This window comes from Taurulus bubalis (genome assembly GCF_910589615.1).
Source record: "Taurulus bubalis genome assembly, chromosome: 11".
Taxonomy (NCBI): domain Eukaryota; kingdom Metazoa; phylum Chordata; class Actinopteri; order Perciformes; family Cottidae; genus Taurulus; species Taurulus bubalis.
In genome coordinates, this window is record NC_136599.1 from 20,010,876 (window position 1) to 20,082,964 (window position 72,089).

General features: G+C 42.8%; 1 protein-coding gene across 1 annotated transcript; it reads right to left on the bottom strand.

The window, feature by feature from the left end:
* Positions 1–7,739: 7,739 nt before the first annotated feature.
* LOC306743351 (helicase ARIP4-like) lies at positions 7,740–45,682 on the bottom strand (the record flags this gene model as incomplete). The annotated part of the gene is made up of 22 exons (XM_079225855.1): positions 7,740–8,803; positions 9,176–9,271; positions 9,606–9,695; positions 9,870–10,069; positions 10,159–10,355; positions 10,764–10,939; positions 12,101–12,306; positions 12,397–12,496; positions 13,012–13,136; positions 13,381–13,499; positions 14,192–14,410; positions 14,701–14,878; positions 15,057–15,195; positions 15,320–15,523; positions 15,654–15,850; positions 16,237–16,370; positions 16,734–16,916; positions 17,401–17,621; positions 19,472–19,660; positions 19,848–19,981; positions 21,534–21,765; positions 45,556–45,682. The coding sequence occupies 22 exons, from the start codon at positions 45,680–45,682 to the stop codon at positions 7,740–7,742; spliced, it is 4,530 nt and encodes a 1,509-aa protein (XP_079081981.1).
* Positions 45,683–72,089: the final 26,407 nt, after the last annotated feature.

A 72,089-nucleotide genomic window follows, 5' to 3' on the forward strand; every position in this document is an offset into this window, starting at 1 on the left:
TAGCGCCCCAGGAAAATGAAATACTCGGGTGAAGTACCTTGTTCTACACTTTGGGAGGCGTTGTACTTGTCTGTGGTAGTTGTATTTATCTTTCCTGTGGAAACACTGCGTTAATAATAAGGGACATTAGGTCACACATTTCTTTTACTCTAGTCTGATAGTATTGTTCACAAAAATGGGTAATTTGCACATTTAATCTCCAAACAAGTGTTTCCTTTTTTCTTTCCTAAAGCAAATTATACTCTGATAATAATGTAATAAAGACACAAAACAATGCAGACACATTCATTTGAACAATTGGAACTCAATTCACATTTAAGCACTCATACAACACTTGTATTCATAACTTGAAGACCCATGCACTCTAGAGATACTACCACCAGCCAACGACTGATTTGTCTCCGTCCGTGGTTGATGATTACACAAAGTATAAACTGGCTTATAGGAAGCACAATCTTGTTAGAAAATCCTAGTTCTAGGTGATCGTGGTGTGAGTTTTGCATTGTAGTCATTGTTGATGGTAAATTAGAACATTATGGCTCAAATGAGATATAGCGCAGGTGTACAAACAAAACCGAAACAGGCAGTCAGGTTCTGCAATTTAATAACCATGCAAATGAGCTCGAGCTGCATTAACTCAGACATTTGTCTCTGCAAAGACAGATGCAGGACATTAATCAAATGAAACAAGATACTCCTTGTTATCATTCAGACTTTATCACACCTCACTCTGGAAATGGAAGCACATGCATCCATCATAATAATTGGTTGTAAACTCTTTTGGTGGGGTGTTTATGACGCCGTCATCATTTTAAGTAACCTGCAAAATTAAGTGAATCTTTGGAATTTACACAATGGTTGTTGGTTTCATGTCTAATTTGATCTAAATTCTATATAAATAAACATGTACATGGAGGTCTCACACACATGGAAACTCCACCGTGTGAGTGGCCGTTTATTAACAGTCATATACACATGAGTTCATGTCTCCCTCTTCCCTCCTTGCAGTTGTCCTCCTCTGCTCATACACCAAGGCCATCTTCTTTTTGTAGTCCATCTTCTGAACACTGTAGTTTCACCCCTGCAGACGTCACTAACATCCGCCTGCCGTCGCATCATAATTATGTAGTAAAAGTAGAGTCTCGGATTCTCTAAACACCGCGGTTGTCTTTTCCTAACTCGTGAACTCTCCTTCACATCTTTTCTTGACCCTGTGACGCTTTCCACAGAGGGCAAGGACAATTGTTTAAGACGTTAAGAGGTCATTTTTGACGATTCGACCGCACCCAGATAGACCAGGACAGTTCAGTTTACTCAAGTTCAGGCAGGGTCAACACCAGGAGATCAGTCATAAAGGGAAACAATGCAAAAGGCGCGAGGGTCAGAACAGCCATACAAGAGCTTGTAATCAGAAATAACGCTGGAGCGCCCGGCAGTAACACACAAGACAATCTGGCAGGGAACAAGTGCAAGTGGAGGACTTAAATAGCGAGGGACTGATGACAATACATTACATTACATTTAATTTAGCTGATGCTTTTATCCAAAGCGACTTACAATAAGTGCAATTCAACCACGAGTACAAACTCGGAACAACAAGAATCAAGAAAGTACAATTTCTTCAAGAAAGTTAAACTACAAAGTGCTATTAGTAAGTGAAGAGGGGATGTGCTGCAGGTGAGATGGGCGTGGAGAACCAGGTGAGGGGAATGAGAGCTGCTCTGGTCAGAGTGGGAGGATCTGAAATGACAGGAGAGTTAGCAAACAGGAAGGATGAAAACAAGCTAAGATGTGATAGCACCAAATAACAGCAGCAGACTACAGTTCAAACAAACGTGTTAATGAAGGTGCCAATACATATATGAATACGCACTTTATGAAAAATATAGAAAAAAACATTGCTATTTTTAAATTAAGTAGTGAAGTGAAGGTACACACGTTACAAAATCTGCTGCTTTATCTAAGAGCACGGGTCTCAAACTCAATTTGGCTTGGGGCCACCGCTGGTATTGTGATCTATAGGGCCACACACAAACAGCTGCCTCACGTAACCTGCTTGCTTCTTATCCAAAACTGCCTGGTCATTTGACCTTTGCCATTATTTTGAGCCAAACTAAATAGAACATTTTAATATAATTTTGTTTTTTATTTCAATTGTATATTAAGGGATAGTTTGAATTTATATGAAGAATATTTTTAATATTTTTTTTAAAGCGAAAAAAATAAATTTGCAGCCCGGAAATATGATAATTTTGGCATTATGTAGCGGGCCTTTGGGAGGGGGGCCGCAAATGTATGACCAGTTTGAGGCCCCTGATCTAATATAATAAAAATCAGAAAGACAATACATCAGAGGGTTGCACAATACACATACACTCTGAAACGATCCCAAAATGTTCCTGAAACGTGAACAATAATGACATGAAAACTGTGCTAGCTATCAAAATGCCAATTTGTCCAAATAAAGTCCAAGGTTTTGTTAACGTTTGAAACTTTAAATAATTTTTCTAAGTTAAAGTATGGCGAGTCACTGTGCAACCCTGTCTCCTAAAAATTACGTTCCCCAGAACTAATACGCATTCCCAATTACGTTTGGTCAGAAACGTATCTCCTCCCTGATTATGTTTGTGTTTGACGTATATTACACGTTGATTAAACACGTATGTTGATTATACAGGTATTTTTGTTTTGTTTGTGTTTGACGTATTACAAATACGTTTATAATCGTGTGTTTGTGTTATTGTTTTGTTGCTTTATTTAAGCATATTTTAATTTTTAAACTCTGCGGAGAAAAAAGAAAAGAGGGGCGGGGTGAGGCCAGTGACAGCCGGCCGGGCCGGGCGCCCAAAAGTCGGCCGCACCGGGAGGCGAAGACCGCTTGCCCGCCGTTGTTAGGCCAGTCTTCAGACTGCTTGCACCGGGGCTCGGTGTTCAGACGCTTGGCGTCGCCGTCAGGCCGTCGGTAACAGCCTCCTTCGCGCCGGCTCCTTCTCTGAGTCGGGTTGTTTGTGAATGCAGCCCAAAGTGTGTGATCGACTCCATCTAGTGCAGTAAACCACTGCGATCATCAGCAGACACTCGGATCTCTGTGGTCACATCAAGTGCAGAATCTGACGTGAAAAATATTCAAACGGGCGGAAGGAGTCACGGGACCCAACATCCGGTTTTCAAAATACTAACTGATATGAATATGTGTTCAGAACATTTCTGACCACATCCACACATCTTAACTGTACTGGTCTTACATAAATATTGTAATGATATATATGTATATAATATTGAATGCATGTCTCTCTGAATAACTGCAGGGAGTTGAAGCTTTAATGATGTGAAAAGTCACAGACGTATGAGATTATTAAACACAGAAATAATAAATACATCCTGTCTCAATCGGCTAAAGTCTGATTTTGAGTTTACTATACTATTTATTATATGTATTCAAAATGAACAATTAACATGTATTCATAAGTGAAGTTATGAGATTTGCATTTACTTCCGTTCTTGACAGAAAATAAAGGACAAAAAACATAAAAAGACACTTACAAAATAAAGGCTTGCAGAAAATTGTCTGCCTATTAACCGAAACGTTTGAGAGTAATTTACACATATCTTGCATAATAAACCTGAATGTCAACACTATTAAGAAGCATTCAGAAAGTCACCTCTATGGCTCACTAATTAAAAAGCTGCTAACATAAAGCCATGGTGAGATGAATTAGTGCTATGTTAGAGGTCAAACTCTGCTTTGAACCTGCAAGTTCAGATTCTGTGGGAAACAAAGCTTGTGTTAGTTTTATTAATTTAACCTCAATTCAAGAGTTATTCAATATTATTCTTTTGGGTGTATGTTTCAAGAGAAGGAAAACAAGTTGTGTTCTAACACAAATTTAATTCACTCCTTGTTGGTTCAGAGACAACTTTAACTATTGCAATGGCAAGCACACAGAATAAGACAAGGACAAAAGAAAGAAAACATCAAGGTCCAGTTGGAAAACAAGGAGGACTTTCTTGGATCATCCCCAAGAAAAGAACAGAGATATGCAGAAGAATATTTGTAGCCTTAAAGCCCAGCTGCATGAAGCTAGACGGGGACAATCTCCATCCCAGCTTGAAAAGAAAAGCGGAGTTTAGGAACTTCTGTCAAGCTAACGTGGATGAACAGATATATATATATATATATATATATATATATACACACACACACACACACACACACACACACACACACACACAACGGTTGCCTGCAAGTCTGTGTGTCAGAGACAAAGGGGCATTAGGCACTACATCATACTACTATTGTAAAGAAATTCAGAAACGTATTATTTAGAACATGTTTCTTTTTATTTACAAACTTCAAAAAGCAAGAAAAAAAAAAGGATCTAAAAGTAATCCAAGGTCATACACATGATCCACAACAGGCTTCAACAACAGCCGAACCTCGAAGACAGCAGCTTTAACTCCTCGGCTAAAATGGAATTCAGACAGTTGGCATGGCTCAAAGCAATTGTATAAATAAATATGTAAATTCAAGTAGAAAGCTGTGAAATAAAAGAGCAGTCGGTCAGCACGTCACACGCAGAGCTGACAGCCGGACAATTAAACTCTGAGGAAACTCGCTCGTTGGACATCGACACGCATGGACATTTTCTGGTGATACGATAACGAACCACGGAACATTAAGACAGAAGAACACTTGATATCATTATTTTCTTTCTCTTTAGACGATGAGCGGTTGGACTGCTTCACTTTCTGACTCTTTACTGATGAATGAGCTTCGTTTACATGCACTCAAATGTCTCTTGTCTTTACATGCTTAAGATTTGCATCCCAATTGCAAACAAACTTGTGAACAGGCAGGATATTCCAACGAAGGAATCTGAGCTCATACGGATGAAAAGGGTTTTTAAACTCACAGCTCAGTATTGCGTTATTGTCAATTTATACCTGATGTCCTTTTTTAGTATTTTTTAGGTTCCTCTTAATCAAGAGCTGATCAGACTTATCACAAATGGGATATGATAATGAATCAACCCTTCTCACAGATGCTACTCTGGCTCTTAATATGCACAGTAACGCACTTATTGGTTGGTCCACATGCAAGTTCACATGTGCTGGGCCACAAAAATCACAAGAAACCAGAGTCATTTCCATCTGTAGTAACAACAATGGTAATATGACAATAACACTATTACAAACAAAAAAAAGGAAAAGCAACAAAAGGGAAAGGAAAAAAAAAATTGTACAAAAAATAAAAATGAATAAATATCATAAATAAATACATTTGGTAAATTCAAATATTGGAAAAAAAGAAGAGAACAACAAATTTGACATAAGCAAACAAAAAAATTACATGGAAGCTAAAGAACAGGAAATGATCAGTCTTTACTTTAATTTATTTTTCACCCAAAGAGCTGGTGTTTCTTTTTTTTTAAAGCTCTTTCCGGGGCCATTCTGGAGGAGAAGACTTCCCACACGAGACCAGCGCAGACCAGAGTGGATTTGCTGGTTTTATGGTTAATCAAAAGGGAACTGGGTCCCGTGAAGCTTTCCCAGCTTTCAGCCGGTCCACAGGTATACAGGTCTGTGTCTCTTGTACAGTGCAGTGCAGCGTACGGCGTCGCCTGCAAGGTCACGGAGAGACGGACATGTACTCCTCGACTGAGGACGCTGTAGACGGAGCGTGTTGCTGCGGTGGAGTTTGAATCTGTTCTACATTATTTGGTCTCTTAAGACGTGACCCTCTTCGAACGCTACACCGTCTCTCTCTCCAAAAAACACACAAAACACTGTTTGGTTTCACAATGACCTCTGTTCCCAAAAGGAGAGGAGACAGAGAAAGGGAGATACAAACCGCAGAGCAGAGGTGGAATATGTGACCAAACTGAGCTATATATATTTTTGTTGTTGTTCCTTTTGTAACCTTTAAGAACACGACACACGAACACAGTAACGACACAAGCGTAACCAAAACTGGGGTTTGCAAGATTCGTTCCTCCGGGGTTGCACAAATACAAACAGGATATAGGCTTGAGTGAGTGTTTTGCATCGCTTTTCGCTAGGCTACAGTAAGACTGTGGGTGAGATTCAGAGAGCCGCAGTGAGCGCCTGTCTCTCTTTACCTCTCCTCTCTCACAGTTAACATTCAGAAAGATGGAGGCAAAAAGGCATTTTCTGTTGGTTGGTTCTCCGCTACGAGGAGGACACCTCACAAGAACACAGTTTGTTTGTTTTGTTCTTCTTATTTTCATCTGGCTGTTTTTTAGGCAATGGTTTTTCTTTGAAAAGTAAATATAAAACGCAAAGAAGAAAAGAATAAGAGGAATCAGTTCTTCCCATGTCTGATGCCTAAATAGAAGAAGTCTTCTGAAAAAAGGCCTGGTTTAAAAGGCATTTGTTTAAGCATACATTCTTTCATTTGAATTTTAAGGTTTCAGTAATCATCTTTAACGCCATCCTCAACAAGCCGCCACCGCCTCTTCAATCCCGCTTCCTTTTCTCTCTCTTTTCTTTAAGAACAAAAACGTACAATACCCCTGTGTCCTGGCAGTGAATCATTCAGTTCAATCAAAATGTTTTTTTAAAGTTCCGTTTGATCTTTTTACCTTTTCTTTTTACCATTTGAAGAAATATTCAGTAGTAATATTCAACAACTGACAAACAATACCATTTCCGTTACTGATATTTAACAAATGTTACTACCAGCTAAATCAATTATCAACCCAGCAACTCCACCCTACGTCATCTTTTGAATTAGCTGAAAAAAAGCAACAAGTCCACATTTAGCAAAGCTGCAGAACTAGAGTCTCTAACGTCAACACTACAACTAGTGGCCATTTGTGGTCACTGCAGGCCCAAACTCAGCAGTTCTAAAGCCTAGTTTATGGTTCTCCGTCAGGTAGACGCGTAGCTACGCCGTAGCTACGGCGTAGCTACGCCGTCGAGGCAGACCCCTACACCGTAGCCTGATGCGCACCTCCAAAAAATCCTAACTACGCGTGAGCAAGCTCTGTGATTGGTCCGCTCAGAACGTAATTTCCGGCAGTTGCTTTTTCCCAGCCTCGACCGGTTTAGTGGTCGTACAGACCACCTCCGCAAACGTCTTCTCTGTCGCCTGCGCTTCAACATTTGCAATATAAGCATTTGCTCTTCAATATTGATGAGCTCCAACTTTAATGCAGCCGCTCCAACTTGGTCGCCATTGTTTACTGTGACCGGAATTCGGATATAACCCCTGAAACCACACAGCCACACAGGCACACACCCCTGGCGGCATGGCGGTAATTGCAGGCAACGCGTTCCCTCGACGCAGAACTTCGAATGCTCAACGACGGCGTCACGTCGATGGCGTGACGTGACGAAAAACCATAAACTAGGCTTAAGTCCAGTGATTAGTATTTCAATGCCAGTTTTGGAAGCCCAAAGTCTTCTACATTTTTATTTTCTTCTTCCCTCTGGAGCTTTTTTTCCTTCCTCAGGTTTCATCTTCTAAAATCCAGCATTAAGATTTGTCGCTTTGTGTCCAGTCTGTCTTCATCCCCACTCAGACTAGTTCTCCAAAGGCAGTAGAGATGACCAGAGGAAACACTTCAGCAGTGACAATTGTCTTTCATTTCTTGTCCATTTCCCTCATGGCCTCGGCGCAGACCGTTCTTAACCTGCCTCCCGGCCAACAGGATGTCATCCCACTGATGATTTTTAAATTGAATCAAGCTCGCTCCAACAACCGCATCATCCGTCCGTCACTGTCCCCTCACCTCGATTACATCATCGTCATCGTCCGAGCTGCTGGCGCTGCTGCCATTCATCAGCACCGGGCCCCGGTGGCCCTCAGACCGTGCTGAAGAGGAGAAGGAGGAAGGAGACGATGAGGAGGAACTGGAGGCAGCAGTGGAAGAGTACTGGGAGAGGAAGCTGGCTCCAGCTGGCCCAGGGGTGGCGGCTGAACCCGGAAGGCCACCGGGGAGAATCGACCCCGTGTACAGGCTAGCCAGAGATGGACTGTAAGAGAGAGGGAAGCCCGGCAGCAGCATCCCGGTCATGCCCACCATGCTGGGGCTCAGCATGAATGGCGGCAGGCCTCCTGGGACTGAACTGGCAGCTGTGACCGATGCAGAAGATGATGAGGAAGAGGAGATCGCGGCCGCAGTGGTTGTCGTGGAGCAGGAGGAGGAAGAGGAGGTGGGGACGCTGCTGGCTCCGCCAAAGCCAAAGAGATCTGGGTACATGTAACTGGGGTCCCTCAACTGAGTGTGGGGGGGCTGGAAGTAAGGCGAGCCTGCACCCGCGAAGAGCGGGTGCCCCAGTGACCCACCCAACAGGGCAGGGTTGAGGCCCAGAGGAGGGAGGCCATAGCCTCCAGTGAAGGGGAAGCCTGGTGTGGCCAGAGGGGCTGAGGAGTGTATGCCTGCAGAGGGTTGTTTACTGGGCCGCTCATCTGGGGACAGGGTGGAGGCTTTGCGCTTGGAGCCTGTTCTCGGGTCTTGGGCTACAGTGGGCTGGATCACATTAGTCACAGAGGCATCATTGTGGCTCAGATTTCCGAGAGCAAAACTGCTCCCATTACTGCCGTTGGTCTGAGCCAGTTTGGTGGAAGGCAGGCTGGTCACGGTGCCCTCTGCTGCCCTATCTGGTGGAGCTCCGGAGCCTAGGGCGGTGCCAGCTCGTGTGCCACCCGCGTAGCGCTGCAACTCGCTGATGATCTCCGGGCTGTCAGGGGAAAGAGGGCGTGGCTGCTGCTTCCTGTCAGGTGACCGGCAACCGTTACTGCCATTGGTTGACACTTCCTCTGGTAGGGCCTGAGAGTCTGAGAAGAAGAAACCAGGGGTGAGATATTACCTTTTGGAAAAGCACTAAACCCTTTATTTGTAGCAATGCATAGTGCACTTTATACACTCAGTGAAACTGATTGTGCAATACTGTTGTCATAATGTTGTGCCTTATTTTATATATTTTCTTATACTATTAGCATTTATAGCAATGTTTTTTTTAATTAATCTTAATTCTAATTCTAATTTTTGTTAAAATACGGAGTAACTGTCTGTTATCTGTGCATGTGACAATAAAATATAAATGGGCTGCGTTGGTTTAAATAATATCATAATGTCAATTATGTTCTGTGCCTCATCTTTTTACTCATCTCTGCTTGTCTCACAGTCAGTTCTGGTAATTGTCCTACCTTTGGGTGGCGCTGTAGTGCTCTCCTCTGCAGCCTTGGCCTTATTAGCTGCTCTGATGGCAAAGATTCGACCATCCGATGATCGGATGTACGTCCCTAAAACAGACAAAAGGTGGGAGAAATGATCATTACACAGTGAAAGTTCACCCGGACCTGCTTCAATAAATGAAGTTTAAACGGCTCTCAGAGAAGATGCTTTTGCAGCATTGTAATTCCATATAGGGCTACAACTGATGCTTATTTTCATCATTATTCTGTAGAAAGTTTTTCCAATAATTGATTCATTGTTTTGTCTGAACAACAGTCCTAAACCCAAAGATGTTCTATGAAGTATCACGTAAGAAAAGTGTGAACAAGCAAATATATGGATTGATTATATTCGCCAACAAGCAAATGTTTTGCAAATGAGTATAGTCAAGAGTTGTTGTACCTTTGGTGCCCCTGATGATGTGGATGCTCTCTCCAGCAGTGATCCTGGCCTGCACATCTGTTGAGCTGTTGGTGCCTGGAATCACTATGTCTGAAAGAGACCAAAGAAGACCCATTTACTGAGGGTCGATAGACGCACTGAGTATTCCTCAGCTAACATTATGACGAGTAAATGAATCCTTGGAAAAAATAGTTAAGAGAATGAAGAGATAAAGGACAAACAAACAAGTAAAATAAAATCCCGGTACATGTGCAGTTGGCCTACCAGTAGTGGTGACGATCCTCTGTACAAACACCCCGGCTTTCTGCAGGCAGTTGACGGGAAAGCCTATGATGTTGGAGTCCGATGAGTCGTCGCTTGGAGCAGAGCCTGCAGACGCCTGGCGGGGCATCATGGGAACTGGAGTTGACTGGACTGGCTGGACACTGTCGACTGGCTTCTCTTCAGAACGAGGAGGTGGACGCCTGAGGAGAGAGTATCTTTCTTAGTTCATGACTTGTGTTCGTGTTTATTCAAAAGTATCTTTTTTTCGTTGCAGCTGTAAGTGACTAACCAGTTCCTCTGACTGAAAGCGGGGATGTTAGAGAGGCTCTGGTCACTGGCAGGGTAGTAGTGAGCGTAGGAAGGGCGGGTGTATGGCACAGATGCCCTCTTCTCCTCTTCGTAACCTTTCTTCGCTGCTTTCTTCTCCACTTTGGTCAGCTTCAGCTCCCTGCGGTCTATCAGCAGGGACTCGTGAGGGAATGGTTGCTGGAAGGGAGAATGAAGACAAAACAGATTCAAGATTCTTCTTTCACATGAAGTTGTCAAGTTAGAGATTAGTTGGTTAACAACGGAAGCCTAAAATCTTTTGAGATCGTTTTTTTGCATTGAGAGTTCACTGAAAATTGAGCAGGTTTAATTATGAATAATAACTCCATGTGCTTGGCAGAGTTCTCACCTCAGATTTACTCAACAAATAGGTTCAGATGGACAGTTAAAAACTTTGACAATTCTTGACTTTTGGTAGAGGACTGTCCGTAGTATGACACCTGTCCATAGTAAATTTGAAGACTTACAAGAAAACAATGAATAATGCAATAATTTTAGGCAGGCAACCCACACATGTCCTACTTTCAACAGACGGTATGAGATATGTGTCTCCTCTGTTCCATCTACCTTAGTAATCTGGTTTGGATAGAGGTGCAGAGCCTTCCGGAGGATGTCCTCCATGCCGTCGTGGGGCTGCAGCTGGACCTGGGAGCGCTCCGGCTCCTCGTCCACGAAGTGAAGAAGAGACTCCACTTCCCTCCGGGTGAAGGTCAGCACAGGGTTCAGGTCATCCACCACCCGGTCTTATGGAGGGAATGGAGGGAGAGAGAGAGGAAGACAGAGAAAGAGGGAGAGGAACAGGACGTTAAATAGGAAAGAAAAGAAACGACGGACGCAAAACAGACAGACTGTGAAAAACTGCCGGCAAACAAGGCTGATTTCCTGCAGCTCTCCAAAGCATGAGCGACCTCAACGTGTCTGTCTAGCCAGTCGAGGCTTACGGCGAACACTTGAGACCGTTTACTCTGTCAGACAAGAGTTTGTTTGTTTGTGTGTTTTATTCAGTCAATCATTACAATACAATACAATACAATATTCTATATAATATACAAAACAGAAAGACTGAAAAGGTATAGGTAGAAGCAAAAATGCTTATATATATATATTCCTATCCTAAATTATTATTATCAATTAAATCAGATCATTAATTTGAAATAAAGAAAACATAAAATAAAATAAATATATACTTATATATACACACATATACATACATCTGCCATATAGATACACACTTGTAACCCTCAAACATTGTTTTATAAATGATGCTTTTGAAAACCAAAAATGTCTTACATCTATTTTAGCGTTGTTCCATAATTAGCGTTGTTAATCCTTTTTTAGCTTTTTGTACAATAAACTTACAAACATCTCTCAAATCATATTTACACTCATGTATTGAAAACAAACGTTGTACACAATCTGGCAGTGACTTTGCTTTAGCTCTGTACATTGTCTGCATTATTTTATAATAAACCAAATCATTAAATTTCATAACGTGATCTGAAAAACAATGGATTTGTGTGCTCATAGTAGCCAGCATTATTCATGATGCGTATCGCTCTTTTTTTTATACAGTATTCCTATTGCTATTCATGAGAGGAAAGATGGAGTACATAGTATTTGTATATAAGTTAGAATTTTTAATGGATTGAGCTTCTTGTGCGTTACCGTGTTTCTTTTTTTAAATGTTGTGATTGTGCTGCTATTTCGGCCAAAATATCTTCAAGCGATAAAATACCTGTATTTGTTAACCATGAGTGAGGAATTTTACAAACATCCACCGACTCCACCACTCTCTCTTTGGTATGAACAACAGGCAACGAAAAGCACAAGCACATTAGCACATCACATTATTTCCCAAAAGGTGGAATTCAAACATAAACTCATCAATATATTTCCCGACTCACCTGACATGCCCTGTTTAGAGATCTGGCGGTCGTAGATCTTCTTCTCCAGCGTGAAGTCGCACACCAGCCGGTAGATATGACACGGCTTCCTCTGCCCGTAGCGGTAGACGCGGCACACGGCCTGCGCGTCGTGGCACGGGTTCCAGGAGGCGTCGAACACCACCACGCGGTTCGCCCCAATCAGGTTTACGCCCAGACAACCAGCCCTGGGGCCCAGAGAGGTCAGAAGTCGGGTTACGCCCTGACAAGTCACATCCATTATCATCCATTAATATGACTGGTATTGTGTGTTTTACCTAGTTGACAGCAGGAAGACCCACGCTGAGGTGTTGGACGGAGCGTTGAACTGGTTTATAAGCCTTTCTCTCTCTGAGGCCGTTGTGCTTCCATCCAGTCCTGCAAGACATCACACAACCAATAGAGTCAGAACTGTCCTGACAAATGTGCACAGAGGACACACCTTCCAAATAAAGCAGCTCATATTTTTGCTCATATTTTACAAGACCAGTCTTTAAATAGCTCCGAAAAACACAAACACCAACTCTACAGAAGCTGTGCATTCCTTTCCGTGCCCGTGGAGAACCATAAACCAAAGTCTGGCTGTTTTCAAGGAACGCCAGCAGATGGCAGCACTCATTGTAAGTCAATGAGTGGAGCAGAACCACAGCTCAAGAAACCACTGAAGTCAAGACCAACACCTTTATGAGTATGTACCAATATTTAAGCACTGTGGACAGAAAACATGATGGGTAGCTAGACTACCTTCACTGTGCTAAAACATCCCTTCAACCCGTCTCCTCCTATTCCAAATCCCCTCGTCATGTGGCCTTTCTAGCAGGTTTTAGGTTTTGGATATTACTGAACCATGAACAATATCTTGACGTTGACAATATGATTTCTTGATCCCTTACTGTAGTAGTTGAGGTTGCGGACCCAGTTCTGGTTGGATCTGTCCCTGCTGGACGTGTTGGGCGATGGAGGCATTGGTCTCTTAGCCAAAAAATTCTCAATCACTGTGAGTGTTGACAGACTCTGGCTGCAGGAGGTAGATAAAAGGGCAAAATTAGGCATTGGACCTCATGCAAGAGAGGATCAGTAATGTAAATGTAATGCAAAGTAGAATTGAAACAAATCAGAAAAATACAAGCTGAGAAAAGGACAAGTTTGAGGTGAGAGTCGCTTCTCATTTCATAATTTGTTGAGCTATTATTAGCTTTTGATTATTGTATCACATATCTGGGAAAATAACAAAAGCACTGTGGTGTTGTCTGATCCGATACCTGAAGACGAGGATTTTGTCTCCCTTTCTGACGCTCTCCTCTATCAGATGGAACAGCAGCACCATTTTTGCTGAGTGCTCCAGGATGCCGGGCTTGTAGTCATACAGGATGTCCCTCGCCTGGCCATGTGAAGAGAGTACAGTAGATTATATTATTATGTTTGAATGTACTATTACACAACACCACCTTTACATTCATAGATCAGCTGCAGAGATGTTGGCCTTATTTAAGAAACTGAGACTGACTTTTAAAAAAAGAGACGTGTAACAACCAAAGCTGTGAACTCTTTTGAAATGCTCAACTTCACACAATTCAATTCAACATACTTTGTAGCATGATGTATGCACACAAGTATCTCATTTGATTTATCTATATCACTGAAAATAATTAAGTCCTCATAGTTTCCAAAGCTTCCGAGCAGAATGTTTAATCACACATTAAATACAACTCTGTCCAGCAAAAAGTCTTCATAATAAATCATGCCCCAATGCGCCCTAAATGTCAGAAGATAAGCGTTATAATTTTGCAGACTTCAATAGGTAGAAATGATGTACTGTGATTGGCGAGTCCATCTTTCTTGGAACTGGATCTTTGTGGATTAATGGTTAGTTCATTATTCTATTTGTATTTCTCTTCTTTATACTGTGGGTGGCAGCATTGAACCGACAGAAGCGTCTCAATAAGAGAGAACAAAATGTTCAGCTTGCAACCAAACTGAGATTTAGGTGGAAAGCCTCGATGTTCTTAAAAAATGCAAAGTGCAGCTTTATGTAGTTTCAAAACTCTTTTGCATTCCAGTGTTTCAACGTACCCATTCGTAAGTGATGACCTGATTGGCTTTCTCCTGGAGCTGGTTAAGACTCAGTCCACCAATGGGGTTGGGGTTCTCAAGGGGCTTGGACTTCTGGTTGGGTGCGGTTGGACATCGGGTGAGACCTGTGGAAGTGATGTCATCAAGGTCCAAGTCCTGGTCACTGGCCAGGTTTTCCTTCTGTAAGGCCTCGTACAGCACGTCTGGATGATTCCAAATCTGAAGAATAACAGCAGATCAGTAGCGTTAAAACACACTCAAAGCCACAATAACTGGCTTTGTCAAGTATGACAAGTCTTGGTGCAGAAGCATGTTGACTTGTGTAATAATATGTCAAGCACTGCAGGAACCTCAAGAGAGATAATGAATTGATTATATTTAAATAAAAGGCTTTAAATAAAAAAGTTGGAACTATTGCACATCCAAATTTGGAAGAAGTCTGGCATAGGCGTTTGATATATGTCTTTTGGTATCCAGGTAGCTTTCCACACGCACGCCCTCCCCCTCACCTTGCAGCAGACGCAGAAAGCCTTCAGTGGGTTGAGGCTGAGCCAGCCGGAGTTTCCTGCCTCTCTGAAGCGGTTCATGAACTCAGTGTAGAGCGCCCTCTGCAGGGGAGACAGGCGCACCAGGATCACATGCTCCTCTTTAGAGGGCAGCTGGTCCTTCAGGACGTCGTGACCTCGCCTGGAACAAAGCAAAGTAACGGTCAATATTTGTAAAATATTATTAAAAATGAAGAATTATTCGGTCTGAGTGAGCCAAAATGTCACTAGAACTTTTGTGTTGTCTGTTAAATATTTAAGGGAGGTGAAGTTTTGTTTTCTGGGCAGTAGCTGTGGGTTTACGAAGGCAGCTGTCTCACCTCTGTACGAAGCCCTCCAGCAGGCTGTGCAGCACGTGGCTCCTGTACCTCATCAGCTGGACGTCCTGAGGCGTGCTGTCCACACACTGCCCGTTCAGAATGGGACGCTCAAACATGTTACTGAACTCCTGCCTTGTACCTGGAATACATATCGGATATAAAAACTGAAGTCAGAAGGAAAATAAAAGGACCAATACAGTCTCACGAGGACAAACATGTTCATGGCAATTTCAGCAAGCGATTGGTAAAAACAAATAGCATACCCAGGAAGTCGGGTCGGACAAAGTCGACCATGCACCAGTACTCGATCAGGTTGTTTTGGAGCGGATAGCCGGTCAGCACCACGCGGCGCCGGGTTTGGATGTTCTTCAGAGCCTGTGACGTGCTGGCGTGGCAGTTCTTGATGCGATGGCCTTCGTCACATATCACCACGTCTGGACCGGGCCGGGCCAAGGCTCTCCCGATCCCTGGAGGAAGAGAACAGCCAAAAATATCTTCAGTGACATTCTATCTACACTGGTGCTTTAAAAAAGTAGCATACATGACATGTTCTGCCCATATTTCCACTTCTCTTTGCCCCTCCCTCTCCTTTCCCACCTTTGAGCAGTTCCTGCTGCCTGTCCTCTTCATCCAGGTCGATGACGACAGGTCCTGTTGTTTTCTTGCTCTTCTTCTTCCTCCCAGCCACAAAGCTCTTCTTCATCGACAGAAGGCGGTACATCTCGTAGCCCATCAGCAGCACTCCTCCGTCCTGAGCCCAATCCTCCACCACCTTGGCCCTGGTCGCTGTGTTCCTGGGGTACGTAAGAAAAAGCGACGTCATTGTTTGCAAAAAGCGAGAGATGAAAGGGACTAAAAACAAAAAAAGATAATCTTGTATAAAGAATTAAGTATTGTAATCAATGTAATTGTAATTAATTACCAAACCATTAAAAATGAAGGAAGAGAGGACGAGCCAGATGGGGATAAAGTGCAGAGGCAGGTCAGATCAGAAGGTCAGTGTTGTCTTTTTTTAGAGATAAAGAAAGTCGCTCACTGTTTGGCATGAATGTTATTGCATCCAGCCTTTTAAATTAACCAGTGGCCCTGCTCCTTGTGTCTGAGGGAGATACCGGATTTAAAAATCCTATAAAAAGTATTCTATTCTTTTTTTTTTTACCAACTCACTCCTGTTACTCACTTGTGTTCGTCGTTGAGGATGTGGACCTTAAAGGCACGAGGAGTCACCAGTCCCGGGTCGGTATCCGGAGGCAACGCCTCCAGGGGTGGGATCCACATGTTGAACTCTGACAACCAGTTCTGCAGCGTGTTCACCTGGGAGGACAGTAATGGATACATAATCAATCTTCAAACCCTCACGTCTTCCAGCCTATTGTTTAGCCGAAATGATCCGCTGACCAGGTTGATTGAAAAATCAAAGTCATTCATAAATAATCGATAAATGAATCAACGATGAATATAATTTTAACACTTCTTGTATTATTTCAGTCACATGCCCGAAATATTAGTTCACACATTTATTACCATAAATGTGATGGCAAGCATTTTGTGCCCAAGTTCTTTTATTAATTCATATTGCCTCATCGATAGTCTCATTCGCTGATCATACTGTGTGTCTAAATCCATCCGACCGGTTACATTTCCTTGCATTCCAACATTACGCCCACAGGTGCTTACAGGTACGATGGCGAGAACGGTGTGAGCCTGGGTGTGTCTCAGCAGGACGTCGATGAAGGAGATGACCTGCAGCGTTTTGCCCAGGCCCATGCTGTGAGCGAGGATGCAGCCGAACCCGCTGCTGCCGCCGAACCGCTCCACCGACTCCACCAGGTTGTCATACAGGAAACGAATTCCACCGATCTGAGGATGAGACGGGACGGAAAGGAGATGGAGGATTAATGAGGAAAGGGAGGGAAAAGAAGAGAAGGAAGAGGGTGACAAGGATATAGTTGGAGCCGTGGCAATAGGAAAAGCAAGCGAGGGTGATGAGGAAATAAGGAAGAAAACAATAAAATGAAATTAGATTTAGGAGGAAACGAGACAGAAGGTCGTGGTGAAAAAGCGCAAGCGCTATCTCATTAAAAACGAATGAAAAGATCATAGTCAGCAGGCTGTCTGTGACTTAAAAAGGTCATGAAATCTGAATAAAAAATAATACTGAATAAAACAGTATTACTAGAAAAAGTCCCATCCGAGGCAGATTCGGACACATCAATGATCATTGTTACTTATTGATTTTACAATATCCAGATACCTATTTCCTCATACACACATTCCAAAGCATGTGCAGGGCGGCCAGGCAAGGAGAACCAAGTGTTTGCTTTGGGTGCAGCAGTAAAAATACCTGGTGAGGTTTGACTGCTCGCGCCAGCTGAGGCAACAGGAAAAGGTCCTTCTCCGCAGCCGGATGGTTCAAGTTGACCAGCACCCTGCCCTGGGGGTCCGGTAGGTTCAGGGCGTCATTGGCGTGCGCGCCGCTCGGCTCGCTCTCTTCTTCCTCCGTGGTGAATTTACTGCCGACGTGGACGACGGTGTCGTTCTCGCCCAAGCTCAGATCTATCACATCTGCACGGAGGGGGGAGGAGGTTTCCAAGAGTTACACTCAGTCTTGCAAACTGTTTTTCTACTTCAATGTTCAGAAAATCCATTTTGATCTCAGACTGACAACTTGATTAAACATAAATAAATAATAATAGTTGACCTGATGCTCACAGGTGCATTAAAGTAAATTGTCTCACAATAACTAAAAGGAAAGAATAGAGACATTTTAGAAGAAATTACATTCGAGGTCTTAGACTTTTTGGGAGGGACTTTTTTTCTCCAATGATCCAAAGAGAAAACTTAGGAACTAAGACAGTTTTACAGCAGAAAGGCTGCAGCTTTCTCCATAAAAACAACTTATTTTTATTGGCCTCGATACATTCATCTCAAGTGATGTGGTGAACGGTCGCTCCACCAGGATGATAAAAGTCAACGGTATCAAGTGGTGAAAGTTACACAAGCTGGCGGCGAGGGAACGACGGGGAGAGGTGTATGAGTGTGAGTGTGTGTGCGAGTGTGTGTGTGTGAGTGTGTGAGAGAGAGCGAGAGATAGCTTATATAACTACAGTGAATGGCTGGTTATACAAGTAGGATTAGAGTGGAGGGGGAGACATTATGCAACCCCAACTGGAAATGTCACTGTGCCACTGTGAGAGTGTGTGTGTGAGTGTGTGTGTGTGTTCTGTCTCATAACCAGGATTAGCCAGCTTTATTGCTCCAAAGACCTGCTCTGCTCTGCCCTGCAGACACTCTCTCCCTTCATCTCTCTCCTTCCTCCATTCCTTTTTCCATCCTTTGCTTTGGTCTTTTTCAGCTCCCAAATCGAGATATCTGTCTTTGTTCATTCAAACGACAGGTTTGCTAACTCTGACCCTCCGGAGAACGGCGATCAGTCTTTCTCTCTCATCTGTGTGTGTGTTCGTGTTGTAGGTTTGTGTGCCTACAGTTTGGTCTCAGTCTTCTTTAAACGTAGAACGTATGTGTGTTCATTCCCGACTGAGTGTTAAAAGTGTGTGTTTATCCTTGACTGTTTGAGTGGCTCTGAATGTGTGTCTGTCTATGTTTGTGTGTGTGTGTGTGTGGCACACAATCTAAGTTTCAGCGATTAAAGCGTTATGTAATGTGTGTGTGTGTTTGTGTGTGTGTGTGTGTGTGTGTGCACGCGGACTTGGGCAATAAGGGAACGGTACATGATGTACCCTGAGGAGGTTTGAAACATTCTGATGCACATGGCTGCTAATCTACGAAAACTCCACACATCCCTAACAGGAACTATTTTTCAACTTCATTGTTTAAATGTGTACAGGAGAGACTAAGTAATCGGGTTGAAACGTTTCCAGAAAGGCTGTGATGTTCGTTCACTCTGAAATCTGAATAAATGACACGTTTTTGTTTGAAATGAAGTGAAACTTCCTCCATATTGTTTTTACATCAGGCTGAAACACAACATTATCTTTGTGGACATGATGTTGAACATCCCCAACAATCATTCATACAAATCATCCCTAATATTTCAGATGAATGCTGGCCCAGATATCATTCAAATTTGGCTTGTTTTTCAATCCTTATTATTTCTCCTGGAAATTCAAGCTGACGCAGTCTTTTAATGTGTCTTCTTTCCGGACCTCTGGGCTCAGAAAGCAGTTTGAAACAGAGTGTGTAATTTCGTAAACGCGTGGCTGTCATGAGGCTATTAAGGCTGTTTTGCCTTTGAGAGACGGATGCTTTAGAGATGTGAGGTTTCCACCCGACCCCGACAAACTACCAGGAACGTGAATTCAAGTGATATCTCCTTTTGATAGATCACTTCCTCGGTGACGGCCAGACCATTGTAATTGGCACAATTATTCTAAAAACGTGTTTGTATGTCTCACCTGCTTTGTGCGAGCGCTCTGTGGCGGTGGAGGTGGGCACGGGAGTCTTGCTGATGCAGATCACTCCCTGTCGCCCCGACTTCCCTTCCTGCTGCGACGCTGTTGACGCCGCTGATGACGCGGCTGATGACGCCGCTGATGACGCCGCTGATGACGCCGCTGATGACGCCTCATGCTTTGACAAATCACCTGGAGAGAAGGACGGGTACGATGCAGCAGATCAAGAGGGTTAAATAAGGAAAAGAAGACAGGGAAGCAATGATGGACTGTGTGCAGGCTGGCTTTCTGGAATCCATGTTGATGTACACGTCAGAGGATTTGATGGACCAGTGGATCCTGTTAATATTCATGGAGCATTTTTGGGGAATGCTCTTACCAGTTGTGTATTCAGGCAACAGTGGTACGGGGAAATCCTGTTTGCTCTGCTGCTCCAGACGTTGCCTCCGCTTCAACTCGTCCTGCTGGGCGGCTTTGGTCACCAACTCCAACTGATGCTCCCTCAGTAACTTCCTACACAGACACAAAGGTTTAAAACAAAACATTTGTTTGTTATTGTGTTTTTACAAACTAACAACCGTCATTGTATTTGTTAACTGCATAAAGACTCCGTGGTTTTCATTGTATACTTATTTATATAATTGTGTTTTCAGATTTACCCATTCTGATAACAAAAAGTATGTTATCAGTGTTTGTTATATAATAGACATGCATCTTGTAACTAACAGCAATGACCCCACTATTTAACATTAGGGTTGTGTACCTATACGTCCGGTGCCTACCGGACCGAAACGCAACGCAGATTTCGGTGCTTCCTTTCGGTGCCTGAGCCGATTGAAATACTTTTTTTACACTACTCTGATGACTCCGTCCTGGCAGCAGGTAAAAGATTCGAACAACGTGACGTGCAGCAAATACAACTAAACAATTGCGTGTAAAGAAGAAAAACCGAACTCCGAGAGAGAAACGCTCCGTTATCGCCATCAAACCTCGTTGAGGAAACGTATGTTTTACACGCTGGAATCTGGACGAGAATTTTCTATAGAGGGAAAAGACTCTCGAACTATAAACTCTAAACTTCCTGCTAGAAAAGTCTGTTTCCCTGATGGAGGTCAAGGTCAGAGCGGAGGAACCGCAGCTGGAAGCTCTGCAGGAGAAACGCTCCACGCCGGGACACAAAGGGAGATTATTAGGAGACGTGTTTGTTCCTCGGATCATTTGGGTTTGCCGAATTCAAGAGCAGCTCCGTCTGGGTCAGAAAAGCTTTCCCAGTTGATATTAATGATGACGTGTAGTCCAGTAAAGCAGCAGTTTGTAGAATCCAACAGTTTCTGAGTTCTGTTGCACACGGTCCCATCAGGCCACCTGATGCTTGTGTCTGTTCTTTTTGTTTATTGTTTATAGTTTGAAGTTAAAAAGTTTAGTAAGAATACGCACTCGTATAGTTAGTGACTGATTCCAGCAGTAGTTTTGGGGAATGAGGAGGGAGAGACAGAGGCATTAAGAGACGCAGGAGAGAGATGATGAATCATATCATTTAGCCAACAAGGAGCGTTATGAAAACGTTGAATAAGAGTATGAGAATAGGAGTCTTTGTGTACTCTGCACCTCAGCATAAACATAGACGGGTGATTGTGCAGCAATAGTCCCTTTCATCTCAAAGTTGACTGGTTACTGCTCGCCAAGCACCGAGTCATTTTCTAAAATCTAGTTTAAAAACGGCTTAAATGGCTTAAAACTAAAAATGGCTTATTTGTAATAATAGGTTATTGTGTTTGTATATTGTGTATTTTCACATACAATGATAAACAAAATTATTTTTACTTCATGATTCATTAACTTCAATAGTAACCTGTGCTTTAGTGTCATGGCAACGATCCCTTAGAAACTGATAGGGATCAGTTTCTATATAAAGCAGGCTGACTCTTCATCTAAAGCTGTAACAATGAATGACAGGGGGTTAATTGTTGCAGCTTCTGTTACAGTTTCTTCAGGATCCCAACAGAGTAAACAAGTGGGCGTCCATTTGAAGTCTTCGACTGAGACGACCGCTGGAGTTCAGTACCTGATGTTGCGTCTCATGTGCGCCGGCTTTGAGCTCCTCTTCTTGGTTCCCGTCAGGGCGGGGCTTTGGGCGGCCGGCCCGGAGCGGGATCTGGATGCGGGCTGGGAGGGAGGGGGATGGGCCGCCGTTTCCTCCGAAGGTGAGGTAGATGGGGGAGGGGTACACTGCCACACGGCCGAGTCGCCGCCCTGAGCCTCATTCTCGGAGCCGAAGGGGGCGCTGTGGGACTGGTCTGTGGGAGGAGGACAGGGAGAGAAGAAGCGATGAGTATTGACGTGTAATTAAAAAAGATTACATTCTTATCGCCCTCGTTCAAAATCGATTTACGAACTCTAAATATTCAGACTTTTACAATTACACTGTATGGCTTCTCTGGGCTGAATATGCTTCGCAAAGAAGATGGAACTCCGTTATGTAAGTGCACATTTGAGGAAACATTTGAAATATATCCCTTGCAGTCTTCTGCAAAGAATAATGCTGCCCTGAGACAAATGGAAGAATTTCAAAATACAAAAATAAAACCTTGATTCAAGAATCGATTCTCCTATAGGCAGCTTCCCATAGTCAGAGGGGGTTAGAATGGGTCAGATGGGTGTGGAAGGGCACTTCAAAAGATGGACTAACTTCTCATTATCATTCTTCTATTTTTGATGAATGTCTGCTGCGTGGTTTGTAGTCTCAAACAAACCACAATCCTTGTTTCTAAGGAAACAAAACTAAATGACCTCTGACCGCTATTACATTTCTGATAGCTCGGGGCTATCAGAAAAAACAGATGCCAAAAAGCAAGACAGTTCCACACAGATTGCAAGTATATTCACCAAATCCCTCTGCTCCAAAGCATCACCGAGATATGAACCAAAGAACACAGCAACATGAATCGCTTTATCGCTTTAGTCAGCAAATGCTGCCTACCTTTGTTGATTAGAAAAAGAAAAACGCATTTATCCCGGTAAATCCACACTGATATAAGTGTATTGAACACATAAGTAATATACAAGTGAAATATAAGGTTTGGTACATGAGAAAAATCAAATGGCACAGATGGCACAGATTTTGGAAACCTCGCCTGAATTCTCTCTGTACTAAACCCTCTCTAACTTTGTTCTGCTTCACTTTTTCAAACTTTGCAGAGAGACTGTTCACATATTGTGCTATGATTTGGGAGAGGTTTAGACCTTAGCGCTGCATCATTTCAAAGAGATAATCATCCTGAAAGTGCTTTTTTCTGACCTGAAACTTTATTTTTGCTGTGTTTCAATCTTTATTTAGACTTAAACAGCAACATATATACTCATATTTAGACATCTGAACAAAAGCTCACAAGGGTTGCCTTTATTATAACACCAAAACTATTCAAATAGCCCTTGTGGTTGCAGAGGTACACCCTTTTTAGTTTAGGTATGTTATTTCGAGCATAATCCTAAAAAATACCTTGGTTTTTGCCATGGGGCTTAAAGGGTTAAAAATAAATTATATTTCTGTTCCATTATTAGGTAACAAACTCAGCCTTTCCCACTTTCAAAAGTCTCCTATTGTAGTCAGTCATCTAAGATCAAAGAATGAATGGCTACATGTCGTTCTAAACACACATTTTTACAGCTCGTCTATCAGAACTTGTTTTTCTCGAGTTGCTGCCATTTATCCAATCAGGGATGTTTACTTTGTTTGAGATGAAAACTTCCACCAAACTGGTTTGACTCATTCGAGATGCTGTTGCCGGCTGGAGCCCGAGAGGTTTCAGTTTTCAAATGTGTTCAAATTGACATTTTAACTAGACTACATTTGCAAAACACCATGAACAATGACGATTTCGCTCATCCTGAACCAAAGCCCACTTCAATAAAAACATGTAGAAATCACACATTTAGCACATTTAACTCTTTTCTGTTGTCTTATTTCTTTTTCTAAAACTTATTTTCATATCTAGTTCTCCCTCTTTCTTCTTCTGCTTTTATTTCCATTTCACCTTTCTTCTCTCTCTCTCTCTCTCTCTCTCTCTCTCTCTCTCTCTCTCTCTTTCTCTCTCTCTCTTTCTCTGGCAGAGACACACTGAACCAGATCTGAGACTTATGTAAGAGCTGGATCATAAATATGGACGGCTTATGAAACACAAGACAGGGCACAAACACTGACACACACACACACCAGAGGACAAGGTTTCACGTAATAATATAAATCAACACACACGCGCATATGTAACCAGTGCAGCCAAGAACTGCCGACACATACACGATTTACAGTTTAAACCATACACACAAGACCTGTTCACTGCATGACACCTGGCAAACACACACACTCACTCCCGCTTAACATAATGAAGCGTGGACGCTGGAAAAACAACTTACATAAAACGTCCCTTCAGTCCAATTACATGATAACAAACTTCTCGATCTGGCTGCTAATGACACCAGTCTGTCTCAGTAGTCTGTGTGTGTGTGTGTGTGTGTGTGTGTGTGTGTGTCTTAGATTGGCAAAACTTGCGATCATTGTGATATCAAGTTAGTTATCGCCTGTGAAGAAAAAGTAAAAAGAATTATTCAATCACAAACATACTGGAGCCCTCGTGTCTCAGAAGAAGGCTAATTTTAGTATGTTAACGGTAAAAAATAAATAAATGGTGAGACATCAAAATACACCTAGTGACGGACATGCTACATTAGAGGTCTTCATGTGTTTCACTCAGCAAGTAAGCAAGTCCTTATCCTGGATCGGAGTTGGCCAGATTATAAATACACACATCAGTCGAATGTCTTTGTTTTGGTGTATTATGCACATCAGAGTTTCCATAGTTGTTTTTTCTCCAGACCTATAAAGACCTCTGTGCAAGAGTGTTAGCCATGCTTCTCAGTGTCACTTCATTTGTTTGTAGATGCCCTGCTGGCGAACGACAAACAGGACTGGTCGCGTTAAACAGAAGGACATTTCCTTTGAGCTGATAATGAATAGTTTTTTTTTTTTACTTTAGATGTGAAATTATCCATTTATCCAAATGTAATAACAATAACAATTAAAAACAGACCTTGAGTTCTAGTCAATCGTAGTGTGAGGTCTTTCTACCGTTTACAGCTTTTTGCTCGTGATCACCTCCACTTATTTCATTATCCCGTGCACTACATGATTTGAGTTTTTCAGATATAAGCTTCCAGACATTGTGTGCGTAGGACAGCAAATGTACACGCTTTTGTGAAACTGGACGCAAGTTGAATGGTTGTAATATTAGTTGGAGATTAGAGTTGCAAAAACAAGAAGTTATTTCGCATAAAGATGTCCCAGATTTGATATACACATCCCCGTTGGGCCCCTCCCTCCCTGAAACTCAACCTTACAGAACAGTTATATAACGATTCCTGAAATGCACAGAGCCTCAACACACACACACACACACACACACACACACACACACACACACACACACACACACACACACACACACACACACACACACAGTGAGCACTCAGAGGGCAGACAGGAATGGAAGGAGGAGAAAGGAGGGAGATGAAAGCTAGGTCATCATTCAAAGAGATACACTTCAGAGTGAGAGGGGGTGGACACACACGCACACACACATGTGCACACACACACAGGTACACACACATTAAAAAAACATGGTGGTGACGCACACAAACAAGCACACACAGACGTAGATTCTGGGAAGCAGGGCTGTTTCCTCTACTCGGGTCAAGAGGAGGGAGAGAGAGAGAGAGAGAGAAAAAGAGAGAGAGAGATAATAGATGATATTAGAGTGTAAGAGAAGTCCTTTTAGTGACTAATAATAATTCTGTACAGGATTTGGGATTTGTGGGAGTGGGTCGGATGTAGCGGGGCGGGCCATTAGAAGAGTGGCCGCAGTTACTTACAGAGTCCAAACATTTAACAACCACTTTAATGGGTTTACCAGAGACGTTTATCTGTTTCCGAAAAGATAAGGACCTCCGGTTGGCTCCGAGTGCAGCTGGATGAGGAGACACACATATTGTGTTGTTTGGCTTGTGTTCATGTATCTAGCTGGTGGAGTTATTGACATTAATAGTTTACTGAAAATGTTCCCCTTTGTTGGACTTTGTTTTTCCTAGAGCAGTTGAATGACGCACAATCACTTGGACGCAGACGGACGTCCTGATTCACACGCACAGACGCACATCTTGGGGGAGAGTCTTAGCGTTCTATGAGCGGAGCGTGGAGACCGCTTATACAACGGACACACACACACACACACACACACACACACACACACACACACACACACACACAACTACATAACTAATGAATCATTCTATACTCGCCACTGAGGACCCAAGAAATCGAAAACTTAGATTGTGTGCCACGCACACACACACACACACACACACACACACACACACACACACACACACACACACACACACACACACACACACACACACACACAGCTTTAATCGCTGATTGTCTGAATTGACAGTGAAGTGTAGTAAACTCCAGGAGAAACTTTCTTCCCACCATGAAATGTATGATAGAAGAAGAGCGTTTTCTACGTTTTCTATTCTAATGATATTGGCACTTTATTTGTCACATTATCAACGTTTTTTTCCGTGGTTTAGCCTGTTGGCTAAAGAGGCCAGAAATAGAAATTTAAGTCACAAACTTCAAACTCAACAAGCAGACTGTCAGCTCTATATTTAAACTCAAGTCTGTGGCTTCATCAGACTTACAACTGTAATTTATCAGGTCAGAGTAACTTAATAACTTTGACAGCTGCCACTAAATGTGCATGAGTCAAGTTGAAGTGATATCTTAAAAAAGTGGAAAAATGGGAGTGGGAGAGCCACTTGTTGCTATGCGACCGAGTCAAACTCAAATAGTCGGCTGCGAGTGATGAGGAGGAGATGCGAGGAGGAATTTGAAGCAAAAACAATCGTGACAATGCGTCCATAAAACGAGATAATAAAATATGAATGCGGTTGACCTGCAGCTCCACTGAGCAGAGAAAGTGTCTCGATGAAGCGCTGAATCATCGTCAGTCACAGAGTAAACAAGCGCCTGCAGAATATTTTCTGAGCCATTAATTTCTTGTGTTGGACACTCACCGTGGGTTTGAGACTTGCTGCTCCTCACAAAACGACACAACATGTAGAAAGATATGCGGCTCCAAAGAATGTGAAGCCACCGGCAACTAATTCATCATTGTTCGTCTGTATTCGTAGTTGTGTGTGTGTGTGTGTGTGTGTGTGTACGTGTGTCTCAGAGGGGAGTTGCAGTGGAGAAGTGTCTTTGGCGACCACAAGGTTATATAACTGCACCTACATATACGTTAAGTTTTTATATAACTCCTTGCGCGGCATTGTTAAACACAACACCGCAACCTTGCAACGACCCTGTGTGTGTGTGTGTGTGTGTGTGTGTGTGTGTGTGTGTGTGTGTGTGTGTGTGGCATTCCCCCAAGTGTGTCTGTGTTTCCGAGAGAAGAGAGAACGAGAGAGGAAGAAAAAGAGAAACCAGACATCGCACTCCCCTATAGAGAACCAATGTATACAGTATCTAAAAGCAGCAAGAATGTAGCGCCTATGAAAACCTCCCAATGTGTTGTCCCATCAACTCCTCTGTGATCGGACAAATTTCTGTTACTAGGTGCGAAAACCCGAGCACGGTTTTCTCTGGACTTCTCGGGAACAGATGGCTGAGCGACTGCCCTCCAGCTCCGGAAAACACCAGGAAAGATTTGAAATCTTTAAAGTCGTCACACAACAATTTTCCCGATCTGCTCCATTAATAGTTTTCTGAGACAAAGCCTGTCTGTGGGTTCCCCCCCCTCTGCGATCTCGTTTCTTAGAAAACCCCCAAAGTAACTGAATTAAAGAGCCACTGTTTTTAGGTGTGTGTGTCTGTGCGTGTGTTCTGTGGTTGCTCCCTGAGCAAACAGGTCCATCTCTTAAGGTCTAAAGTGTCCTGCCTCTGCTCTCTACTGACCAACATACTGAAACCAATCACAGGGCAGAAGTGGACGGCCCGTCTGGGTCACGCCCTGCCGTGTCCTCCAAGCGTCTACGGAAACAGATCCCGGATGACAGCAGACGAACACGGCGGAGAATCCTTCACGTCATACATTTCTCACATGCACGCACACAAATAGAGGACAAACTGTTTGGTTATCCAACAAAGACGGGGCGGGAGGAGAGATTCCAGGAAGTGTGGCAGGAAACAGAGGGATACATAATTATTCGTAAGAGGGCAATTTGTTCGGTTTCCGGTAAGAAACATGAATCAACGTTGTGTCCGCTCTGCTCGGAACCATTAATACATCTATTGTCTCGTAGTTACTCAACGGGTTTTGGAAAACATAAATGGGAATTGTGTAACAACTGACTTCTGAAAAGAGGACAAAACAAGAGTCTGAGGCCACGGGCCAGGTTTGAGAGGAGAGTTCATGGTGAGGGAATCAAACGACCCGCTCACACTTGCCCATCCAAGTACGCCAGTTCACACCCGGGATTCGAATGTGTCTCGAGTGGCACTTGATTTAAAAATAAATGAAAAACAATGTAATTATTGATCTGTGCTTATTTAGAAGGTTTGGACCCTTCAAATTAGAATAAAAGAAAACAATCTAGGTACACCAAGTTACAAAATCATGGTGTGCAATTTAAGCAAAACACATTATTATTATTATCAATATGACAAAAAACCCGGTAAACTGGGGGTCAGCCCAAGCTACTTCTCACGGCAGCTGAATTCGCACGAGATCCCACGAGAATCACGGCATCACATATCCCACAGAAATCCATCTTGTCAGGCTTCAAGTAGCGCAATGGTGTCCAGTAAGACAGAGCGGGCGCCGCGTCCTGTGAGGAGCTAAGGGAAGCCGCAGGTGTGGTTTCAGACAAACAGGACAAACACGCGATTTCCTTAATTTCGTAAAAGGAGATTTCTCTCCATTTTAAAAGACCGATGATTCCCAATAAAAACCCATTCCCAATGAGTTTCACATTATTTATTTAAATTGTAACCTACCAGAACGAAGCGCTCCCTGCAAAAGATAACGAATTCTCCAACTTGCTCGAACATCTAAACATCGTTCCCTTTCATTTTAAGCATCTTCCTGCATCTTTCTGCACACATACCCGTACCATCTAGAATCAAGTCTGCGTCAAACAGAATCACAGACAAACAAGCCAACAAGGCAAAAACCCACGAACAAGCTTTTCTTTACACATGAAGGCCAGACGGTTAAGTTTCCCAGCAAACTGAAACGTGACGTCAGAACACAGGGAAGATTTTATTTTACAGTCACCAGCCGATTCAATTAGGCGTCTGTGTTTAAATGTCAGAAGGGGGTCAACGTGACTAAAACAGATCACAGATGAATGTGAGGTTTGTTAACGAGGTTTGTAGGTCAAGAGTCGAGAGAAACGGTCAAATCAAAATTCGTCTTCCTCTCCTTTTTATTTCCACCTCGACGCGTCTCAAACGGTCGCTGCACACAGTAAGACGAGCGGCTATATTACGAGTTCCACACGCACGCACACACACAAACACACACACACACGCTTATGTAACCGCTGCCTCTGGCTGTTACACAACCAGCATGTTCACAAGAACCTCACATCCTGCACGCACACACACACACACACACACGCGGAACACACTCGAAGGAGGAGGAGCATAGTGACATTTAAAGAACATCTATACTTATAGATACACACATTCAAATATACACACACAGTGGCTCATATCCAGTGATGAGGGCATTCGCCCGAGTGTGTGTGTGTGTGTGTGTGTGTGTGTGTGTGTGTGTGTGTATGTGTGTGTGGGTAACTCTTTTGAGAAGAGTTCATAATGTGCTCTTACTTTTATGACTCTTTTCCAAACTGCAGCAACAAGAAAAGTGAGGGAGATGATTTGATGCGACAGACAGACAGAGAGCGATGGCCACATGAATAAGAAGATAAATGGTATGATGCGTTTATACTTTCTAGTTGAGTTGGAATTATTTTTGTTTGATTTCGTTTCAAGTTGATTAATCTTTTCATGCTTTAAAAATGACACGTAATCAAGTTTAAATTGTGATCATAATATTTAAAAAAGACTGCTAGTCCCTGCCTATCATACGAGACTAAAAGAAGTATAAACGACAAACTTGTGGATTACCACTCACAGAATCTAAAGAATAATAATTACAATTCCACACGTTCTTGTTTCAACTCATCACAGTGTCTGCACGCTGAACTGAGGGAGAAATATCAGAAAGATCAGACATATAGACAGAGACCGCAGGCTCTGTGAGGAACCCGAACCAAACCAAGGAATACTTGTGGAATATAACAGTTGACAAACCGAGATTTATCTGGGTTGCATAACTTGGCTTGAGAAAGGCAAAAAACAACAATTTAAAGACCGCTGGACACACACACACACACACACACACACACACACACACACACACACACACACACACACACACACACACACACACACACACACCTCTTATATAACAGGCTGCCCTGAATGAGTTATTAAGGCTGCTTTATTAGAGCGAGGCAGGTGAGCTATGAAACCGTCCCACTGTGTGTGTGTGTGTGTGTGTGTGTGTGTGTGTCAGAGAAATGACATGACACAGAATGACTGTGATAGAGGGAGAGAGCTGTAGAGGGGTGAGAGGTGGTGGAAAGCTCAGCTTTATAGGCCAGTGTGTCACTGCTGCTGAGAAGGAGGAGGATGAAGAAGAAAGAGGAGGACGCACACGCATGCACACACACACACACACACACACACACACACACACACACACACACACACACACACACACACACACACGTCTGGAGACTGCCACTCATTATCACTGTGCTGGTCACACTACAGCCTGTTACATAAGCTCTTGCTGGTAGCGTTCAGAACACGACGTGTACTTTCAGCCTCTGATCAGTCTGAGAAATCGTTCCTATTTTTAAAAAAAAGAAAGAAATCTTTATAGCTCCGCAAAAATGTCTTTCACAACACATTACACACTTTACACATTATACACTATACAAAGGCATTTTACTGCGTGACAAAAGCGAAGCAAAGCTTTTATAAGTGCTGCGTAAAACATTCAGTAACCGATGGTTATCCAAAACCCCCTTTTCTGTGTCGGCCATAGGTAAGTGGTTGATCGTGGACGTCGTCATTCAGCCGTTTGTACACATCAGTGAGAAGAGACGTCGAACCCTAACAGATGTTCAGACATGTTCAACGCCATTTGAGGACAACAGCGGGTGACGGGTTACATATGTCAGCTTTAACTCCAATGAATGACTAAACATGTCAACTGACGATGGTGTCACATCCAACTCAGAGTCTCCGCCCAGAGTGGCAGCTCTCCCCTCAGGCAGGCTGAACCCTCACCATGAAAATACATTCCTGCCTATGAGCATGACATTTCTCAATAGGTAATGTCGGACGTTGGCCATGGGGGTTGTGCGATATGCCGGCATTGTCAGAAGATGTTGTTGTATGTTTTTATTGACTGTGGCACGATTGGCCCTTAGGGGACATCAAACATACGTCTTATCTAATCGTAACTAAGGGATACAAAAATAGAGTTAGAGATGAAATCTTTCATTTCCATAGATAATCTGTAAGTCTAAAAATCCTGAGCAGTGAGAGACGAACGGAAAGAGCAGAAAAAGAAGCAGAGAAGGGAGGGGGGCACAAAGGGAAAGGCATTGTGCAGCGTTGAGATAAAACAAAAACAAAAGCCATTACCCAACAAAGAGAACTTAAAAAAAAAAAAAAGACAGGATATTTATATTGAAGGAGAAAAAATAATTCCGCTGTATGATCTGATAGAGGGAAGCCGAGAGATCAAAACCCCCCAGACGTCTAGGGAAGTAAGAATTAGAACCATGTGGCCGGACTGGCAAAGCCAACATCCTCTGAGCCGTTATGAAAGCAGCCAGGCTACACGTGTTCCCGGCGCCTGGCCCGACCCGGCGCTGGTCTCAAACTGTACAGGTTGTTCCTGCCCGGCATGCCAAGGCCAATTACAACCAAACAGAGCGTGCGGGGAAAAAAAAGAAGAATCGGTACAAGTTCCTTCCTGTTATATTGTACCACAGAGCTGTTACATTTTTTTCCTCTCCCTTTTTACAATAAGCCATTCTTCACTGATGGACAGATTGTACTCGCAGGAAGAAAACACACACACACACACACACACACACACACACACACACACACACACACAGAGGGAGAACAGGGTGTTCTTTTAGCCTTCATCACCGTTCACCATGTAACGTTTGCAGAGATGGCGAGGCATCAGGTCTCTTTTCACAACCATCCAAACATCCGGAGCAATCCCGAGAATTACGAGCATGTAGAGCAGATATTTTTCATTTCTTCATAAAGGATCCGTGCGAATAATTCTCTAAGCAAACGGCAAGCTGGTGAGAGGCAGACACAGCGGAACACGGTGCACCCTGAGCAAAACCAAAGCAAAACGCAAATTTCTTTTATAAAATAAATGAAAATAATGATCTGATGATCTTTTCAGAAACATGTTTGTTTGTGGACAGCTGTTTTCTTGTCACCTTTAACACTGGGCTAAATGATGTTCAACTGCTTTTGTAAGCATTGTCTCTTCTCCGGCACGTTGGATTTAATATGAACAATACTGAAGTGTTGACTTAGAGCTTTAACTGTTTGTGTTCACATCTATATATTGAGGGACCACTGTATGGGACATTTAAGACAAGGCGACGGGTAAACAATACTAAAAATACAGCCAAGGTCCCCAGAGAGTTTATCTGTCTTTGAGCCACCAGACTTTACGTTTCACCTTCTGAGGCTCTGCGTCTTTGAGTCAGAGATATTGGACGGATTCCCTAAAATTGCCATAAAAAGGCCTGTAAATTCTTGTTCTGTTTGTCTGAAGTGGACGTAAACACCCATCAATTAAAGTCCGCTGTTTGAGCTTTAACTTCAAATCCAATGTGCACTGCAGAGGAATGGCGCTGGCCTACAATGTACAGGCTGCACCTCCCAGGAAGAAGACATCAGCAGAAGGAACCTGCAGAGTCACTGAATGATGCACAGAACACCGATGGTATCCGTTCTGCACACAGGCCTAGTGTCTATTGTCACTTTTTCATCAAACACACCTTTTTAAAACCTCAGACATTTGAAGCAGCGATGTAATGCAGGGTTTTCTGGCCTGACATGAACCTTTACGGTGTACATTCATGGCACAAATAACTGCGTATAGCATTCAAGTATTTAACATTTGAGTCTTTTTAGTGGTACTGCCTTTCTTCAGGGTTTTGCTGGTCTTGAGTATATTGCCTTGGCTGAGTGAATACACGAAGAAATGGAGCACATTACATGAAAAGAAACTTCTTTATAGATTTGTACTTTCATCCACCCAGACAGACTGCAGGCTGCGGCGGCGCTCTGACCCCGCCTGCCTCCTCAAGCTTTACCCCCCTAACCAGCTGGTCTGATGAACCATATGTTTTCCTGCCTCTACATGCTCACACTTCCAGCATGGCCCAGTCCTACACGGCTCCACCAATCACGCGACAGCATTGGTTTAGGTAACCGTAGAGACAGCCAATGACGCGCGAGAGAGGCAACTGGGCACGCGTGGGAGAGACCGGCTGAAAGATGGAGGGACGGCTGACATGGGGCGGGGGGGAAATGGAGAAAATGGGGAGAATATAACGGAGGGAGCAGGGACAGACCAACGTGACTTTAAAGGAGAGAAAATGGGAAGCGATATAAACGCAGAGAGAGGAAACACACGAGGAGATAGATGGGCCGTGCATGCTTAAGTAGTTATGGATCCAGTGTTACACAACAAGGTTAAGTAACTTAACGGGTGTTAATCAGCTACCTTCATTCAAGACACTTCTGAAATGCTTGTAAATATCAAACTCCTCCGTTACATCCTCTTTTACCCACATCCATCTACTCGCTGGATGCCCCTGGAAGTCATGATCTCATAAGATGAACTACCGAGTGTTTCTGCTGCTTTCTCTGCAGCGTTTTCTTCCCGTTCTCGGCGCGTCGCTCCATCTCGAACCGTTCTGCATTCCCTCTCTCTGCTACTTTTCCACCTATCTCTCTTATCTCTTGCAAAAACTTTCTAATCCTTCCCCTCGACAGACAGAAAGGGACACATCCCTCTGTCAACCCTGCCTCATGGGTCGGGGAGGTGATGATGATGTCACCTACCTGCGAATGACTCCGATTCGTCCAGGAGCAGCATGGTTATCGAGTAAAGACAAGAGCTCTTCTTCGCCGCTTTCCTTCTTCCTCTCCTCTTTTATCTCCCGCTGTCAATCTCACAAAATCACCCCCCCTTTCAAGGGTAAAAAACCTTAAAAAGAAGCAAGCGGGAGGTTTATTTCTCCTCTTCTCAGTCTTGTTTTAAACTCGGCTGGTCTTCAATCTCCTACCTCAGTGACTGACTGCCTCACTGCCGACTAGCCGACCGCTCTGCGTGCTCCTCTCTGGTAAATTGCAATGAGAATGTGAGGCAGAGGCTGGCAGTTGAAAAACTTACATAACCCCATCGTGCTGTAGCCGGGGCCCCACTGAGGGGGGACTCGTACAGCTGTTCGCCCGCGACCTCCTCTCCTTTCTAAAAAAACTCCTCCCAAACACAATCAGGAATACGGAGCATGTACGGAAGCAGCCGTTCACACGTTCACGCTGCCTGTTTGTGTGTTTTTGTTGGTCCGTAAAACATACATTTTAGTACACACACAGCTTAACTTGAAAGGATTAATACATGTCTGATGCCAACAGTACTCGTATATTTCATGCTGACACACAAATTCAGAGATGAAGAATTTGATTGTTTCAAGAACTATGTCAAACTAAGAGCCTACTTCCTCTCACACATGGACGCTTGTAAACAACAGGGGGGAGAGGGGCCTCCGTTGACCCAGAGAGACGACAGCTTGTGTGTGTGTGTGTGTGTGTGTGTGTGTGTGTGTGAAGCAGAATGAAGGGCACAGAGGAGGAATGTGGTTGCAGAAATGTGGGTCAAAGTCCCTGAAAAACACGAGCACACTAACTCCAAAAGAAAACAAGGCGGCTGAGCTGAGATGTTATTGAGCTGTATTTTAAAAAGGTAATTTACACTTCACTTTATCTTGGATCAAATGTGTCAAACAATGGCGGTTTTCTCCACCTCTAATAGCCATTGATGTTAAGATGACAAACATCTTTCTTTGTCATCTTAGACGTTAAACGTGATACACCACGGAAAAACAACAACAACAAAGGCTCTTCTACTGGCAATGTAGAAGGAGTCTTGTTCCCACGTCTAAAACATCCTGTTAATTTAATATAATAAAACAAAATAAAAACATGCTAATTTTAGTGGAAAAAGAAAAGGTGAGTTTAAAAAACAAACAAAAAAAAACTCCCAAAATATATATATTCACCTTCGCATCTAGAGAAACTTTAGCACCCGTCTCGAATCACAAAATGTACATTTCTATACATACCGCGTTTGTAAAAGTCCCACACAAACTTTGTGGTGTTTTCTGTTTAGTTGTTAAAATTAATCTGTGGATGTACAACCGCCCACTGACAACCATTCAGCCGTCTAAAGAGAGTACAATATGTCCAGAGGCAAATTTGTCGGATTTCTGATGCTAATTAATCCAATTTGTTACAGTTTTCCACAGACCTGAGGGAACACTGTTATGAAGGGCTACAGGAAACACTTCACCCTGGATTTAAATGGCTTATTTCTCCAACACTAGACGCTGCTGTCAGTAGCGAAAACAGATTTTGAATGAAATAAAAAGAGGTAGAACAAAATCCAGGCCTCTTCTAGAAACATCAGCCTAATGTTGCGTTCACACCAAACGTGACACGATTTTTCACGCCGCGTTTACCGCGCCAGTTTACTCGCACGACAATAAAAGGGTGTTCACACCAAACACGCGTGAATAATCGCGCCACGACAAAGGGGGCGTGGCTTATCTCCGTCACTTCTCTCCGTGAAAAAGAGTTATATTTTCCGCTATCGACTATGGAAGAAATAACCACTAGTTCTGCTTGATACTTCCTCCAGGAACTGTGCTCTCCGGGGCTTATCTCCGTAAAAACACCGTTACCGTTTCCGCCATCCACCATAGAAATAACCACGAGTTCTGCTTTATACTTGTTGTGTAAATTCCACACACATCGGAACATCAAACTCCATCGTTTCTGGGTTCATAATATTATCCGTAGTCCCACAAGAGCGTCTGAATGACGGCCGCTACCAGCGCTACTTCAGCAGCAGTTTGATTCAGCAACAGCAGGACGGCGGTGGTGACGGGCGGAGCTTCTCAACGCTGATTGGCTGATACAACTATGAGTCACGTGATTTGTTTGCCAGAGTTGGGAAATTTCAACTGTTCGCCCCGCGTCAAATGCGCTATTCGCGCCGCCTCAAACGCGTCATTCGTGCCCCGCCCGGCGAAAAATGTGGGTCTTCGCAATCTGTCGCGTCTGTGCATTGACTTTGCATGAAATCTACATGCGCGAATAATTCGCTCCGCGTTTGGTGTGAACACGGCATAAGTCGTGATGCCAATGTCTGCCTGAAAGGGAACAATTTACCCATATAGATGTACTTTCATCCACATAAAGTGGCAGTAAAGTTGTTGTGAATCGAGACAAGAATACTTTTTTTTTGGGAACAAGGATAACTCTCTGCTCTGCCTGAGTAGCCCAAGACTTGGCCCCGCACTACATATAGGTCAGTGTGATAGTTGTGCCAACATACAAAGCACTTTCAGAACTAAGAGAGATGATAAGAAACCAATGTGTGAAAAAAACTAGACAAAAAACTGCCAACTAACGAAAAAAGCAGCTACATACTGAACAAGCGAGTCAAAAAATGATTTAGCTACTCACCCATGTCATGTGGTTGAGAGCCGTTTCTGTCTGCTACTCTGGCGAGAGATCCATGCCTCCCTTTACACTTTCAATCCTAGAAACTTACTCCAGCTGTTACGTGTTCCTCCTTCATGCTGTGAACACAATCAGAGTCCCGTCCAACCCGAGCTTGTCAAAGTGTCTGTGTGAGAAAGTGTGTGTGTGTGTGTGTGTGTGTGTGTGCGAGGCTCTCAACATCGAGCTCTTGTCTCGTCTCGCAGCTTTACCGGCACTCCAGTGAGGACAGAAGGCCATTGGGACAATTACAAAACAATGAGTCACTTGAAAGCTGCCCCTGCCCGTCGTGTGTAGGAAACCCCCCACCTCCTCCCACTTGCTCCGGTTTGTCTATCTACTTCCTCCTCCTCCCTCTCTTTTCTGTCCCTCCCCCGGCCAACTGACACAGGAGGGAGTGTGATGTCAGCGAGCCACGCCCCCTCTAGACAGGCGGCCTTAGGTAACAGGTTTAATGGTGTGAAAGCAGGAAGGGGTGGACAGGCAGAGAGATGGAAAGAGGGTGAGTGAAGGGAGGAGAGGAGAGAGCGTCCGCCACAACATCTGGAAGTGTTGATTTGTGGTCATTTCACTGGAATATTGTGAAGATCACGACTTTCAGCACATTGGAAATAACATCCAATTCCTCGAGACTGGCGGGGATTTTAGTGTATGAAGATAAAACTGTGTGGGAATGGTGAAGAAGATGAAAGAGGAAGGTGTTAACCAGCCAAAATCGTCATCATTCTACCATTCAAACGAAATTAATCAAAATATGATTCCCAACATTAATCACTGTCTTTAGTCTGGACGGACTGAGGCATCTAAAGAATAACTAGACTCTATGTACCTCATATCAAGGCCTGTCCATTTTAAACTATGGTAAGTCAGAAGGTAGGTTGACAGAGCTCTGCAGTAGAATAGATGAAAATCTAATTTGTCCCATTTTTTTGTCTTTAATGTAAACAAAATAATAGCTATTTTTCTCTCAGCAAGCAGCAGTTACTTGGCAATTATAGATCTGAGGTCAGTTTAATCCTGGAGAGTCCATTTCCCACTTTTTAGCAAAACAAACTTTAAAAAGGGGGAGACGACAAGAAGCAGAGATGAATTAAATCAAAATTCTTGTTTGGCTTCACAAGACCAATAAACCCATCATAAACACCACAAATGCCACAATGAATACCATCAACAATGGCAATAGGAATGACAGAGAATTACAGAGAATATATCATTAGGGCTGCAACAACGAATCGATAAAATCGATAAAAATCGATTATCAAAAGTGTTGGCAACGAATTTCATTATCGATTCGTTGTGTCGCGCGATTATTACGCCGGGCAATAAGTCGCGGAGAAGAAAAAAAAGAGCGGAGCAGAGCAACTGGCCGGCCAGCGTTTCTGAGATCGGAGTGAGACACGAGAAAAGCTGAGGTCGTGATCTTCTCAAAAATAGAAGATCTTTGACAAGTCGAGTCTTGGCCAATCAGCGTCTTCATGTTCCTCAAACTTGTTTTTAATGGAAGCTAGTCAGCTTGCTATCACGTTAGCTAACGTGTTTGGGTTGTGTATTGTCGTTAAAGTTACGTTATGTTCCGTTACAGTTCAGTCTTGCTTGTAAAAAAACGTAACGTGATGAAACATGCCGTCACCCCCCGGTCTGGTTCAGTTCACACTGTCACTCGTTAACGTTAAACCGGCACACCGGCGGATCTGGCTGCAGGTTTTTTTTTTTTTTACTCAATGTAGAATGAAGCAAATCATGTAGTTGGGCTTAGCCAACAACGTGACGTCGTGGTCATAAGAGACCCAGAATGAAAGAGTTTAAGGAAGAGGACGCTCTATATGGAGCAGTACAGCTTCCCTCTGTCCAGTATTTCATACATATTGATAAAGCAGGGTATGTAAATGCAGCCTCTGGAGGGATCAATTACAGTAAAAAGGGCTCACATTTGGCAGATGTAAAGCATACATGTGTATGTTTTTAGTGTTAGTCCATTTTGTTGTTTTAATTAACAGCTCAGGGATGTTCAAGGAGCAACCTGTTTGTGCACTTTCTGAAGATGTTTTGCACTGTCACTTCTGTTTTTTAATAAAGGGTTGGAAATTAATGCTTTTTTGATAAAAACATTTTTTTATCCGATTCATCGATTAATCGAAAAAATAATCAACCGATTAATCGATTATCAAAATAATCGTTAGTTGCAGCCCTATATATCATATAAAAATGAAAACTGATGACCATGTTGTGAAAAAGTAAAAGGAAATACATGAAAGATGAGAGGAAGACACAGAAAAGAGAAGTGATAAGGTTGGAGAACAAGAAAGAAAAATGATTGATGAAAGAGTGGAAATTAAAAAGTAAGTATACAGATGAATAAACATTCAAACAGAGGAAATGATGAAGTCAATGAGAGACAAATCCGTGAAAACAAGGGGAGTGGGCTGTTTCAAAACAATCCTGTGAACTTCCGGACCCCTTTAAACCCGAGGTGGTGGTGCGGGATTATCCTCACAGATCACTTTACACACACGAAGGTGAGAGCCCAGCTCCACATGGCTGCACTCACTCACCCACATTGTGGAGCCTGGGGGAGGAGCAGCGCAACAGAGGGGGAGGAGATGAGAGGAGGAGGAGGCGACAGCAGCAATGTTAAGCAGAGGACTGCCCGGCTAAGCATGAACACACACACACACACGGACACACACGGACACACGCACATTCACCTTTGCCCCACTACCACAGTTCTCGTACCCAGCCGCCTCCTCCTGCGAGGAAGGAAAGCTCGCTTTTCACTGTTTACATAACCTACATTCACCAAGAGAGAGAGAGAGAGAGAGAGAGAGAGAGAGAGAGAGAAAGAGAGAGAGAGAGAGTGTATTTGTGGTACTGCTTCAGAAGAAGAATTCAGAACCTTTACTTGACTTATAGTAACAAAATGTCCCTGATAGAAAACCTCAGCTCAATCAATCAATTAACAACCAATCGCATCACAAAAACAACCTCTTTGTTACCAGTCATGTGGCAGTCAAATGGGAAACACACTTCTTCACTTCACCAATCATGTGAACGCACACAGCATCGGGTCGCTTCGTATTTGGCTACAAAGTGGACGAGACCATTGAAGACGCTAAAAACTATGTGTCAATACTATTGTTTCCATTTCTGTTGTTACAGTTATGGAAAAATAATTGTATTAACTATGATCCACTCTGGATCTGTAAACACCAATTTATTTATTTTACGGGGGTTAAAAAGGACTGAGGCTGACGGCAGCAAGAATCCGTGAAATGCTGAGGAGTGAAGTTCAGGGTGACCTTGTGACCTTTCCTCGTCACAACACCGAGGGTTGAGAGCAGCTAGAGGACACACAGGAGCTTCATTTAGGTGGGACGTCTTTGAAAGCAAGATAACATTTACACCACAAGGTTAATTCATTTTTTAGATATGCATACTAAACAACTTTAGTATCTGTTTTGCGGATATAAAATAAAAGTTTTTTTTCTTTTTCTGAGCATGCTGGTTTAAGAAAATCTTACTTCTCTGTGCGAATTTCCTTCCCACATGTGAATAATTTTTTTGGACAGCCATGTCATGAAATGTGATTGTGTTCTGAAAGGTGCTCTTCAATAATAACTAAACTGGTAAAAATACATGACTAGTATATTTAAGATTGTTTTTGTTTTTGCTAAACTGCTAAAATTATTTAAACGCTCCAGGATTTATTGAGAATCATGACATTGTGTTGTAAAGAAAAACATATTAAATCCAAAGCTTAATATGAGTTTACATTGACTGCAAACATTTGGGCTTGTAAAGATCTTATCTGCTGTGTCATTAATTGTCCTTCTAAGTACCAGAAGAATATGAAATAAGATGAGTCTGTCTGAATACTTTCACCCACCAGAGACTCAGATGAGGGATTCCTAAAAAAAAGGCCCGATCGTCATCTGATTATAAAACACACAACGCATGATTCAAAATCAAAGATGGCGTCACGGATGAATTATTCCAACTATTGAAACCTGGTTTGCCATCAAGTCACGACCTCATCTGATCTGAAGTCTGCTCACACCCAAAACCTCATATCTCTCTCTCTCTCTCTCTCTGACAACACACACACACACACACACACACACACACACACACACACACACACACACACACACACACACACACACTCTATTAACTTTAGTGCGGTCCAATTGTATTGACTAAATACAAAATGTATTAAAAAAATTAAAGACGCAAGCATATTTCAATGGATCGTAAAGGAAGACGATCGATTTTTTTTAATAAGCTGTCACTAATTAATAAACATTAATTTTCAGAGTAACTTGGTTACCACATTTTAACCAGTCTGTGGGGTTTCATGTTGCGTTCCAGAAGCTCAAAGGTCGCGGTTGCCGCGGTTGAAATTTTCAATTTCTGAACCCCGGGTGCTGCGAACGTAAACAAAAACCACGCCTGAGGTTTCTTTCATTAGTGTCCATGCAATTGAACTCTCAGCAGTGCAGCCAGTGTCTTTTGGGCATTTGTTTTTTACATTTTCTTGAATCCCTTTTGTGCAGAGAAGATATCTTTCAAAAGGACCTTCAGTATTTGGATCAAGTAACTTGCGAATAACACGGTGTGTCATATTAAGTATAAAGCTGTTTTTTAAGTTTGTCAGTTACTTATTCAACTAACATTTAGGTAAATATAAGTAGCCGGGGGGAAAGAAGTCAAATCTAGGTTCAATATATACTCCAATGCCTGGGGTTCCACCGGTGCAGCGTTGATGGACGGTGATGCATCTTGCCGCTGATTAAACCAACAAGTGTCTGTAACATTCGTGGGAGAAAACATGTTTACTTGTTTTTCTTCAGCGAGAGATTGAGAGTGTATTCTGCTTGCCCACACCTACACACAGGCGGGGGAGCAACAGGCTAATTAACGGACTATTACTCTCCTGCTCTCTGGAGTCAGTGTGTACGTGTGTGTGTGTGTGTGTACATACATATGTGTGTGTGTGTCTTATGAAAGATGTGACTAAATCTCATGATAGCCTCATCTGAGCTCAGAGAGCCAATAACATGCAGCACACACACCTCAGTCTGTTCACACGGACACTTTCTCATACACACACACTACAAACACTGAAATGCACAATGACAAAGTGGGGACACGCACACACACCAGAACAAACATCCCAGCAGACAATATTATTAAATCTAGTGAAATTCACCTAATATCATATCATTATATATAGACTTCATCAGTGGGTTGATATATCTGATACAGCCGTGCAGCAGTTTTCATCACATTTGTCCGACTGTCAGATTTCTCCTCTTTGACCCCCAGAGCTCAATTCTAGGACCAAACGTATTGACCTTGTAAGTGTTTTCCCTCAGACACATCAGAAGTAGTCTCTATGTGACAGATTCTGCATTCATATGTAGAATCTTTTGGTAACGGGACAAGATTTTGGTTTTCTGTCTGTAGTCCACAGTAGTAGAAACTAAATATGTCAGAGCAGCCTTTGGTTGAATGCAGGTAAACGGTTCGCGTGGACAGCAAAAGAGGAGGAACACATTGGCCAAAATGCAATCTGGGAGCCCACCAGCTAAAGTCCGACGTGGATTTAGATTAGCTTAAAATTAGCTTGTAAATTCGACCAGTTTTACATTTTAAAGATGCAGAGATGGGAACATTGTTAGTTTGTTTCCTCATGTTTGGACAACTGACTCGATCTGATCCGGTGAGAGAAGCACTAAACGTGCTCCAACTCGTACAACACATACTTGACGTATCACTCCACGTTTGGCATCACAACACCGTTTATGATGTAGGATTGATTCTAAGACTGAATTTATAAAAATTACCATCTTCCATTCAAATTCCTAAAACTCATACTGTATTCAGTGATTAGCAAAACCTTTTTATGTTTGAGATCTCATTATATTTACACGCTGAACATTTTTTATTTCTGCCTTGTTAATTCTACTCTTGTATCTTTGTTTTGTTTGCTTTGTGTTCAACACTTTGTTACTTTATTATCTATCAGATGACAACATATCGCAGTACGGTTTAGCGATTGAGAAAATGTTACGCTTTTTAAAGCTAAGAACTAGTTGTTCTTTTTGTAAGGTTATCTGCCATTTCATTATTTTCTCAGTATATAGCCAACCTTTATGTTTTATGTTCTATGTATTATTCCCATAAGATTGCAAATGTATGTCCTTACACACATTTAAACCTAGACTGATTTACAATTGGAGTAGATATTTGGGACCAAATTTCAATAATGAATTGAAAATACATCTGGAAGTGATGGAAATAGAAACCATGATAATAACCACATGACTGTTTTATGCTAATCCAGTGAAATTAAATCAAGGTTCTTCACACAGATGTCCTATTATGGTTGGAAAAGTCTGTCTGCAATTGACCCTCCATCTTAGTCAAGTGGTACATTTCCATTGCATCATTTCTAAAATGAGAGCAGACGGGAAACGGTAACGTCATTTCCCACACGTGTGTGCATGTTATGTGATGCCAGTGATCACCAAGACAGCCCAACATGTCTCCTCAGAGAAAACTAACAATGACAAGCAAACAACAAACTCAACTTTCTAAAAATTCACCTGACTGCCTCCCATTTACAAAAACGAGCAAATATAAAAAGCATCACTTTTTGTGTGTCTTATAAAACATGATTGGGGAACCAGAGTGTTCAGGACGACAAATGTAAAAGTTTTCATGAAACAGATGGCGAGTGAAGTGAAGTGAAGTTGATGTTTTCAAATCGTCATAAAGCTTCAATCCATACTTCTACACATTCCCATATTCTATTTGCGATGATGTTGTCACATGACACTATTAAACTCCCACTGGCTTTATTATTGCTGTGTTCTCCTTTTCTCTTTACTTTATAATTACTCTACTCTATACGCTGCTGAAACATGCCTGTTTCTGTCTTTAACATGCATTTCTAAAATCTAAATGGTTTTGTTGAAGAGTGCTAAATTAGAAATTCAGAGCATTATTTTGCTAATGTAAACATACAGTGGAGTAATGGTGTCCTGCTCCTTCAAAGAGGTGGAAACCATGAAGGGCAAATAATACGTAGGTGCTTTAAAAACAGAGAGCAGAGGAAGAGAGATGATGAACTTCAAAGCAGGTGGTTGACGGCATATCCACCAAAGTTGAAGAACACTAACGTACGTAAAGTCATGAAATTGACGAGAAGAAAAATGAATAAAAAAGTAGGGACTGAAGGAATGCGTTGAATGGAGACGGATGAAGGTACATCAGTGAAGATCAGAGGAGGGAAGAGAGAGTGTGAAGACAAGAAGAAAGGAAAACGGCTGGGAAATGACGGGGACGTCAAACCTTGAGGAGAAAAGCGACACAACTCTGAAGGGGGTCGGCGTCCTGGTGACAGTTGTTATGGCAACCGTGGGACAGACGCAGGAGACAGTGAGGGGTGATGATATTACGAGAGCAAAGTAGACTTGCAAAGTGAGGAAGATAAACATGTAAAACATGTAGACACTTTCATTCCTTCCGCCAGCTGATAAGACGCCAGACAGAAAGCTCTTTGAGTCCACCTCGTGCCCTGTGCTGTAAATACATGCAGCGTACAAGATGTCCCTTAAACGCTGACACACTGGCTCAAAAGGTACCGGACCTTAAGGTGAGTAATTGCAGGAAAACAATGTTTCGTGTTGATGATAATAAAAAAAAACGATGTAACTATTGTGGCACAAACCCCAAAAAGAGATTGCTGAAGTCTTTTATGGTTACTTATAAAATGAATGCCTCAATAATCTGCTTGGTTCACTCCATCAGGACAACTGCATCACTGCAGTGCCACCACATACCACATCACAAGTCCTGCATTCATTCAGTGCTGCATGAAGAGGTGCACTACAATGTGGCTGACAAACAGCAACCCGATCAAAGAAGCTGTAAAAACTGGCCTCATCATTTCACAACTTCTACAAAACATCAATACGTTATTCTCATCAACATGCTACACGTGCAGCGCCGCCATTCGTTTCCTCTTAGGAGGGACTGTTCCACTTTTGAAGGGAATCTAACCAGCAGCCTCACAGCCTCAAACCCGCCTCTGTAGCCTTTGAGGTTCTGCCACCTCCACCGGGTCGGTCATACAACGGTTGTGGTAGAAGTGCTTTATGAGCCCCAACACAAGCAGGAAGGCACAAGGACCTCAGGCATGCTAACCACTGAGCTACAGTCACCCTGCTTGTTGGCTGCAAGGCCCTCATTTACGTAACAATAATTACACAACCAATTCCTTTACCATGATTAACTACTTCTAACTTGAACTTGAACTTAATTCTCAAACAGCCCTTTGAAGGAGTGAACGCAGCACAAAATGTCCTCTCTTTCGAGATCTGATCCCAAAGACAAAGGTACGAGAGAATACACACACGGCTCTGTGAGAGGAGGAGTGAAAGCATGAACACGAAAGAAAATCAAAGCGGCAGATTTGAGATTCAAGGACAATCGTTGTTCCTGCAGGTAATCTCACTCCTTCGCTCTCTCATTTAGTCGACACTTAAATACCTCAGAACTTGAGAGGCTTGCACGTCAACTGTAAAAGCACATGGGAGTCACGTTAACAAGGTGCTTTCTGATCGTGCTGCTCCTCCCACTGCATCTCAAAATCTTGAAATGCAAACAAAAACAAAAACACGCTGGGCTGTTCTTTCCCCGTAATTATGTCAAAGTCATCCAAAGACTGACGGCGTTTTAGTTATCCAACCAGACTTGAAATCTTACCTCCTACACACAAACGACTCAGCAGCTAATAGAACCAATGATGATTCATTGGATTATGCAACAAATGCTGGCAACAGAAGAAGTGAGAGGAGACGAAGGACTTTAGAGGAGCCTGTTTCCTGAGGGAGGACAGAAGGCCAAAGGCTAACGTGGAGCGCTCGTCTGGGCCAAGAGCTCCATGTCTTCTAAAAAAAGGGTCTTTGTCGGAAGTAGACACAAACAATGAGTGTAGCAAAACTATGGCCATAATTCTTTGCGTTTTAGGTTGGTTGCTCTGGTTTTGTTTAGGCATTATCAATCCGTGACAGTAGTCACAGAGTCAGACATTTGGAGCATTCCGACTCACCAGGTATCCACTCCTCATCCTCTTCCTCCTCCTCATCTCCATCACTGTCTTCGTCTTCATCAGTGACGTAGCAGATCTCTCTCGCCCTCTTTCCCCCATTCAGACGCTCCTCTTCTTCAGCAGACATCCTGACCCGCAGGCTGCCGCTACCTCAGCATACTGCTCACCTGAAACACACACACACACACACACACACACACACACACACAGGAAGGGTGGGGAATTCCACAAGGAACGTTTGTTAATTCCGCTTTATCCTCAATCCAAAGCCCCCGATAAGAGTGTCACAGGGTGATTTTGCATATATGAAACTAGCAGCATGAAGTAAAACAAAAAGGTACACTGACTCACACGGACTAAAATTACCAACATACATCACAACCCTTATGCTGGACACCTCTGAGCACAACCGAGTCTACGCAAAGAGAAAAAGTAAAAAACTTGGTGAGACTTGGTGGTAGGAGAGATAGTTAACGTTAGCTGAATATGACGTTGAGTGACTGAATATGAAGCGAACGGCTCTTAACATGCCAACGACGGCTCAAAGCTAACGGTGCTAACAGCGCTAATAGTGCAAACTGTGGCGAAAGTGTTGACGGAGCTAATAGTGTTCACCTGATGTGGGGCCTTATTTGGAGCCTTGTATAACAACGCTATAACAAAAAAACAAAAAAAAAAAGATTGGTATCGTCTGTATATCTACTGATGACGGACTGAGTGGCCACAAGACATCATTTACATTTACTTGCATTAAAAAAAAAATCAAGGAGGGAGTTTTTGGGGGTGGTATATACACTATGTATTGTGTCTCTAATCTAGTCTTCTGGTATCATGTACTAACCTGCCTCCAAAGTATCATTGACATGTGGACCAAAAATCTCCCCAAAAAAGTAAATTGCAAAAGTCTCAGTGCTGCAAAATACTTTTTTTCCCTTCTTTGGTGAACATGGAGCACAGCGCTTGCCTATCCTGTTGGGAGTTCTGTCATTTTGGAACATTTTGAGTGGCTTCTAACAACATAACTGAGTATTTGAGTCTATTCTCATGTTTATATAATGTGTGCATTCTCCTGGGGAAAGGTTGTTCTTTCAACATTCTTTTGGTTAAACTCTAAGATTTTACTGAAAGGCAGAACAGGAGCATTTCAATAGGTAATTTGTGAGAGACATAACAAAGATCATAACCTGCTGAAGAAAGACAGAGCTGTCGAGCCGATGGGAAATGTACCACAGGGAGAAAGACACGTAAAGAGCGAGCTCTCAAGAGTTTCTGGGATGCTTTTAGAGGCGCATCTCTCAGCAGCAGGAACATTATATTCACATTACTCCCAGACTTTGATGTGTGCCAGAGTGAGACAATCACAATCTGAAACCACAGACTCCTGGCATGCCCTTCATTATCAGCTGTTGTCCGGTGAATGTTTTTCTTTTCTCTCTCGCATTAATCATATTCATAATCACTATCTAAATTGTTTCAACAGGTCACACAAATGTGATGTCATTCAACGTGACAGAAATTCTGAGCAATTTAGAAAACTTCTTTTCGAAGGAGACAAATATCTAAATCACAGAACCTCCCGATGTTCTGGTGAAACACTCCCTTGGCCTACGTTTACCACCGTAAACAAGAATTATCGCCTTAGTCGTCTCGCCTGGTTAAAAACAAAGGCTTTGCGTAACGCGCACTCCCACTCAGAGGAGTCCAGACACACAGTATTACCTATCACCTGCCGGCTCACCTTGCAGAACATTACACAGCAGATTACGCAACAGGTGGCTCCGGCCAAGTTGACTTATTGGTTTTACAAAACTACAACCAAGGACCTGGTGAACTTGCCTCGCTCGGATGTTCTGGTTTCCCAAAACATAGACACGTATAGAGATGGATATAAGATCATATCATCTCTTGAAAGGTTCTCTATTTGATATTCAGAGCTCAATACAGCAGCAAAGTGGAGAAATGTCTACCTGTGTGTTGGTATTTGGCCGTCCTACGTAGCCGAGAGTCATTATGCTCTCATTAAGACTCATTTTATTCTACATTGCTTCCTACCATGGATTAAGGAAATAAAACACCTTCGGTTCAGGGAACAGTGTGTGATATTTAGGGGGATTTATTGGCAGAAATGTAATATCACATTCACAACTATGTTGTACTTCTATATAATCACCTGAGACTAAGAATTGTTGGATTTTCATTAACTCAGAACGAGCCATTCATCTTCAACTTCAGAAAGTCTGCAGTTTTGAACCGCCCTTGTACTACAGTAGCCCAAGAAGAACAAACCGAACCCCGGCTCCAGATAGGGCCTTTCACGGTCTTTTACATTACCTGAAGGCCACCGTCGTTCTCCAAAACACTTGGAACGGGGCTGAGCAGAAGGGGAGTATAGTTGGTGGCAATCCGCCACCTCACCACTATATGCAGCTAAATCCTACACACAGTTCCTGTAAAAGAAAGCAATATTTACTGGCGATAGATGACAGGATCTGTGGTGCTCTGTACGACCCAAACATCCTCCACAGCCTCCTCCTAAGGAATTATTTTTGTTGCAATACAACCATGACAATATTTCCCCCCCAACAACACTAAACATAAATCTTCCATCTTGCTACAGACATGGAAGACCCGTCATCAAGAGGTCCCTGCTAAAAATGTTACTGGTACCAAAGCAGATGGTGTTATTACAACTGTACCTTTAAGATGTACAGAACACCTTCACATGAAACTCCCGCAGACAGTTCACAACCAGCTAAAAAAAAAATCTGCTTCATACATTGCCATCAGGCTTTATGTAACTTTATACACCAGGGAAAAGCAGGCCAACTCAGTTCATGTCAGGCCTTCGGGGCTGTGAAATAACAGTTGCGTAACATATAGTATATGTGAGCTACTCAAGGCAGTTCCTTGTCGGAGCGGCGGCATGAAGGTTCGACCCTTGTTTCTCTTTCTTCTTACCCGAGACAACCTTTGTTGTCCTGGAGGTGGACATGACGCGTAACCACTATAGCACAATCCCATGCAACTGGCCTGCAATAACCTTCGTGAAGATTATGTTCAATGTATCTCAAGACTGTGTATGGACTCAGTTTCATTTGGTGTGAAAAAGTATACGAACATTTTGAAATGTAATGAAACCATTCGCCACAAAATACAGCCCCAATGTATGACCACGTACATATAAATGCATGACATAGTTTCAGAAAGAGGCTTCAGAACGATGGGATTTGTTGCAGGGGATGTTGCAATGGATTGCATTACACTGTTCTGTGCAGGTGTTTAACACGTTGTGCCCATTAATGCTAACCTAGGAGCTTACAATCGATGCAATGAGTTGCTTTCCGCTCTGCAGCGAGGTGCATCAGAGGCGAACCTTGTCGTTTTTGGCGAAGTCCAGTGACACCAGAGAAGCAATTAGGTGGCTCCTGACAAAACAGCAGAATAATATAAAAGCATCGGACCGACATTCTGCACCTTGAAAACTGAACCTTTTTTAGTTTAATTGCAGCTCAAGCAACAAAGGCAGCATAGCACCTTTTTGACAAAGCATTCATTTGATCATGAGGCTTCACGTCAATGACTGATATCCATTTGGGACATTAAAGTGACCTTTAGTGGAGAGACTGTTATTACAGAAATGTAAATGAACAACCAGGCTAATGTTAAGTCTGTGCTGTTGCACTGAAATGGTTTGATTTTAAATCCTAATAAAGTGTGGGGAAAAATTGCTTATTCGTCAAACATATTTCAATATGACTCACAATTTATAATCCTTCAGGTTTACATTCAACCAACTTCCATATTTCTTGGTCTGCATTTTTTCAGTGACAGCTATTTAATGTATTTGTATTCTGTAATTGCCACTCGTAGTGGTCATTTTTACGGGGGTCCACGTCTACAGAATGAGAATTCAATTGCCAACACGCGCATAAGGGATTCACAGGAAAAGATGTGTGCATGCACACAAAAAAAGGCTGTGGCTGCACACATTTTATGTAAAATGTAGTCACGAGTTCAGCAATACTGTTGACGGTTTGTACAACAACAAAAACTGCAACACTGGGAGAAGAATGGACAACACTTTCAAAGAAATCTCCATTCATGCTAAAACAGTTTATTCTACAAACATATGTAAACTCTATTGAAAAAAACGTGTGTTTGGAGAGTTTAAAGCTTAATAATGAAAAAAGAAACCATCTGTGTTTTACATCCTAAACCACTTTACCTTATACAACCTCACACAGCGGGCCAAAGAGGTGTTCCAAGGACATCTCATCAGCCAACATTGCATTATGGAGTACAGCATTTCTTTTGGCCGGGCCAGACAGAGAGAGAAGCAATTTCAATTCAATGAGTATGGAAACGGGATGCTGATGAGTGCAACATCTAAAAAGTAAAGAGGAAGTGGGGGGCTAAAAACAAAAAGGATGAAGGGGGTTGGACAAAGACAGGAGGAGATGTGGGAGACGAGAGGGGGAGGAGTACGGAGAGGCACGGGGGAGGGGAGCAGTCTGGTCTGTCTGGTGTCCTAAAAACACCCCCATGACCAGAGGGGGAGGGGGCGAGATAACCTCAAATTCTCTTGTAGAAAATAGGACAACACTGGAGCCTGATCCAGCAGATCATCTCCACGTGGAATCTCCTCCAAAATGAGGAGCTGACCACTCTGAGTACGGCAAGGCACATGGACACAACTGAAGCTCCAAATCGTACAATTTCAGGATTTTCTTTATAGAGACATAATATTTCCAGTTTTCCCAAAAAAAAAATAATTCTTGTTTATTTTCATTATTAGTTACTTACTATTCATTCAATTACTTTTTTCATTCAGCGATTTATAGTTTGGTCTATGAATTATCCATACTATTTTTGTCATGCATTCAATATTGTTTAAATGTTGTGTTGTGGCCTTTAGTTTCCACATTTAACCTAATCTTCTTATACATCTCACTAAAAAGCAAGGGACCTGTGTCTCTACATACAGTATGTGTATGGGTGTGTCTACATGTGTGTGTGTTCTTCGCATATTTTGAGAACCGCCCATCCGATCTACGTCCCACTAGGTGGGTGTATTGGTGGGGACAATCTGGACAGGTGGCTCGTTCAATATTAATAAACAACCGAACAGCGCGCTGTGCAACAGCAACGGCAAGACGGCGGTGATGACGGTCACAGCCTCTCAATGTGATTGGCTTACGACACGCACATTTTTCGCCTGAGTTGAAATATTTCAACTTGCGAGAATGAGGCAAATTTTTCGCAATGCGCCATTCGCTTCATTCGTGCCGCCGGTAGAAATTCGCGTCATTCGTGTCTGTGCATTGACTTTGCATGTAAACTACTCGCTCAAATAATTCACAATGTGTTTGGTATGAACACAGCATTAGGGTTCCAGACAGTCCTACTTTAGACTTTTAGGTTTAGATTGACAAAATACTTCATAGACGCACCCACAGACAAACACACCATGTAATTACCTCTTTACCTCCGAAAAGAGAGCGAGCGAGAGAGAGACACGAATGATAAAGGAGGGGGGCAGTGAGAAGACAGCTGCTTGCATAAGCTGCCTTACATAAGATCTGGCTAATAATGCCACTGTTCAGTTAGTACTAGAACAAAAGTTGTACAAGATGTATGCCAAGATGCAAGGCTATTGTGTACGTACACACACGCACACACACGCACACACACGCACACACACTGTAATTTCTCCACTCCTCCCTCCCTCTATTTCTGAGCTTGAATGTCAGCTTGAAAACCACCACACAGTTTATTTTTTCCCCAACTTAACTCCCCACACACACTTGTTCCTCTACGACCTTTGCTCACATAAATCATTCCTTTGCTTCTTACCTTATCTTTGGCCTAAAACTAACTAATGTCAAAGAAAGAACACACATACACACACTTTGTGTGTGCTGTTGTGTTTTTAAGAAGGCTTTTCTTTGTACTTCACCGTAACCAGTGGCGGGCCGTGCATTTCAGACCTGTGCCTTCAAATCACTCTATCAGCTGATAAACAGCTGGCGTTAAATAAGACTGCAGATGTAAAAAACTGACCAATCATATACATCCACGCCATTTCGCAGGCCCTCCACGTCGAAGAATCCGCCCAGCTTGTCAAACTAAAGATCTGATTTGTTGAAGTCATTAACAATCAACCACGACGTCCACTCTCTGTGTACTTTAATCTGCAAAGGCCTGCTTAAACTGCTTTGCTAAAATAGAGACACAGGAGAGAACAAATCTGATTGGATGAAAGCTTCTCCTTAAAACCAGCTGTACTGCCTGCAGGCTGAAGACTGGAGGCATTGCAACAGAGGAAGGCAAGGAGCTGTGCAATGAGAAAATAAGCTGATGGGGAAAAATAATTATAATACTAGTGTATTTGTGAAAAAGAATTATATTATAAAATAGCTATAACTTTGTGATTCTGTGTAGGCCAGCAGTGAAAGCTTAGCAGGCCCTGACGGCCCACCACTGACCCTAACATCAGAAGGATTATAAAAACACTGCTGAATGTGTCGACACTGCCATGTGTATATAAAAACTAAACACACACAAATACACACACACACACACACAACACACACACACACACACACACACACACACACACACACACACACACACACACACACACACACACACACACACACACACACACACACATTTAAAAGTAGTATAGTTTATTGCTTTATGTCATTACATGCATTGACAGACAAAGTGTATTCAAAATCCATGCAACATATTAAATCCATGAATTCTAATCTATGAAATGTTAATTATCTAATGTACTGTTTTAGCTGATTGTATTAAGAATAATTAACAAAGTGATCGATGATGTCGATCAAGGGGCAACTGAGAAAAGGATTTGTTCGCCTCTTGGTGAAGTTTAACTGGCAGTAGCTTTCCAAAAATGATCATACTTCTTTCTACTACTACATGTTTTCATGCTTTAATGTAAAGGGCCTAATGTAGGGCCTGTCTCCTTAAGTTTCCCTCACAAAAAAAAACAATCTGTTCTGATTTGCTTGCAAGACAAACATTTATTTTGATGTTTTCCAGTTATGAGGAGCTCATCCATTTCTCAGCGCATTGCATTGTGGGGGAATAGTTTCCATCAACAGCACAATTAAAAATAAGCCGTATGCACACCACGTGCGTTAAAGTTACTTTTAAAGTGTGAACACGCGACATATTAAAAACCTGCTTCGACTCAGTGTGTAGTAAGTAAGTGGGACACAATGTTAGTCATGTTACTTAATAAAAGATTAAGATCAAAGTAACTATCACTGACTAACTGTTGTTATTGATCAATTCATTATTTGACTAACGGACTTATTGTTAACGCTGTGTCACTTCTGCTCCGGTTCATAGGCAGAAATAGGTTTCCACTCAAAGGTCTCACACAAATTAGTGACCTGAATCGCTGAACAATGCTGACCTGCAGCGACTCTCTTCACAGAATATTTTTAAACAGCTAAACCCTCGGGCTAATCCCACCACGGTGTCATATCTAATCCCTGCCCACCTGTGCTGCTTTTGGCCTGCAGCATCAGAGCCCAGTTTGGCAACAGAAAACAAGAAGATAGAGGAAACCTCACCTGTAGTAATCACATCTCTTGTTGTCAGAAGTCAGTGACAGTGAAGACACCCATTCTGTTTTCTTTTAAATTCTTATAGACAACGTCAAAACACTGTTCATTTTGGTCTCGGACGTCTGTGGGGATGATTAGCTCTTGAGCAATGCAGGAGCGCACTCACTTAATCAATAGCTCCTGAGTCCATGTAGTTGAACTGGGAAAAGTCCGAGAGGCGGCAAGGGAGGGATCAGAAATCATTGTGCTAAGATGATCTCTAATTGGATGCTGCTGGCTGCTTTCCAGCCAATCAGGGAGGGTTAAGAGGGTTCATTGGGGTTGTTGAAGGTTCACAAGGGGACACTAAAGGGGAAGGGTTTTCCTCTGCTCAACCCATCTGAACCTCAGCCACAATTGAGGCAACTTATCTGCTTGCATCCAATACAAAACTGCTCGGAAAAAACAGTTTGACACTGAGAGGAAGACGACTTGCACTGACACCGATTAATAACAGTAATAATATGTCACTTTTCTTTCACCTGATGGTGAAAAAAAGTTTGTGGTCGGGGAAAAAAGTGTGTGCGAACTTTGATCAATCAATTAAATCTTTTATTCTGATTAATGGATACTCACCATCATTTTGCAATACAGGAATCAATTTCCTTCCACCATCAAGATGTTAGACCGAAACCTTTTTAAAACCATGTGGGCAAGCCAGAAAATATTTATCAGAAATCCAAGATAGATAGATAGATATAGATATTCTATCTATATCTCTTCCAACTTTGTATCTCCTCTCACAGGTTTATCAGACACACTAAACACCTAAAAGGGAATGAGATCCAACAACAACAAGTGTGGAGGTCATATTGTCCGTCAAAAATATGGCGTGGAATATATTGTATCAAAAGTATGGATTGCTGAAGCAAAATAAACAAAATGTGATAGAACATGTAGGTCTGCAGTTGAGTGTTTGTTTACATCTGAGCTGAATTTTTCATTAGCCAAGAGTCATTTTAAGGTTTCTAACCATCCGATTTTATTTAATCCCGTCATATTAAAATATTTAAATCTCGACACCATGCAAAACCAACAGTTTTATTCGCTCCCTCACTACGGAAATGGTGTTTTGTGTATCTGCAGCGACCTTTTTTTACCTCCGAGCTTAATCATTAAAAAGGGCCGAAAACAAAGTCTGCAGAGTTAAATAACTACGACTCAACAGTTATCTGAGCCACGCAAGTGGATTCAAGTTTAATTATTACTCAATTGCAAAAAGACGATAAAGTTTCCTCATGAATATTTGATATGACACCAGTTCACAGTTCATTAGGACAACGCAGTGAGCATAAACCCCTTTGTGCATGTCCAGTGCACTGCCTCTGTGGAGGCTCGTGTCACGGCTTTAAGGTGTCACATGTGTGACCCTCAAAAAAACTAAACACATGCTGTGGCTTTAAACTTCGCCAAACATGACACTCACTTCGAACAGACGTTAGTGACTAACACATGAGTTCAAACAAGAACAACATGTGCAAACACACACACGCACGCACGCACACACACACACACACACACACACACACACACACACACACACACACACACACACACACACACATTTAAAAGTAGTATAGTTTATTGCTTAATGTCATTACATGCATTGACAGACAAAGTGTATTCAAAATCCATGCAACATATTAAATCCAAAAAGCCTGACCTTGCCGACACATTCCTCTGCAATTAAAGATTTAAGAGTTATAAAAAGCAAACCAGTGAAGTATTAGTAGGTCAGACACACGGCGACCCACCACTCCCGACAATGTTTTTAAGAATTACTAAAGCAGAATCTCAGTCGGCCCACATGCCTTCCTCCACTAAGTGAGACTAACCCTAACCCAAAAGGAGGAAGTTGATGCCGTCAGTGATTCTCTACTCAAATAAGCATTCCCCCGCTGTGATATTTCAGTCCTGTATGAATGCGAGCAGCGGAGGTCAGTCAGACCCGGCGTCCATCACTCTCTGCTGTTTTACAAGGAGGTCAAACAGACGGTGGCATTTCCAACCCTCCCCCACTGGTGGAGGGTTCAGCGAGTTGGAGAAGCTCCCTTTCTGCGCTCGTCTACGGTGTAGCTCAGAGAGACGCATGACCTCGCTTGTTACTACTTAGCGTGAGGATCTGGAATATCAAATCACATTCTTTCGCTTTGTCTTTGAGAGACAACATTCGATATATTCAATGTAACATGAGATGTAACACAACTGTGTTGTAATCCTTGAGTACAAAATTGTGTTAAATCCTTTACACTTATTAAATTAGGATTCAGCTACCACTCCAAGGCAAATCTTTTCTGATATTTGCCCTGGTTTGTTTCTAAGAGGAGTATTTATTTAATCAAAATAAGCCTTTGCTACATTAAAAAGGATTTTTCACATGACCGAAAAACATTAACCATACCATTACATTTTTGTTAAACTATTCCAAGATACCAAACATATGTCTACAGCTATTTGAAGGGATGGGATGTTTAAGCCGGCACGTTATCCGTCCTCACCACTTGCTCACAGACAAGCTTTAAAATCAACAGCATTGTCCATGATTTTATACGATGACGCTGATTAGCACGTGTCAATTCTTTCTCTCCATCAGTCAAACTAGAAATAGACATCTTACAAACATAATTATTAAGGGAACCAGCTTTCTTTGCTGAAATGTGAGAACTAAATATTGTCCTCTACCTAAACTGAAGTTAGGCTCTACTTTCCATGTCTGGAAGTATGCTAAGGCCTGTGTGCAAAGATGTGTTCCCCAGAGGGTGTAAGCTCCAAGCCGCCAATTTGTTGCAACTGTGTGCTGTATAATGAGGCTTAAACTATATTTGAAACTTTTGCCCATCACACAGCAGTCGGATTGACATTACCAGCCAAGCTGTGCACACACAGTTCCTCCCCTCTCATAGATGACATCTCGTCTGCCATGCATATAAATGTCAAAGAGGCCGGCAGTAACCACCCCCCATCACTCCTTGGCTGTTCTGAACGCTCTGTTCCTGTACTCAGCCGCCCGCTGTGCTCGGTAGCAGGAACACACTGAAGGAGTGATGACAGGATGAAGGGAGGGATGAAAAGAGTGCCACAGTGGCGCCCCTAGATCATCCTTTCAGGATTAAAAACTGAAAGATATGGGTCTAAACAGGGTAAAAAAACAAACAACCCCAAATCCCAGGGGAGCCACGAGTCGACAAACGCTGTAATTTTCTTCAACATTCTGCAACACAAATTAGACCCATGTGTGAGCAGTGTTTTCAACAAGTCGAACATACCACAAGTTCAAAAGCATTGCAGGCACTCTGACATAAACATGCACTCTGACCTTCACACCAACACATATCTCCATCCCGAGTCTGGGTCCATGAAAAAAATGTAAATCTTGGACACCCAGTTACTGCAGTTGAGATTTTTAAAAGACCGTCACGAAAGAAAGCCCACCGACAATTAACACATTCTAAACTTCATGCGGCATCTTTTCCCCCGGTTCTGCAAGAGCTTGCACTGGAAGAATTATCAAAAGTTTAAAAAAAAGTGGGAGGGTTTAATCAAGTTGCGTCTGGCTGAAGTGGTTTTCTGGATACCTGATCCAAGGTCAGATTAAAAGGGCACAGCCTTGATAGCCTGAAATTCAGACAATTAGAACATAATCTTCCTTCCTCGGGTCGATCAACCCGATACACTTTGTGACTTGAAACCAAAATGCCTGCTCAGCGTTACAGAACTACCTCCAAAAAAAGAACTTGTAAGGCAACAGTGACAGCAACAATGTGTGATATAGCTTTACCAAAGACAATAGATGATGTGTTTCCTTTGTAGCAGCAAAATGTATCTAAAGCTGCAACTCAACAACAAAACTACATGTTTTTGTTGCAGATCCCTCAAAATCAAACACAGGCTTCTGTCTGAAGCTGCCATTTTTACGCACATACTCAACACCCACAGTAACATAAAATTGACCGGATCCTCATGCAACTTGTTGCACGTGTTAATTGGCACGACTGACTTTTCTCAGCTCTCTGGTTCTTCAGCTCTCAGCATCACACCGTCCTCCTGTATATAATGAGCTTGCACCCTTCTCGGGGTTGTAAGAGACATTCTGGGAATTGTAATTCGCTGACGTACATAGAGGGAAAGTGGGTACATCACAGCGGGAGAAGACAGAGGCAATCTGACCCAGCATGCACAATAACAACGCTGTGGTACCGGCACACATAAATGTAATGACGCCGTAATTAAGCTTATTACTTACACCTTTGCTTTTCCTTGCTCTGACGTGCTCCCCAAAAATACAATAAAAAACACACCACTCTTTGATAACTTGGTACAATTCAATATTTCCAATTATTATGAGCAGCTAAACATGCACTTTTTTTCTAGTTTAGTCTGAGAGCACGCTTGCCCCGCCATTTTGGAATGCAAATGACAGACTGTAAAATGTACTTTGCGTAGCTAAGACACTACGCCACCGGGTTGAAAATAAGCAGAACTACCCTTTAATTTAATAATAACACGGCTCAGTGTTTTCACAACCTACAAGTCTGTTTTTTAAAGGGGAACTCCACCAATTTTAGACATCAAAGCCTGTTTTCAGGTTCTGGGGGAATATGTTGGGAAAAAAGTTGTATAAAGTCTTTTGGGGGACCAGAGGGATTCATGGGACGTCACTTCAGTCAGGGACAGTTCTGAAAAGTCTGAAACTGTATTAAAAAAAATCTGGAGGAGTGGAGTGAGTAAAAGTGAGCCCACCAGACATCTGCAGCCTGTTCCTTGTCTCTGCTTGAGGCTAGCTGCTCGAAGCTACACTAGCCGCCACTAGCATAACACACCTATACCTCTGGTAATGTAAGCGCTATATGCTTTGACAAAGAATAATGTGAGGAACAAAAAAAAAAGATTTCTAGTTCTGCTGCATTGTTTTTGCTATTTTTATTTGTATTAATAAAACTTTCCTTGTGTGTCATACTAAATGAATGAAGTCTAATTGACAGTCCAAGTCTGAGTCAACAGCTCTTGTTTACATTTCAATCTTATTAAAGCTAGTTTAACCAGAAATGACACAAACGCACACGCACACACCACTATTAGCTTGTCTCAAATCTTTGTCTGATTCTACTGAGTGTGAGTGCTGATGAAGGTGGCTGCCTCAAATACAAAAGTGCTATCACACACGTCACGTGTCATATAGAAGTACTCTATTGCAACTTAACAAAGTCGAACAATACATTATATATATATATATATATATATATATATATATATATATATATATATATATATATATATATTTTTTTTTTTTTTTTTTTTTTTTTTTAAACGGGATTCAAACTCATATAATTGTATGGAAAAATATGATGGGAAGACAGAGATTTAGCCATTTTTGCGGCATTCACGAGGACAGCTAAGTGTCTCTTTCTTTCTTCAGCGGCTGACGGTGAGCAGGGTCCTCTTCTGAGCGGGGCACCGGCGGCCGCCTGGGGCTCCCCGTCAGCTCTTTGACCCGCGTGCCCTCCCCTACGCCTGTGCCTCGCACAAACACTTCCCTACGCCACCAAACACTTTACATAAGCCACTTCCGTTTTTGGTTTGCCCTTACAGCCCTAACTGGCTGTTAGGTAACACTGCCTTTGCAGAAATTGAAGGCGCTCATGGTTTCAGCAGATGTGTCCGCTGTGTGCCGGGGTTGGGGGCGCACTGGTTAAATCTCCGCCGCGGTCACGGCTCGTTCCGAGGACGACTTGCTATGAATTATTATTTCATTATTAAAGATGGAAAGCAGCGTGCTTACTCGTTTCATAACACGGAAGAAGGCTGCAACAGCGCCGCAGACAGACACCGCTGGTGAACAAGTACGGCATGCTCCTCTATTGTCTGGAGCCTAATTGACGCCATGCAAAAATGCTAATGGTAACCCAAAAGAAATCAAAAATTAAAAAGGGGGTTGAACAGAGAACACATTTTCACGCGGGCATGAAACCCCGTGTGTGTATGTCTCACCTTCCGTGGGGCCGTTTCACCGGCGAGGAGTCCCTCCGCGTGGAAAGCTTTTTTATTTCTGAAGTAATAATGAGAATCAGGGCAGGGCTTGGCCGCTTCCACTCCATTCATAAGTCCCTTGCTGGAAGAAGAGGGGTCGGTGCTGATGCTCCGGCGCTCTGCACAAGAAAACCATTACGAAAGTTCCGGAAGTGCACGAGCATCCAAAGTCTCAGTACTCAAAAGCACAAAAGCCGCAGGAACACTGCGAGTTGTGAGTCAATTAGTGTTTGGTAACTTACAGTGTTGCTGTAATTATATATATATATTTTTTATCTATTATTTTTTTTTTTTTATAAAAAATGATTAATATGTTACACTGTTATATAGCTTTTGGTAAGGTTCACATACTGTTGATTTGATAGTTTTGACTTGGGTCTGATAGGTTGTCCAAAGAAAAATGAAATAAATACAAGTATTATTTAATGAAAGTGCAGTTTGGAGTCAAACGATGCCTCGTTTGACCTCAGCTCAGGTTCAAGTTGGGTGGAGTTATGCTGGAAAGAACATCGTGCTCCTAAATGTCTGGGTACTCATAAGGATAGACAAACGCGTGTATATACGTCGTCTCGTCCTGACAAGTTCAACAACACAAGGAAGACATTTAGATGAATCGAGCACAGTATGTACCCGCCCACACATTCTATAGAGAGGTGTAACTACAACATTTGACATATATAATTAAAAACAGTGTCCTTAAATCTTAAACGTGGACTGATGATGTGAGAAGATCTGTTTTTACTCATCATCCACATATTTTCTTGATATAAATGGCTGATATCTATTTAGACTGTACACTGTGCGAAGGGAAAATTGACAATGCCCTTAATGGAATAATTTACATTTGGTACGACTTGGGTTTAGATGTATAGGGCAGTAAGTTCAATTCAGTCCATAGTCACTACAAATATTTTATACCGACTTTAATCAGTCAAAGTCCTCTAGTAGGAGTGAAGAATGGACAGTTTCATAAAGTACTTTATGCAGACTTTTCAATTTGTATGTTTCCTCAATATTAGATCAGATTTAACTTTTTCTTTCGAGCTCTGATTAGAAAAAAAGTACAGAAATACATTATATGTTATACATTAAACTAACTAATACGAACAGCAGGTGGCTACTATACAAGCATCAGCATTATTTATGCTGATGCTTGTACTGCACTGTATTTCTCATTCTCACATTCATACAGTGCCCTCTATTGGCCAGCAGTCCACAGTGCTTCACTTATGGGTTATGCAATTTTAACAGAGGGGTGAGACTGAAGAGGGTGAGACGGTCAACTCATCAAATGCATTGTTTGATTGATTCCAATCAAATACATGTATGTTGCCCTCTTAGTTGGATAGCTATGTTGAAATTATCATAGCAATTGTGCATTTGGTAATAATAGCAGCACATCTGGCACAGATGCAGGTTTATATATTATGAAAATATAGAAATATTCTGTGCTATAAATTTGGTCAACATTTTTCAAAATGACCACAAAATAGGCACTAAATATACCTTGATATAGAAAACTGATTTTATGGCTCTTTATGATTGAAAGTGTGTTCAAGGCTTATTAGATTTGATGTCAGACTTTTTTTCCCATCATAAAAGTACCGTGGTCATCTGAGGGTGAAACTTCACCCCCTTTCCTTTGTGGTGGACATCCAATACATCTATAGATCGGCAAGATCTTCAGCTTTACATCGGTGTGTTTCTCGTCTCATTAACAGTAGAATTGACAGATAATCTCAGGAGCCAAACATCGATATATTTTCAAACATGTGAACTATGTTGCTTTCATTGTAAAAATGCACACTTGTAATGTTTAACTGCGGGACTACAGTGTTTACAGGAAGCGTATGCTCCAGACTAATGTGAAGAAACACAGATTATGTCCTGGTGATGCTGGTCCATAATGGCAGCTCTCCTCTCCTTACGAGACACATGGATCAGCAGCAGTCTCACTGAAAGGCCAGGCACAGTCTATCGCGCTGCACAACAGTGCTGTGGGAATTTCCCCAAACAACGACAAGCAACGAGGGCCTCTCCTACAGTATCTTATTTTGTTTTACTCTCGTTCCTTATTGCTTCTCATTGATTGGTGCATTTCCTCCCCTACCTATTTCTCCCTATCCGTTTTCTGTCTCATGACTCATGATATTTATTGCACCAAACTTCCCTTCCCTTCTTCTTTTTTCTTCTTCTTTTGAATAAATCACGTTTGAAAGAGTTAGTAGCCTTTATGTTCCGTTTTAATCCACTTGATGACCTTTTAATCCAGTGGTTCTTAACCTTATTGGAGGTACTGAACCCTGCAAGTTTCATCAGTGCATTCACCGAACCCTTCGTAATTGGAAAAATAAAATATGATTTCTTCAAAACATAGGTATATATTTTGTTAGTGCACTAAATGAACCATGCATCAGTTGCACACAAAATCACTGTGTTCAAAGAATAAAATCAACAAAACATGAATTTCACACAAAAACATAATTTAATTAATCCATCCATCCATCCATTATCAGCCGCTTATCCGGGGTCGGGTCGCGGTGGCAGCAGGTTCAGCAGGCCGACCCAGGCTTCCCTCTCACCCGCAACACTTTCCAGCTCATTCTGGGGGAGGCGTTCCAAGGCCAGCCGGGAGATATAAACCAGTAAATGGAGAGCTTCGCCTTCCGGCTCAGCTCCCTCTTCACCAAGACGGACCGGTACAGCGCCTGTTTTATTGCTGCAGCCGCACCGATCCGTCTGTCGATCTCCCGCTCCACCTTACCCTCACTCGTGAACAAGACCCCAAGATACTTGAACTCCTTCGCTTGGGGTAGGCAGTTTGTCCCCACCTGGAGGGAGCAATCCACCGGTTTCCGGCAGAGCACCATGGCCTCAGATTTGGAGGCGCTAACTCTCATCCCTGCCGCTTCACACTCGGCTGCAAAACGCCCCAGTGAATGCTGGAGGTTACAGTCCGAGGAGGCAAACAGGACCACATCATCCGCGAACAGCAGAGAGGCGATCCCGAGACTCCCGAACCGGATCCTCTCCGCCACCTGGCTGCACCTAGATATCCTGTCCATGAAGGTCATGAACAGGACCGGTGATAAAGGGCAGCCCTGGCGGAGGCCAACACCCACCGGGAACGTGTCTGACTTATTACCGAGGATGCGAACACAGCTCCTACTGCAGGCGTACAAAGACCGGATAGCCCGTGCCAACGGGTCCGGCACCCCATACTCCCGCAGCACCCCCCACAAAAACCCCCGAGGGACCCGGTCGAAAGCCTTCTCCAAGTCCACAAAGCACATGTAGACTGGTTGGGCAAACTCCCAGGACCCCTCCAGTAGTCTTGCAAGGGTAAAGAGCTGGTCCACTGTTCCACGACCGGGACGGAATCCGCACTGCTCGTCTTGAATCTGAGGTTCGACAAGCGGTCGGAGCCTCCTTTCCAGCACCCTGGCACAAGCTTTTCCCGGGAGGCTGAGCAGTGTGATGCCACGATAGTTTGAGCACACTCTCCGGTCCCCCTTCTTGAAGATGGGAACCACCACCCCGGTCTGCCAGTCCATGGGCACTGTTCCCGACCCCCATGCGACACTGAAAAGGCGTGTCAACCAAGACAGCCCAACAATGTCCAGCGCTTTCAGCATCTCAGGGCGGATCTCATCCACCCCTGGCGCCTTGCCACCAAGGAGCTTTTTGACTACCTTAGCGACCTCTGCCAGGGATATGGGAGAAACCACCCCAAAGTCTTCCGGCGCTGCCCCCTCTCCGGGGGACATGTTGGCCGGGTTTAGGAGTTCCTCAAAGTGCTCTTTCCACCGCCCGACGATGTCCCCAGTCCCCCCCCCCCCCTGCTGAGAACAGCCTGGGGTAGCCCCTGCTTTCCCTTCCTGAGCCGTCGGATGGTTTGCCAGAACTTCCTTGAGGCCAACCGAAAGTCCTTCTCCATGGCCTCCCCAAACTCCTCCCATGCCCGAGTTTTAGCATCCGCGACCATCGCAGCTGCAGCCCTTCTGGCCTGCCGGTACCCGTCAGCTGCTTCAGGAGACCCCTGGGCCAGCCAGGCCCGAAAGGCCTCCTTCTTCAGTTTGACGGCTTCCCTCACCACCGGTGTCCACCACCGGGTTCTCGGGTTGCCGCCACGACAGGCACCGATGACCTTCCGGCCACAGCTCCGAGCAGCCGCGTCCACAATAGAGGCTTTGAACATGGTCCACTCGGGTTCCATGTCCCCAGCCTCCCTCGGGATTTGTGAGAAGTTCTTCCGGAGGTGGGAGTTGAAGACCTCCCGGACAGGATCCTCCGCCAGACGTTCCCAGTTCACCCTCACTACACGTTTGGGCTTGCCTGGTCTTTCTAGCCGACTCCCCTGCCATCTGATCCAACTCACCACCAGGTGGTGATCAGTTGACAGCTCTGCTCCTCTCTTCACCCGAGTGTCCAAGACATACGGCCGCAGATCAGATGATACGACTACAAAGTCGATCATTGATCTCCGACCTAAGGTGTTCTGGTACCAGGTACACTTTTGAGCCACCTTATGCTCGAACATGGTGTTCGTAATGAACAAACTGTGGCTAGCACAGAAGTCCAACAACAAAACACCATTCGGGTTCAGATCGGGCAGGCCGTTCCTCCCAATCACGCCCCGCCAGGTTTCTCTGTCATTGCCCACGTGAGCGTTGAAGTCTCCCAGGAGAACTATGGAGTCGGCAGGCGGCGCCCTTTCCAGGACCCCTCCCACCGACTCCAAGAAGGCCGGATACTCCGAACTGCTGTTCGGTGCATAAGCACAAACAACAGTCAGAGCTTTACTCCCCGCAACCCGTAGGCGCAGGGAGGCGACCCTCTTGTTCTCCGGGGAAAACTCCAACATAGCGGCGCTCAGCCGGGGGCTTGTGAGTATCCCCACTCCCGCCCGGCGCCTCTCACCCTGGGCAACTCCAGAAAAGGACAAAGTCCAACCCTTCTCCAGGAGCTTGGTTCCAGAGCCCATGCTGTGTGTGGAGGCGAGCCCAACTATATCTAGCTGGTACCGCTCCACCTCCTGCACCAGCTCCGGCTCTTTCCCCGCTAGCGAGGTGACGTTCCACGTCCCTAGAGCTAGTCTATGCTGCTGGCGATCTCCGGCGATTTCCCTTGTCCGGGCGAGGTAGCTTTAGACCGTGGGCTGCTATTCATCAGGTTTTTTGAACCGCTCTTAGTCTGGGCTCTCCCCCGAGACCTGTTTGCCTTGGGAGACCCTACCAGGGCCTGACGCCCCGGACAACATAGCTCCCAGGATCACTGAGCCACTCAAACTCCTCCACCACGTTAAGGTGGCGATTCATTGGAGGAGAACTCAATTAATATTTACTGCAAATCAATGTGACGAAAAGAAGAAACATTTTGTGTTGCAGCCCGACATTGCTAGTGTGAACCGGGCTATACTGTGTGTGTCTTAACCCCTGCCGAACCCCTGAGAATGACACACTCGAACCCCTGGGGTTCGATCGAACCCAGGTTAAGAACCACTGTTTTAATCATTGTCATGTGATGTAACCCTTTCAATATATATTATATTAATTAAAGGTTCAAGGCATAACCCCTTCTGGCCTTAAGGGCCCAGCTGGGCCCAAAGCCCTCTAACATGCAAATGCACACACTGTAATGGCCATCGTGTTGCATTCACGTGCGGAATATGGGACAAACAGTTACGACAGGAAAGATTCCTGTGGTTACAGCTTGTTAATGCCACCTGACAGCTCAATATAGTGTCTGTAATAAGACAGACAGAAAGGCAATCAGCAGGGAGACAGTGGGAATCTGAAACCTGCGTTGACCTCATATGTACGTTAGATGGAGCCACTTCCCATGCAATACCACACCGCTCTGATCCTATTTAAGTATGTAGTGTGTTCACACTGGAATGACAAGAACTCATTCAGAAAGATTAGTGTGCACACTAACACTAATTATTCAGTCTTCTGTTGATTCACACTATTGTCCCACAATGCAATTCTTGAGAAACAAAGGAGACAAGTGTGCAAGAGCTCCGAGCTATCCCACTGTGAAATTAGCAAGCGCTCAAGGGCCCGCTCTCAGTCCACTTTGTGACATTGAAACAGAGATGACAGTGAAATTATTGATGTGTATAAAACAACCTATTCTGTAAAAAAAAGTACAAGCACACATATGTCCCTAACCAACATGAAACGTTGTGTACTTCTTTATGTTACAATAGCATGATGGTGATTTCCACATACATTGATTTAGTCCAACAGTGTAGCACACACAACTTCATGAATCAAAGTGGTTTCACCCGTGTTTTTCCTGCCACGAGAGTCAGAGACGTCTACTCATAGAAGAACTGCTGAGCTCATGGCTGCGACATGGAAAGTCACGTACATAATACAAGTGAAGTGATGGATACTCAAGTTGACGGCAACTTCGATCTTTATAAACTTCCCTCATAAATGTTATTTAATTTACAGTTTCCAGTGAGATATTGATGACTTTGTATCGTTACTTTGCTGTTGTAAAACATAACCGTTGCTCTTCTAGAAACAATATTTAGCTACATTTAACTTAAATATATATAACTTCAAAATGCTTCTGAATTTTTTTTTTTTTTTAAACAAATATTTTTTCATGTCGAAGAACAGACTATTGATAAGAGTAGCCTTTATTTGTACTAAAATCCTAAAGATACCTATCCCGACCTGTAGACCACGCTGACAAAGGGCTGAGATGAGGGGGATTTAGTTGGTTGAAACCTACAACAAACAACTGCAACTTAAACACTGTCAATGCAAAGGCACAATGATATACAAGATGAAGAATATCAACATTTTCTACACACATGTTATACAATTACAAAGACTTAAACTCGACTTGACTAAAATAATAACTATCCAGCGAAAAATTTACTTGGACGGCCTCCACCATTTCTTATGTCGTCAGCAAACACAATTGATGTCCGTTGGCACATTTCTTGCATAATTCTCTGTTGATATAAAACATTACGTAGTATGACGTGTCACATCCACCTGTTTGGTTCCCTCCTCATTAAGTCGAAAATTAAAACAGCTTACTTATACAATGTTATCCATTACTGCTAAGGCTGTCATGAATCAGCTCATGTAATATGTACGGATTTGTGCAGTGCTCGGTTCAGACCTTTTTCATTATGATATTGTCAAAGTGACAGAGGTTGCATTTCAATCAGGTGTTCAGTTCCAGGCCCCCTGTATTGTGCATGTGGGCTTAGTATCATAGGCACTCATTACCAGGGCACTCATCAATGTCAATGTAAGTAGTTGCACCTGTGCTGTTCCTGCTTTAACAAGGACTGCTGTGAGAAGTTTACTCGCTCCACTTTGAACTTGATTGTATGTTTATCTCACACATCCATTATTTCAAGGTCTACACTTGCTCTTCTCCCGTTTGTCTCTCTGCTCTGTGTGTGTGTGTGTGTGTGTGTGTGTAGTGCAGCAGAGAGGAAATCACGTGACTGCTCGGTTGCTCACTTATCAGCTCTGCCATATGCTGCTTTATGTAAAAACAGAGTCTTGTTGAGAGGCCTTATGTCGATCCTAATACAAGCATTAAACTCATAAAAGAAACAGCGTTCCCCAAAAGGGTTTACCTCAACACAATAAGCACATATAAATTGTATTCAAACCCACCACTATTGCAAGATATCGTCAATGTGACGCATGACGTCCACCCCTACTGTTATCACAGCCCCATGCCTACAGAGAGCAACAAATCGAAGCTGCAGGCGGGTGTTGTTGCGATGCTGGCGTCTGCAGCATACAGTGTGGCCGCTGCCTATTTCAACTCTTTTGGATTACACAATTTTCCTTTGTTTCCTAACCATGTTCTCTTCCATTCCTTTGCTCCACTGTTTTTTATTATTATTGGCAAGCTTCTTCTTTTTTCACTGTAAGCCATCTGAGTGGCTCTCCCCTTCTAATAATGGGATAGAACTGACCCAGGTTGTCTACCTTCATACACAATCTGCAGCCTGTAGATATAAAGCACATGACAAGCTGCACAGAGGAAAGTGTTCCAACAGGTTCTCAAGGGCTATGTCTGTCAACTTCTTTTTCCCCAGATACTGGCTTAAAAAAACAATGCTGCAGTAATTGTGACGCAAATTTAAAATTAGTAGGTGTCATTTTATTTCCCTTTTTGTAAGCTCACCCTGGAAGGAAATGTCTGCCTGCCAACATTACTTTATTGCCTCATTTAGTAAGCTGTGGGAACCGTGAGTGATCTTTAGAGATGATTTCTCCGGCACAGAAACTATGTTTATAATACTCGTCAGATACCTGGACAGTTTCCTGTGGAACTGTCCACGGTTAAAGCAGCTGATCCCTTTCCATCAGTTTTGGAAGATAAATGAAGACTACAGCCTCCTCTGGCAGGACCAAGACCTCACGCCACAAAAACAGTTTCTTCCCATCTGCAGTCGGGTTCATCAATAAAGCTGGGGACTCCCACTGACTCAGACACTTGCATCCCCTGGAAGATGTCTTTGTCTTTTTTCTCTATTAATATACACATGACATTTCATAATATACTTGTTTTAGCGTACTGTTTGTTTATTCCACTTATTTCTATTGTGAATCTTCATATTTTCTGTTTTTTATGTATGTCTCGTACTATTGCACTATTGTGTTTATCATTATGCACCATTCCCCAAGTCAAATTCTTTGTATGTGTAACGTACTTGGCAATACAGTTCTGATTTTGAAATAAATATTGAAACAACTCCTGTTCAACAGCAAAAGATGACGGGAAAGTTCTTTCCTGAGCTGTCGCAGGCAGTACAACCTCTGCTGGGCCTTTTTCCAGATGGTGTTGATGTTGGAGGCCCACTTCAGGTCCTGGGAGATTGTGGATCCCAGAAACCTGAAGGTCTCCACCGCAGACACACTGCTGTTGTGCATGGTGAGGGTTGGTACGATGCAAGGTGCCACCTGCCTGTCAGGACTAAATAACATTCACACCCATTCACACAGCCTGCGGGAGCAATTTTGGGTTAAGTGTCTTGCCCAAGGACACATCGATTTAGACTAGCGGAGCCTGGGATTGAACCGGCAAGCCTCTGATTGAAGGAGGACCCCGATCTACCACTGAGCCACAGTTGCACAAACAATTGGAGACAAACAGGTAAGCAGTTTATAGCTTTTCATTTTTGGCAGTCTTACATTTGGAAAGCTGGTCACAGTGCTGCAGGATAAGCGGGGAAGCTGCCCAAACAGGATGCTGACAAGGACCGAATCTTTCCCGTCACACACATTACAGTAATTAACTCTGCATTCAGAGGTTGACAAAGGTGGCATAGTTTGAGAAAAATGAAGGCAAGAGTTGATGACTATTACACTCAGCCCTTTGGGCATCAGGCTATAAATTCTATGGGGATCAGAAATATAAACTAATTTATTTAGCTTTAAGTTAAATAAAATATTCAATGGATGTAAACATTAAGGAGTTCAAAGGGTTGTTCCTTCTCAACTTCCGCAGGGCAAAAACCAACTGAGAAGAGAGAATTAATAAGAGGAGAAAGAAATAGAAACAGCTTTTCCTTATGATTCCTATAAGGTGATTGTTTATTAAAGCCGTAAATAATTGCATTATGCTCTATATTTATGAGGCCGTCACAGAGAAGAGAAATCACCTGTGGTTCTGTAAAATTTAACAGCAAATGATTGAGATTGGATTAAAAGCTTTGATCAGTTTCTCCACAGACGGGGGAAGGAAAGAAGAAAAACAACCAGAGGCCGTTTATTATTCTATGTTATTCACTTCAACTCATTGAGATTTGCTCTGAGGCACTCTGAGGAACAAACAAATCAAAACCCAGACTCTTTATGGCTTCATTTTAAAACGCAGCATGTGTTGTGTAAAATGGAAACCACCATTGAATCTGTACATCTAGCTGGTGACAATCTTTGAATGTTATCTTGCTTGTTTTTTTAAATAAATGAGCGGCATTGTATCCCTTTACTTTACAGAAAGAGATACCAGGTTCTGTACGTTCCTACATTGTATTACAATACATAATCTTTTTTGGTAGCTCGCCATCTTTCTCTGGTTTTCAGGCTAACATTGGCTGTTTCGAGGTTGACGTTAGTAGTTAACGTTACTTCGAGGAGTTTTTAACTGGTTATGAAACAGTCTCAATGTAATATGGATGCTAGTGGCTACTGGCTAGTGCTACATAGTCATACTCAATGCTCGCTTCAGCTCAGACTCCAGCGAGGCCGCCTTCACAGCAGCAGAGCTACCAACTCTCACGGTTTCGCCGTGTGACACACGCTTTTGCATGTTTTCACACTCACTCACACCACACAACCAATTTCTCACGGCAAAAAAAAATTCTGATTTTGGGCCGAGGCACGTTCGTTCCTTTTCAAACTCCCCGACGATAGATGCAGAGCTGCCAACTTTCCAAAAAACCTTGGAGTGAGATTTTGTCGGGGGTGACCAACATTTTGCCGCGCACGCAGCCACACACGTTGGTGCATTTAGCTCCACCAATTTGCCTGGATGGACACATGAAATAAAATGATACTGGCTATTGTAACGCTCCAAAGTAGGTATAGTTTGCGAGATGAACATGCTTCACTCTGGGCTAGTATCAGATGATACGTATCACTACAGAGCCTTAAGGAATAAACATCAGCAGAGAAAGACCTCACAATAAAGAAACTGGAATCAGAGGGTAGAATTAGTATGAACTGTATTGTAGAACAGAATATATGATGGGGTGTGAACATCAGTGGTATCAGTAGTGTTGCATGCTGTGTGTGTGTGTGTGTGTGTGTGTGTGTGTGTGTGTGTGTGTGTGTGTGTGTGTGTGTGTGTGTGTGTAGGGGTGTAGGGGTGTTGAAGGTGCATAACAAAACAATAAGTTAAGTAACAGAACCTAAACTAACTCTGCCGGCCCAGGTGCATTATAGTCACATGGTAATAAAAACAATATCAGTATACTCCTTTAAAGGATTACGTGTTGGTGCCATACTGTCGAATCACACTCAAAAGCGGCTTCGTCTGTGAGCGAGTGACGCAAGATCCCCTTAGTACCGGGCCGCACAGAAAGAATGAAAAAAATAATGATAATCGAAAAATATGTTTTATTTTGAAGAATGACCGGATACATTTGTCTGTGCGTCTGAGCCTCTTAGTCTTGACACGTCAAGAGGCTACGTGATAACGTTACTCCGAAAATGAAACTTAAATGTACGTTTCAAGTGCCAGTGATCTGGATTAAATTAATGGCAGAATATCCTGAAAACCTGCAAGCAACATCCAAACCATGAATGTGAATACAGATCGCGATCAGTAGTGTTGGTGTAGCTCTGTAGATGGCGCTTATGCACCTTCAACATCCCTACACCCCTACACACACACACACACACACACACACACACACACACACACACACACACACACACACACACACACACACACACACACACACACACACACAGCATGCAACATTACTGATACCACTGATGTTCACACCCCATCATATATTCTGTTCTACAATACAGTTCATACTAATTCTACCCTCTGATTCCAGTTTCTTTATTGTGAGGTCTTTCTTTGCTGATGTTTATTCCTTAAGGCGCTGTAGTGATACGTATCATCTGATACTAGCCCAGAGGTAGCGTGTTAAGCCCTAGCGTCCTCCAATTGGGGGACCCTTTTATATCAGGAAAATCAAGAAAAAATCATGGTCTAAATCCCTCCCCCCCAAAAAAAATCATGGTATAAATCCCTCCCCCCCAAAAAATGTTAGGTATCAAATTAAACATAAAAATCAGGGCTACAATAATATATAATCCCGATGTACAACATATAAACACAACTCAAACACTAAATAGGATTAGGGGTTAGGGTTGTTAGGATTAGGGGTTAGGGCTAGGGCTTTGCGCGGCAAAATTTTGGTCATCCCCGACAAAATCTCTTTTTTGAAAAGTTGGAAGCTCCGCAGCAGCCATTTTGGCAAGTCATCGCGGGGTAAGCGCACAATTATGGCTCTTTAGGTTGGCCAGGGCCCTGTTATTGTGCACACTGGCTCACTGGAACGGCTGTGGACCTGGATTAATTTTTATCAATGACACCTGTGTTTAGCCTGCTTTGACGTGTGAAAATGGCAGTGTGAAAAGGGAAGATTTGAACGAAGGAAGATTTTACAATATCACTCACTACGTTGCTAACTTTAGCTTGAATATTTACACAAAATTACACAAGATCAGTAACGTCCATGCAAATTGTGGCCATCAGAAAACTAATGTTCACCTAGAATCACAAATTCCATAACATTAGCTGCTTACATACGTCTAGATCAGAGGTTTAGTTTATTTCTTTAGTGTATATTAGTTTGTTTGTATTTTTGTTCATGTTACATGCCATTATTACAATATTTATACTGATAAATGAAATATACTGTTTTGTTTTTATTTGCACTTGAGCTGAATGTGTATGTCTTTGTGGTATTCCCTTTAAATCAATGGTTTGATCAGCCGTTACAAATATTCCCCTTTGTGGCCAAATCTGTCCATGTTTGTTCAGTTTATGGTGAGTTATCCTTTAGTACTGTTTCGGTCTCTTCTTTTCCTTGTATAGGTCCAAAAATGTGTCTTATTTTGAAATAGTATCTCTCATTTTAGTTAGGCAGCTACTGTTTATTATTATTTTCTAAAAATACTTACTTATTATTATCTGTATATTGGTACGTTCTACTATTACACTTCTGGTTGGATGCTAAACTGCATTTCGTTGCTCTGTACTTGCTCTGTACTACATGTATAATGACAATAAAGTTGAATCTAATCTAATCTAATCTAAAAATGTTGGGGTTATAAATCCCTCTTTTTAAAA